At 39.8% G+C, this 72,089-nt stretch overlaps 1 protein-coding gene and 2 long non-coding RNA genes across 11 annotated transcripts; 1 reads left to right on the top strand and 2 right to left on the bottom strand.

Moving 5' to 3' along the window:
* Window positions 1-8,213: 8,213 nt before the first annotated feature.
* Window positions 8,214-8,688, bottom strand: LOC149097250 (uncharacterized). Its single transcript, XR_016204126.1, has 2 exons — window positions 8,538-8,688; window positions 8,214-8,363 (listed from the first exon to the last, which is right to left on the bottom strand). It is a non-coding gene; the product is annotated as an uncharacterized LOC149097250 (long non-coding RNA).
* Window positions 8,689-22,762: 14,074 nt separating this feature from the next.
* On the top strand, window positions 22,763-51,539 carry LOC110054242 (uncharacterized). Of its 9 annotated transcripts, none has more exons than XM_020760597.2 (6): window positions 22,763-22,844; window positions 23,595-23,690; window positions 37,003-37,169; window positions 42,165-47,720; window positions 48,129-48,986; window positions 50,374-51,539. In XM_020760597.2, exons 3-6 carry the CDS (start codon window positions 37,068-37,070, stop codon window positions 50,425-50,427), a joined length of 6,570 nt encoding a protein of 2,189 aa, XP_020616256.2. In that variant the 5' UTR covers window positions 22,763-22,844; window positions 23,595-23,690; window positions 37,003-37,067; the 3' UTR covers window positions 50,428-51,539. The 9 variants fall into 9 exon arrangements, with proteins under 9 accessions (XP_020616256.2, XP_020616254.2, XP_020616257.2 ...); XM_020760595.2 differs by lacking the exon at window positions 22,763-22,844 and adding an exon at window positions 22,974-23,329; XM_020760598.2 differs by lacking the exon at window positions 22,763-22,844 and adding an exon at window positions 23,466-23,508.
* LOC149097251 (uncharacterized) lies at window positions 32,053-37,960 on the bottom strand. The gene is made up of 2 exons (XR_016204064.1): window positions 37,797-37,960; window positions 32,053-32,562 (listed from the first exon to the last, which is right to left on the bottom strand). It is a non-coding gene; the product is annotated as an uncharacterized LOC149097251 (long non-coding RNA).
* Window positions 51,540-72,089: the final 20,550 nt, after the last annotated feature.

Raw genomic sequence — 72,089 nt, forward strand, 5'->3', positions numbered from 1 at the left:
AAGAAACTTATTTGCAGCTACAAACCCTCCCCAATATCTAAATTTTTTATGTCTGAACTTATTTTTTGCTTTTCTTATCCTGCGCACTTTAAAAATAATAAAATCTAAAGGGCCCTCAATTGTATATTTTTTGTTTATTTCTCGTTTCTATGGTAACCAGCTAGCATACGCGTTGTTTTTTGTCAATTTTCGAGGTCAAAACGCACCCCGAAAGACCCAAACCCGATTTCGTTGTTCCAGAGACGCCTGGGACTTCTTTGTATACCGTGAGGAGACTGGAACCAAGTTTACACGAAGCGTGAAGCTTTCCGAAACGTGGAACTCAATATTTCGAAAGTGTGAAAATATATTTAGCTTTCTCTCGCCTTGAAGACAGTTTTTGCTCGCTTTTTCGAAGAATTTCGCTTAGAAATGCCAAGAACTAAATTTCGATCGCTTAGAAGATCGGTTACGCGGGGAAAACGTTCACGGAAACCTAAAGACGAACCTAACTCGAAGAAAGAGAAAACTCCCTCCGCGAAGAAGCTTCGCTTGGAAGATGACAGTTCGTCTCAGCCATCGAGCAAGGAGTCCTACAACAGGCCAAATGGATATCGATTCCAGGATGTCGACATTCTAAGGCGAGTTATTTTAGCCTGTGCTGTTTGTAAAGAGTGCTTTCAAGGAACTTTGCAACAGTTTGAAGAGGTTAGTGGTTGTGGCTTGGCGAGAACTCTCGTGTTGCAATGCTCAAACAATGATTGCAAAACTTTCACGGAGCTTCCAACATCTGAGAGGATTATTCGAGGGAAATCCCATTTTTATGATGTGAATAGAAGATCAGCTTCTATTCACATTTGGAACCACTATGCCTCAACTGAAGACACTGCACTTCATGACTACTGTCCTGAAGGGCCTGATTCATGGTGCAAATGGCAGTGTGATCAGGCAAATGGCACAACACATTCAGCCCAAAGAATGTGGCCCCTGCTGTGATGCAAGAGATTCTTCCCACATTTGAGGCTTTGTGGGACAGAAACCTTCTCCAAAGTGTATTGGAAGGCCTCTCACAGAACAACAATGAGGCCCTAAATCACCTTGTTTGGGATATCAGTCCAAAAAAACTCTTTGCTGGTCCTGAGACAGTGTTGACAGCTTGCGCCATTGCTGTTTGCCTCTTCAATGGGGTGCTAGAGCAGTCCAAACAATGCTAAGAGGGCTCAACCTGGCGGTTGGAGAGCACTGCAAGTCTGGTCTGACAGCCATTGATAAACAGAGACTCTGTGCACCTGCAGAAAAGTCCTCAGAGGCAACAAAACAACAGTACCAAATTCGTCGCAGTCAGTGAAAAAGCCGCAGTGAAAGGAATGAGGAGCAGGAGGGGCCAACATATGAGCCTGGGGCTTTTGGACTTTAATTTTTCACTTCGAACATTATTTAGATACTTTTTTATTAAGGTCTAAATAACATTTACCTGCTGAGAATGTCTCAAATGTATTTCATTATTCAAAAATGTAGTAAAATCTGGGGATGAAAAAGTTACATTTTTTGAGGTTATGCAATTTAGGGGCAGGTCGTTTGAGAGAACGAATTGTCCAATTCTCACCAAAGTTGGCAGGGGTGTGTATTTTTGCCTGTAGAATGCAATGATGTAGTTTTTGAAGCCATACAGGTGAAACATAGATCATTAAATGAGTGCCAAACAGGAAAAAAGTTTTCTTTTATGTTTGCTTGTTGCCATGGAAACAGAACCCCCCCAGAAGCTGGTGGAAAGTAGGTCATTGCATTCTATCATGTCTCCTGCATTTGCAACGAAAATTCGGCCCAATTAGGACAGGTTTTGAAGGAGATTGACCTGCCCCAAAATTGTAGCTATTTCACAGTAGGGGTCCTAGTCAACACCCCTTAGCTCGGCCAGGATTTGACGAAACCTCTTAAAACTTATTGCCACAGGTAGCTGAAGACTTAAAGTCTTAATGTAGCATAAGTTATGATTAAATATGGTTTTCAGTGGTCATACTTTCTGGACTCCAGTTTTGACAAAATTTGGCCATTTTTGCGGGTATCTACTACCTTAATTGTTTTTTAGATGATCAATCAATGAGTTAAGGATTATCAAGCAATTACCATTATTATGTCAGCGATTGCTGTAATTAGTAGAAATTATGAAAAAAGCATTCCCACTACAACTTTTAATTGCGAAGCACTCACTAATTTCCGCGATAATGAATTGCGCACTTTATCCTCATTCTCTCATATCCATTTTTCGATGAGAATTATATTCTTGTTCATTTATATATTTAAACATCAAAATAGCAGCAAATCAGAGCTAAGCACGAGCCGAACGCATTGACGCATTTGAGATTTTCCACCAATTCGGCTTGGTTTGTTGGAAGCTTAATAACGCGGTATGCGTGCGTCATCAAGTATAAGACAATGTGATTGTGCTAATTACTAATAAAGCTCCCTTCAGACTCAGCAAAACATCATTTCAATAGCAACCTGGACACAGCGAAGGACAAACTGTTGATTTCTTGTCTTTTCTTCATTTTTGTCTCCTTTTCCTAAACCGTATCTCTGCAAACGGCCCGCAAAAATCTCATTGGATTACGGTAACTAATGGTTTTCTTTTCAACAAGGTACTGATGTGTTTTTCACGTTTTTCACTCCAAATCGACGTTGGAATCGGACCGAACTGTTTTGCATGTGTTGGGTTGTTCTTCTCGATCACAGTTAAGTTATACTTTGTCCATATATATCATGATAAGATGTATTGATAAAAAGCATCTCACCTGTGTTGCAGGTTGAAACTGTATTATCTTCGCGTACTAGTTTACTTACTGTGAATTACTGCAGTGTAACCGTTACTATTTCCGTGGATTGCTCTTGACTTTGCGGCTCGTAATCTTGTCAGTCAGTTAAGTGAAATGTTCTCTTAGTGCTGTGTGAAACATATTCTTCATTCAGAGGATATTTGGGAATTCTATATTCTACAAAAGTGAGTCCAGTAACTGTATCTCCATACACTGCTGGGATGCTCTACCATTTGTCATTAGATTCTATTGTTCTCAGCTCCCAAAGCTCTCTTTTCTCGTGTCACGTCCAAAAAAGTAATCGTAAAACTAAAAGCAGTTCGGTGCTTAATTATGCCACATCCTTTTCGGACTTTTAAAAAACATTTCTTCTTATGAAAAGACTCGGCAATATATTTATGTCGTCCTCCACATTATTGAACACTCTAACCTCTGCTCTTAATCAATCCTGTCATTAGTGCGGGCGTGTTGAATCGATAAAATCAATTGAAATTGATAAATTGTATCGAATATTTATAAAGAGATGCTCTGTGAGTATTGCTGCGGAGCGAGTGTAGCGAGCGAGCAGCAACATAATCAGGATTTAAGAAGAATATATAGAAGGGGATACGAATTCTCGAGTTTGTCACTTTTTACCAGAATGCATTGCATTTAACCAGAGTACACTGCGCCACTGTTTACCAGAGTGCGTTGCGCCACGAAGAACACGAGGACGTCGAGCTGTCGTCCTTCTCACATGGATTCCAGTGAGAGATTAGTGGTTGTGTTTTGCTCTCATTTACCTGTAAAACGCTGTGAAGGAGATTGTGCCTGACTTTCACAACTCTTGCTTTTGTTGTTAATGCAGTATGTGAAAGTTTGTAATTAATCTGGAGGATTAATTGTGACATCTTAAGGTTACAGTATACCTTCGGGTCGGCAATTTTCTTCAAATTTGGATTTTTGGGTCAAAATAGTGGTCGAAGAATAATCTCTTATTTCTGAAAAAATTTTTTGAAAAAGGCTTAATATTGGCGGAGAAATGACGGTTTTACGTTTTCACCGGAAGTAAAAGTTTACCGCTTGGTTGACAGCCCTATGGCGCGTATGCAATCAACCGAGACGATTTTCGCGGGAATTACCTATATGGATGTCACGAATTGACTACTCAGTTGATCAGCATTGTTGTTCTGACTACCCAGCATTTTTGATATTAGGCGTGTCTCTATTAAGTTATAAGTAAACATAGACCACGTTTAAACCATGGACCGGTTCGAAAAAGCGAAAACAGCGAAGAACGAATGAAAATACATCAATGAGTGAAGAAGCGAAAGTTCGCCACGCGGATGAAGCTATAGTTATCGCATAAGGCGGGCAAATATTCGTGGTAAGAGAAAGGAAAGGTTCTGTAAAAATGTCGGAACTTGACAGCAATAACAGGGATGCTGACAGAGACTCTTCTGATGAGTCCGATATCGACGAATCGTCGGACTCATTGAGACCATTTGAAATATTATCCATGCACATTTGCCCACACACAGTTGCCCTCCGCGCTATCTTTTCTTTGTTTCCTTCGCTCAGCCACTCTAGCGTTCGTATCCTTCTTAGTCTTCCCCATTTTGCCAGACCAGCTTCAAGAAAAACCGAGCTGCAGAAAAATTATCTTTCTGCCTTCGGTTCCTTGAGCGCATTGCGAAACACAAGAGTTTTTTAGGGATTCTCGCGTAAATTTCACCAGGAGGTTAACGGTAGTAAAGTTTCCCTGCACTGATTGGCTTAGTTATCTGAGAACCCAGTTGAAGGCGTTTGTGGGCGGAGTTTGTTTGCGAAGCAGAAAATTTTTCTTAGCGCTGTTTTCTCGAATAAATTTTTTCACTTGAAGCAGACACTTTAAAGAGTTATAACTCAAAGGGAATTTGTTCAATTGCTCTTAAATTTGGACAGTGGCTAGTTTAACATATAAACTACAAAAGCGTGTCTGGGAATTATTAATTTCGAAATACTTTTTCTTCGAGAGCGATTTTTGTACGATCACTCCACATTTTTTTAATCCTATTTCGAAAGTGTTCTGTAACTTTTTACTGCAATCGAATATGCCAAAACGCAGACACGTTTTTTAAGCGCTTTGGGCCCTGAAACCGAGGAAAACATTAAATTGGCGAAAAACGAAATTCGCTTTGACTTGTAGCTTTCGAAAGGTGATTCGGGCGCTCGTATTTAGTGGTCGTGAAAAATTCGACAATTCATTTTCTTTCAAAATTCTTGGTATAGTTTGATAGCCAGCTCCATAAGCTTTAATTTGATATAGGGGTTTAGGTATCTACAGCTTAAACTGTACGCGCTACATCGCTTGCGCGCGAGACACCCCTGAAGGTATACTGTAACCTTAATTTTAAACCTAGTATGTCATTTCTTAGCAGTCTCGCCTTCTTGGCCGAATTCAAGAGAAATCGCCCCTACTAAAGCTTGTGGGATTATTACAACAGACGAAACTGCAGAACACGCTAATTTCATATATGCTGCAATCTATTCCTTTTCATCTAAACATTAATTTAAGGTAAAGCTTTAGCATTTTCGTTCACACATCGCGATGGACGCGTCCTCGACACAGTCTGTCAACATTCTAGAGACATTTAATGCGTATCAGTTCAGAATTTATAAGTTAGATTTCTGCTCCTACAATTTCCACATCTTTCGATTTTCGCGATGTGGTAAAGGGGAGATTGATGTGTATCGTTTTATGTCCAAACATAGTTCAGATCACTATGTGCTTTTTTGTCAAGATCTCTTATCACTCCTCGCCATCGATGCGTTATCATGCATGAAGTTGTAGATGAATCACTGCGTAAAATATGTCACTACCAACAGAATGTGCCGCAGCAGTATTATCTTTTAGATACCCTAGTCTATAATCTATAAATTACTCTTAGCGATTTAAACAATTGTTGAAGTTTCAACTTTATTGGCGCAAAATGCCTCCAGTTATTGTAAAGGAGTGAAATATCAGAAAATGAACAGATTTACTACGGGTGGGTTCCTTTAGGATTATCCGGATCAGGATCAGTGATCCGAAATCACTAGGATCATAGTGCCTCTGAAAAAGCAGTGTTTTAGTCGTAGACACGAGAAGCGTATAAACGGCTATCAAAATTTAAGGAATCAGTAAAAAGCGATCTACTAAAGATTATTAGTAGAATTCTACTCGTATACTAATGCAAATGCTGCAATCTGATTGGCTGAACCACTCATATACTATCAGCCAATAGAAATCGAGAGCGAATGATTTAATTGTTAATCGTATCAGTAACAAAATTCTCGATTGTGATTGGTTCTCGCGCGCTTATTTGTCGCGTAATCGGCGCGCGATCACGTGGGTGTCCAATTACAGGTATCCAATTTGAACTTTTTGTAATTGGATAGCTGTAATTGGACACCCACGTGATTCGCACGTCAATTACGAGCGCTTTAATGGCTTCCTTCGCACTGTTTCCTACGGTTTTCAAATTCCGAAATTTGTTATAGATACGATTAATTAGTAATTGGACCTCGTGTCGTACAATTCAAGGAGTAATCGTGCTCGTAATTTCAAATCGGTCGAATAAATTAAAAATAGGTGCGATTAAGGGTCGACTTAATTCCAGCGTGGTAACAAACATCGAACCTGCGTCGATCCTATTTCACAAGTTGCACTTCAATAAAACACGGGAATACGCACGTGTCCGCGTGCTATTCACTCGATGCGCGGCTAGTCATTGCTAGGACTTACTAGCGAAATGCCAAAGTAGAGTGTTCGTCGGGCCTTAATTTGGCAATTGCGAAAAATAGAAAGAGAAGACTCGCATTACATGCAGCTCTGAGAACAGCGTATGAGAGACGACAGCTATTGCTCCAAGTGGCATGCTTGACCGTGCTTTTGTTAGCGAACAACAATGGAGCAGCGGTCTTGAGCAGCGGTCTCAGGGCCTGTTTACATGGAGGGAGGGTGCCCCGGCTAACCGGGCTACCCGGCTAACCGAGCTTACCCTGAGAGGGCTAACTTCTCATACGTTTCTTTAGAAAACGCATTGAAGCGTTTACATGCTAGACAGGGTAGCCCCCCTACCCGGGGCACCCTGTCTACTTGCCCGGGGCACCCGGATAGGCGGGATAGCTTTTTACCATGTAAACGGTTCGTGCCGGGCTATCCCGGCTGGCCGAGGTGAGATAAACTGCGAAAACATGGCGGCACGAGGTGAATTTTTTTCGTAGTTACCATTTGCCAGTGTTATCTGCCGAACTGAATGACAGTCAAACTGAAGAGATCAATGTGATACACAAATCTCAGGCAGAGAACAGGCCCATGCCCGTGCAGGAAGCTGAAATAAGATATCAAATAGTTTCTTTGGTCGACCATTTTGTTTGTTGTGCTTAGCGGCCGCTCAAAAGATAGCCCATGCAGCCCACTCACTGTCCCGGTTAGGTGAGTTGCATGTAAAGGCAAACTCGATGCGGAGAACGTTGAGTTTTATTTAATGGGTGACTTTAACTGTAATTTGGCTTCTCCGCAACTTGATACCTACATTAACTTACTGGAAATTCAACAATTTCGACTCCGCCAGGTTTCGCTATGATATTTCAACACAAGATTGGGACAGGGTAAACAGTTATGTAGCCTAGGAACGCAGACGTATTTGCGGCTGTCGCTTGCCTCCGCCAAAAATAACGTCTGCGAACCCGAGCCAGGAATCGATTTCTGTGACGTAGGAATTTTGAACCAATTACAGTTTAGCTCAAGTAGCCCCAGAACTACTGCCCGAGGTATTCGCTGCGAGCACTCGAGTTTCATTCTATCATGGAATCTGATTGGCCAAGGAGAAACAAAAGTCATTACGTCACAGAAATCGTTTCCTGGCTCGGGTTCGCAGACGTTATTTTTGGCGGAGACAAGCGACAGCCGCAAATACGTCTGCGTTCGCAGGCTAATAGGGACCTTAAGATACGAGGACGGGAAGGCCAGGACGGGAACGGCAGTGGAAGCGGGAAACTTTCGCGGATCCCGTCGTGTCGCCAAAAACAAAATGCTGAAGATGTGTATTTTCGCAAAGGACGGCGACGTCAGTAATTCAAACATCCTTTAGACTATAAAAAGGATGGTAGAAATGTTATCCTATTAAGCTTAAACGATAGTGAACAGCGATGCTGAATTTATTTTTTTTTATAAGCGACGCAAACATCTGTCAATATTTTAATAGAGAAAACTGAATTTCCGTATGAAACAATTAAACGAACAATCTGATCGACCTGCTTCAGATGGCTTTTTGCCACCGGAGCGTTTGAGAATTCTGTTGCCGAAGAATCCTGACTTTTGGTGAACATTTCAATTTCCATCTGTAAAAGCATTATGAAAATAAAACGAACGTTGCATCAAGTTCCGGGTAGTATAAAAAAAACAACAACTAAACATCAGTTTGAAAATGTATATTCTATTTGCTTGATAGATGCTCCATGGCATTCATTCTTACAACATTTTATTGACTGTACTTACACTGATGTATTCTCAACGCATACAGTTTGTATTGAACTTGCACACTCGTGGCAGCGACTGAACAGTGACTGAAACACAAACGAACAGAGGAGGAATATTTTTATTCACATTTTCGTATGTCAGCGTAGTATTATACACTACAAACACGAAAAATGCGAACCTTATAAACATTGCTATCAATATAACTGAAAAAAAAGTCGATTGGAACATTTAGCGGGGCAAAACAGGTACAAAATACTAACCTTTTTGATGGGACGGCTAGTCGGGCGAAATGACGTCCTCGACCAGACGAGGACGGCAGAGAGATTAGTCGAGAGTTCTCGTGCGCCTGCCCGGTTGAGTAAATTTACTTCCGGTAGCCGTCCTAGCTCGTCCCGTCCTGGTATCTTAAGGTGCCTAATGATGACCCAAACGTTATGTTGGACATTTGGAAAAATTTATTTTTCCAAGGCGTTGAAAAGCACGCCCCACTGCGTACAAAACGCATTTGGGCATCTAAATCACCCTGGATCACACCTCAGTTGAAGAAAAGAATGCATTATTAAGATGTTCTCAAAGTGAAGGCCATTCGGTCTGGAAATGCATTTGACTGGTTGATATTTAAAAAATGTCGCAACGCTGCAATGAAATCAAACAAGCCAAGGAACAATTCTTCAAAAATGCGTTGCATGAAAACGAAGGTAATTCCCGTTTGACTTGGCGAATAATTAATGAACTTACTTCGAGAAAAATCCTCAGCTCTTCTGTAAAAGAAATTAAATGGGGTAACAGTAGCATTAGTGATCCGTAGGAACTTTCGTCTGTTTTAAATGATCATTTTTCTAGCATTGGACTGAAAACTTATCAATGCCATCCAACAGAATGGAGACACTCCATCTTACCTAGGTTATGTTAAGGAGACCGAACCTAGATTCGAACTCAAAACCACTGACTGTTCAACAGTTTTTTCTTTATTATCTAAACTTTGTAAATCTAAAGCGACGGGACTAGATAAAATCTCGGCACGACTTCTTCGTGAGTGTGTTGATCTGGTCGCAAGTTCTCTTTGTGCCATTTTCAATAGATCTATTGTATCCGGCGTTTTTCCTACTGAATGCAATTTTACGAATAGTTAACTGAAAATAATCTAATTTCCTGTAATCAGTCAGGGTTTCGTTCACTTTACTCCACCGCTACTGCCTTACTCGATGCCACAGATAATTGGGATTGTAATATCGATAAAGGTAATGTTAATGCAGTGATTTTCCTAGATCTGAAGAAAGCTTTTGACACCGTCGATCACTCTATATTGCTGTCTGAATTAAAAGTCTATGATGTCGGAAGCAACTCGTCTAACTGGTTTAAATCCTACTTGGATGATCGTACGCAGAAATGCTTTGTAAATGGCTCTCTCTCTCTCGGATAGCCAACCTTGGACCTCTCCTACCGGGGGGGGGGGGGTACTTTGGGCATTTCTGGGTGGGGATGTGCCGCTGGGACACTGGAACCCTTAGCCTATACCAGAGCTAATTCAGCTGAATTTTGCTACCCTATACTAGAGTAAACTCCCCAAATCCCCCCATCTATTGACATGCACTGTTGAGGCTGATTTGCGTAAATTTAAACTTGCCGATTTGATTTCTTTATATTTTTGAATGGCAATTCCTGGTTTCCTTAGTCTAGATAAAATCTTCAACCAACTAGTCAGTTTTGTGAAAAATTATACCCTATTCTAGACCCAAACGCTCTGATTTATATACCCTATCCTAGAGCAAACTGCTTGAAAACCATACCCTTCACAGCGGCACATACCTATATAGCCCATATATGTCAGTGCCCCCGCCCCCCTGGGTGATCTACCGAACTGTCTTGTTAACTCACATCCTAAAATGTATGCGGATGATCCTCGTTTGACCTTTGACAGTTACGATGTTGCGCATCTAGAGGAAAATATGAACGATGATCTAAAATTACTCGATGTTTAACGGCAAATAAACTCACTCTTAATAAGTCAAAGACTGAGTTTATGTTGATTGGTTCAAGGCAAATGTTAAAAACTTTTCATGGACTCCCGTCTTTTACTATCGACAGTAATTCTATAAAACAAGTAGAATTTACGAAATCCCTTGGAGTATATATAGATGAAAACTTAACTTGGAACGTACATATCGAACATATTTACAAAAAAATTGCCTCCTGCATTGGCATCTTGAAGCGAAGCAGGTCTTTTGTTCCTTTTGAAACGCTCCTATGCATCTTCCGTAGAGTTCCGATAGTAGCGACCTTCGTTACTTTCGGAATTAGCAGCCTTTGGGGGTCGTTGCTTTCGGGGAACAAAAATCGTTTACAAATAGAGCTGGCGCGACCTTTTTTTCCGAAATAAAAATGAACAACATAAAATTAAAAAAGAACAACTTTTTGTTTGCATTCCATATGTATAGATTGTGTTTCATAAAAAGAAGGTAACAATGATAAACTGAATAAAGCAATAATAAAATAAATCAATATCAACACCAATAAACAAATGAGACAAAATTCGTCTATCCAGTTTCATGTTTTAACTGCGACATGGGACTATTCATGCGCCTATTTAAAAATTAATAGGTTCGACGAATTAAGTTCGACCAATAGGCCCTTTGCAAAGGGCCTATTTTAAGATTCGACGTTTGCCCCTGGCCTTAGTTACATGATTAGTTTTATGTATTCACATTATTTTAGATTGCAGTTGTGTCATCTCCTTCATGATCTGGTAAATTAGTCTTTCTTTAAATTGTGTCACCTTTCTAAGCATTATTAAATGTTCTTTTAAAGTTTATATTTAGCAATTATAATTATTATCAATATTCGCTGACCCTGAGGCGAATAATTGTTTTAGCATAATTTCAGAGCTGAACAACAACAGACTAAAACATAAAAACAGAGACGCAATTCCTCATTTGCATACACGTATGCAGCCGTAGTTTTAATAAGCTTACGTGTAAGAACTTACATCGATTGTGAATCAATTTACTCATCGAGTTCGGCAGTAAAACAAACAAGCGAAACACTACGAAAAATAAATTCATCCGGTACCTTTGTTTTATCGTTGTTGACTTCATTCAGAATTGTCATCATCGTTTAAGAATGAGTAGCTTTAGTTTGAAGAAAAATAAATTTCGGTCAATCGATCTGACCTGCTGGCGATCAACGTAACCACTGTGTTTACGATTCTTAAATGCCTTGAAAACGAGTTCTTGAAAGGATTTTTGGTCCAAGGGCGACAGCAGTCATTTTGAAAATTCTCCATCCTTTCAAATATCCTGGACTTGGAATGATGTCTTCCGAAGAAATGAAACATCCATTCAGCAACTGTCCGCCCTTGGTAACCAAGCTCAGAAATGTTATATTCACCGCCTGGCCATTGGCTGCTTGGATTGCCTTTTTCGCTTCTTGTTGTTGCAAGTGCTAGCTCGAAGTAGTGCAGGAGAGACTGCGCAGTCGTCGGAGCTTGAATGAGGCAGAGACGCGCCACTTGTGCTCGGAAGAGGAATGATGAAAATACTCTGTACCTCTTCCGTCTCATCTACTCCATTACACTGCTGAGTGATGAAAATACTCTGTTCCTCATCCGTCTCATGTGCATGTTGCTGTACTTCCTCGGTCTCTGAACTGAGGAAAGGCAACACAGGCAGCCTGTCAGCAACGTTTGTGACCAGGTGGTGCTGCTCTTCCCTCAGCAGTCCAAGAGCGGTGCATACCTTGATTCGTTCTTGGACAGCCTCGGCGATGTTGAAAGTGCCCAAGGACTCGTGATGCATTTTTAACTTGTTGCACAGGACTTTCATCCACTCTATGACGTTCGAGCGAACCGTGGGATCGTTACTACTTTGACATTCGTCGCAGCAGTTCTCAGTGGCCCTTATCTAGGCGTCCTCGAATACTCGACGGGCTTTCTCGCGTCGCTCTTGCTCTTAGCGCGATTCTTGTTCGTCGCAGTGCTCCTGCAGTTGTCTTTGAGTTTGACTTGGCATCACTGCGTCAGAGTCTTCTGGCAACAGTTCGGCAATCTCGCTGCTGACCCCCCTCTCTATCAGGAAGGATCTTCTTGCCTTATGTAGTTTAAGTTTCCGCCGATTCTCTTCTTCCTTCGCTCGGACGCGCGTGTGCAAGATGCTGGCAATTTGTCTGTCTCAGGGAGCCTGTGGAAGATAACCCAAGTGCTCTCCTAGTAGCTCTGCAAGTTACGAATGCACTGGTCGTCATCCGAGTCGACTGTATCGTCACTGCCATCGTCAGCTGTTGTGGCCGTCTCGCCTGTCTCGTCGAGGGCGTCAGTCCAGACGTCTGTGAGAGGCAGCGTTCGTAAAGCGTCGTTCTCCTCGTCTTTAAGAACGCCGTCACCGATTTGCTCTTCTTCCAAGCTGCCGTCGGAGCTTTCTTCTTGGTCTGCCGTCGGACGCGCTGCCGTCGAGGCCCACACAACACAATCCGTGGAGTGCTTCCTAAGCCACTCTGGAGCTTTCTTTCTTGGGCTTGGCATATTCTTGAAAACATAGTTCCTTAGCCTACGGTCCATTACTGCTTGGTCTTCTGGCCCGATTTCAAGTTTCTGTTGCGCTATTAAAAGCATCGGGCAACGGTTAATGAATGGATGTCAGGTCGTGTAACCTCCCTGCGTTAGAGATTTTTCAGTCATCTATATCCATTGTGGAAGGATTCGCTTCGTCCACGAAGATTAGTTCTGTGAAATGATTGATCATGGCCTTATTGAAGACGCGCTGTTTGGTGATGGTTGCTGTATTGCCATGATGTACCAGGCCTAAAATTGGTTGAAATAAATTCGTCTTGCCACTATTAGCGGCGCCAATTAGGCAATGAATTTTGTCTGTGTGTCGTTTTTGATTGTGATTCAAGAGCCTCAAGAAATCGTCGCAAAATTCTTCAATTTCAGCTTTTGTGAGGCTGTTTTCCAACGTGTCTGAAATACTTTGGTTCAAGTCTCTTGTTGGATCGAACGGAGAAAACGCTAGCGATGTAACATGACCAATGTCCTTGTCGGCGATCACATTCTCGAGGAAGTGATGCTCCCTGATTGACCAGCACTTGCCATCGTTTACCTCAATCAAATTATAATTTATAGGATATCGATTACTTTCTTTACGTCCTTTAGAAGTCGCGCCTTGAAAGATTCGTTCGTCGCCAAACTATTAACGAACGCCTCCACCTCGCACTTATAGGAATAGGTGTATTTTGTCTTGTTGCATTTCTTGCACTTTTTTCCACCGTACAAAGCGTAGTCCAGCCTTTTCATGGCGGTACCAATGTTATTAACAAGAACTGTGAGTTTATCGGATTTATCTCATTTCTTCTTAGAACAGCGGAGCCGTTTAGGTGGAAGCCGAACTGGTCGATGACCAGTTTTACATCTTGGAGTTTCCTCAAAGCCCACGAAAGACTGGAATAAAAAAAATGATCGACAAGGCAAATTCGGACTACGTTCTCCGTGTCGCATTCGTCGAGATCCACTGAATCAGCGTCCCCCACGAAACTTTCAAATTCATCCCGAAAACAATACTGGTAAGACGAATTCACCAACTCCTCCATAAACGGGTTGTTGTGGTCTGTAAGGACTTTAAACAGCTCTTTCATCGCTCCGGTTTCTTTACCCTCGTGACAGGGGACCCAAGATTCAGAAATATTTAACAAGTCGATTCCAGTTCTTTCATAATAACCAGCGTTCGTCTGGTCAACAAGCGATCAGTAATTTTCAGTATCGAAGACATGGAAATTAAACGTTAGTGTACTTTGAAATTCGAGGCTAAATAAAAGTTGATGAATCTAACCGTTGGAATTATCTTGGCCACTTTCACGTTTAATTTAAAGCCTATCTTTCGCTATTTCTTTTATTTAATTTAATTTAAATTTCAAACAACACATATATAAAGAAACCTTGCAGAGCCTTATGACAAGCATCTCTAGGTCGACACACGCCATTCCACACTTTTTCAAAACCTTCCTCCTGAACTATGCAAGCACATTTTGCACTGATAATGCCACACAGTTCCCAACTACTGGGCTCAAGTAGCATAACGCTGCACTTTTCATCGTTCTGCTGTTTAGTTGACGCCATGGAAAACAAGCCCTCTGCACATTCAATGACGACGGATGTAAGCCTTGAAACATGCTTTGCTTTTACAGAGAGAAGACTTGTGAATTTCCCGGGAATGATTATACCCCACAAAATGCAATCAACAGAGACGTAATTATTTGTTTTAAATGGCCAATTGTGACACGCTATCAGTTCGCAGGTGCTTTCCAGTGAGTTTTCTAGAGGACTTTTCTCGCCACGTAATTTTCATGTCGATGCCATTTTTTGTCGCGCTGGTCAGCAATCAACAGCTCTTTAACAGCAAACAATAAAGGAGATAACGAAGCGACTGTGACATTTTAATCGGCCAATTGTGACACGCCATCAGTTCTCAGATGATTTTCAGCTACTTTTGTAGACGATTTTTCCCAAATTTAATTTCGCTATTATTTGCACTGGCCAGCAATCAACGGGTATTTTGCACCAAACAATAAATTCGTTTGAGAGAAACTTAGCAGATGATGTCTACACATGGTCCCAGTAGTGGCTAACAGCCATTTGCTTTTAACAACATCAACCAGAACTATTGAGGCAAGAGAAAAGAGTTGAGAAAATATCATCTACAGCGGGGTGTTTTCATCATGTGTCACCCAATTATTACGACTCATGTTAAAAACACGAACAAGAATAAATAAATTGAGACAGTTCTCATCTTGATCTTGGGGAAGGAAGATAAAACGTCTTGTATGTCACCGCAAATGTGGGATGTGGCTCAATAAAAACAGTTGATACAGAATATAGAAATCAGAGATAAGTAAAATCTTGTATTTCAAAGGCAAATCGATAACAGCGCAAAATGTTATGCTTAAGTTTTAAAGAGAAATATTAAAATTAATCTGAACATTTTCGCAAAATCCGTGAAATCCGTCCTTTCCGCCGTGATTAGAAGAAAGTTTCATCCAATTACCTTCCAGTACTGAAAGTTTCCTTTGAAGGTTTTTCCTAATAAAGGCAAAAAGGACGGATTTTACGGAATTTGCGGATTTTTAAGAATTAATTTAAATCTTCTCTTTAAAACTGTAAATTCAATTGCAGTTTTTCCCTAATAATGGTGGAAAGGACGGATTTTACGGATTTTGCTGATTTTTTAGATTTAATTTCAATCTTCTCTTTAAAACTGTAAGTATAATATAAATAATATATTAAAATATACGAAGAACTGCTCATCATATATTATTTATATATTATAATATATTATTTTTAATATTTTAGGTACAGTTTTAAAGAGAAGAATGACATAAAATTTTTTTAATAAATCCGCCGCAAAATAGGTGAAATCCGTCCTTTCCGTCATTAGTAGGGAAAACCTTCGGTGGAAACTTCCAGTACTGGCAAGCAGTTAAACACGGCGGAAAAGACGGATTTCACGGATTTTGGAACATTTATAGAATTAGCTTAGTCACTCCCTTCCATGTCTCAGTCAAGTGCCTTCTTCCTATGAGAGAACAGTTTGGTCCATTTACATTTAAATTTTCAACTTTGTTTCAAAATCCAACAGCGCTGCTCTTTTTCCATTTTATATTGATTGGGAAATTGCACTTCAACTTCTAAATGCTTTTACGCCATGGAGCGACAATGACGTGATATAATATCTAAGACTTAAACAGATTTAATGAAGAGTAGAGTAGCAAAAGGAACGAACACATTTGGGAAACGATCGTCTTCTTCTTCTTCTTCTTCTTCTTCTTCTTCTTCTTTTTCTTCTTTGACGTCACCGTAGGATCAGCTCGAGCTAGCTACATAATACTTGCTTCTAACTTGTAAGAGATAATTGATTACGCTCTCTTATCAGTGTAAACCTTTTTGAATCAGGTACTGATTGAACTCTTTCGTTTAATCTTCAAACCAAAGCTGTACTGCTCATCTTTCTTTTTGTTATGACAAATTTACTGCTGATTAGAAAGTAAGCAAAAAACATGGAGACATTCACAATATTCGACAGCATGGAGACAATGACAATGTGCGACAGTGTTAGCAAATTTCACTAGTTTTTTCATATGCAGGACATCATTCCACTCGGCTCTTTTTGTGAACTATGCACTTTTTTCACACAAGTGCTTAAAGGTGAGTTGTTACTGTGTTTTGGTAAACGCTACTTTCGACAAATATACAAAAACAGAACTCTAGCTATATACGGTTTAAGAGAAAAAAGATACCTTAACAAGTCTAATAAATCAGTATTTAAAAAAGGAAGACGAAAACCAGGTTTAGATTCAAAATATCAAGGATGGAATCTCGTATCGTGGCGTATATTATTTGTTGAAGGATCAAAGTTTGCCCGACGCCATGTGATCATAGCGCATCTGTTCGTCACAAACAAAGAACACATCTACACAATTTGTTACTTCGGTAGAACAATTCCAGAGAAGTTTACTGTGACGACATAATCTTTTCCAAGGAAAAAAATGCTCTTGTAAAGCATGGAGCTTTTAGCTCATTATTACTTAATGTATTTACCCTATGACAACTTTTTATCAGGTAAACCGCGATATCGAAGCTGGCTTGGTTGCTAAAAGCGTTCAAAAACCGGAATTGATTTTGTGACTAAACTGCAGCTAAATACCAAACTACTAAACAGAGGGATAAGAATTTAGCGTGGATTTATATAAGTATGTAATAAATATCTCGAACTGGGTGTTTTCATCATCCAAAGTTATTTTAACTTTTGAAGTGTTGTGTTGGGTAGTAAGAATTCTGTTTACTCTTTTAATTGTTAACATCTTTTCTCGAGCCGCCTACCATAGTTCGTAGCCAGAGCACCACATTATTTATTTATTGCTTACACCCGTGAAACATAGGAACAGGTGTTTTCCTGTACATACTACATTTCCACCGTTTTTCATGTTCACCAGTTGACTGACATACTGCATTGGATTCCCCTTATCTTTGCTTTAGGTAGAATTTTGGAGGATACTTTAGTGTTTTTATTCTTTGGACATTTTCATCAGAGCTTAAAGACTTAAAATACAGTGTTTTAATAATTTATAACCTACTTATCATTATCTTGCCTACCGATATGAATAACTTTGCCCCTATCACGGGTAGTTAAATAATATAACAGCGGGATTTAAGTCCGGCCACCAGGCCTATTGTATTCCTTACTGAGGCACGTTGTTAAAGAAATTCCACGCGAGACATAGAATACCAAGGAAACGATATTATCAAAGTCGATAAGAAAAATTCTACGCCCACTGAATTTCTTGATTATATTCGGCTTTTATCTGTTTTCGTGTTCAGACAATACCCACTTGCTAATACTTAAGAGACCGCGCCTTGTTTCAGACGTCAAAACAGTTTCGATTTAATAGGTTTTCTTTTCAGCTTCGCTAAATGCATCGCTCGGCATGTGGTAGCGAAAATTATCCTTCCATGTTCGTTAACCCAAGGACAGATTGTCGCCGTCTATCTTTTGTTATTACTAGGAACCCCTCCTTCTTATTCTAGTGATTGCTAGATGAATTTCAGGCTTGTTTTTGGCTCAGCGTGAAATCGCAGCAGCAATACTCTCAAGGGAAATTCATTTCCTAAATGATCTGAACGTGAAGGCGGTTTCGAATTCGCTTACATCCGCCATTCCCGGAAACATATCCACAATTTCCGTTATTTTCCTTCATTTTTTAAAGGTACCCCTGAATGGGCTTTAAAATGCTACGTCTCAAATGAAGACAACTTATTTAGATCTACGGACCACAAATCGCTGCAATTGGAAATATTGGCTGAAAACGATAACATTCATGTCATTATTACAGCTGGGTGAATCTTTTCAAATTCTGACAGCCGACAACGATTCAAGTTTTTTGCGCAGCTTTTATAAATTTCAATAACTTTCAGTATAATCACCGTAAACAAGAAGACGAGGAAAACAGACATTATAAAGCAACAGTTGCCTTTGAAAATGAAAGAAAGGTTGTGTAAAAGTTATCCTATAAATTTACACTGAATTACGTATTGTCGATTTTACATGATATTTAGCATGTGTTTGTATAATTCTTCTTTGTTTCCATGGGGAAAGGAGCCAACTGAACATCTTCAAATCAGTTATGTACCGCCTCAGTGCTGTGAAGCGTTATGACGTCACATACAAGTCGGTTTTGTAGACATTTTCTAGAGCACACCCCACGTAAATCTCACGGTGCAGCCAAATAAGTTCGAGGTGAAAAAAAATTAAGGCTGTTTTATTTTCTCTCTTAAACGATTAAATTCAATTAGCATCAGTTTTTCATCATCATGTTGAGCAAATTTTCGGAGTAAATGCTCTTCTAACGCGGTGCTTTGATAGGAAATCATAAGACAAGTGAAGTTTTTCTTTGTAGCGCACGAATCGAAAAGACAACGAGGGGCGAGGGGATTTCTATTAACCTAGTGCGTTCAATGTAAACAGCTGAGCGTGTTTCTTATTTCTTCAGTAGGCGCTATTTGCCTATTATTGACTTGGTAATTTGCTATTTGTCGCGCGGTATAATGACTACCTGTGCTCTTAACAGACACACACCGTATGACAACAGCTTTCGTCAGCAGACCAGGGTTTCTTGCATCATAAACCAATATACGTTGTTTAATGAGCATATAATGAAACGGCACGTAAATGTAAATTTACTTCATGAACTTATTCACTAGCCATCCTAGTTTAACAATAAATTTGTTTGTGTCTTTCACCAATCACTAGAAAAGCGGCAAGGTTTATATTTTGAAATGTTTTAGTTGTGCCGAGTACGTTTTTATGCTTTTTAACATGTTTTACCCATGTTTTGTTACGAGAAGGAATCAACCCTAACTCAGCACCTGCTTAAATTGGACGCCATATGTAAACCGAACACACGGTTACAATTTCGCTCTTTAAGTCTCCTGAGAAAATATTATCGCTTCTAAAGTGGTCGCAACCGATTGGGAAGTGACAAAAAATGATGTACCCACGAAAAGTGAGTTTTGCAAATATATTGCAACGACCATAAACGTTTGAAAATTAACTTTTATTTTAATCAGAAGTCAGACATTTTTCCTTTTCTAACCCCGACAGCTGAGTTGAATAGATTTTTCTCGTCGTTTGATAGAAAGAGCCTGAATTTGATAAGTTTGCAATTAGTTTCGAAATCGACATAAAATTTGCAATTGGACCTGCTAAATGGCCACTCTAAATGTTGTCAATTTCCATGCCCAATATTCAAAATCCGGAATAAAAAGTATTTTTGGTGAACTCCACAAAGACAAAGAGTGTAATTAACCTGTATCTTGGATCAATAGTTTGTACAACACTAGCTGTAGCTATCGACCAACTAAATCGAAACTTGGTACAAACCGCTCAAAATTGGTTTTAAACGCTGTTTGCACCCAGAAATCGTAAAACGTAGAGACCCTAAAAATATTATACAAATGGCTCTGGAAGAGTGTGGCCAGGAAAATATATACGTATATAAACACAAATAGCTGCCGGATATTATCTCAGGGAGTGAAATATGAGGAATAAATATTGCTGGAGTAATTACTTTTGATGATTGGAGGTTTTGAGTGTGGCGGTGTTTAACGCATTTCTTTTGATTTCGATAGAAAATCAGCACGTTGAATATAAATGATTAAAAAGGAAAACTATTTTAAGTGATAGGATAGACAGAAGATTAATACAGAAGTGTAAGACAATTTTTGGATCTAAATCCCCTGATTTTATTTCGAGAGACAAAAAATACCTTTGTTGCCCACGCACTCCAATGGCTTTCATAGTTTATAGCTCTGAGTAGGCTGGTGTTGAAAATGAAACGTAAGATAATCGTGTGTTGTTTTATGTTTATAACTGAGGAGTTAGTCACTGAATAGTAAATTACCAATTCGCAGTAATGCCCGACGGGAAGACAATGGTTTTGCGTTATCTAGTAAATTATATTTTCTTCACTGGCTGAACAAACTTTTTTTATCTTGCTAAACAGCTGCGCAATGAATGTGATCGACAAGAACATTTTAACTGTTAAATCGTCAGTTAGTTGGGTATTGTGTAACTTCGCCAAAGAATTGCAGTCCAGGGCTGAATACCCAAACCGCTCAAAAGAGCGAAAGCTGTATCATCAACATGGCATGGCGCGTTTGACACTAGCGCATACAGAGAATAAAGAACGCTTCAAATTTAAAAACATGTCTTGACTTTGCAGACAGAAAATCACAAGCTGTGTGCAGCTTAAGGTTTAATTTATTTGAACAGAATGCTTTCTTTTCGGGCCGTTCTTTTTTGTGAATTAAAAGCGCGAGCGATTGTGTTTTTCCAGAATTCCTTAAGAAAATAACCCGGTGTTGTGTGCTAAGAGCGCCTTTTTGTGGAGTTCTGCTTGTTAAAAGAATTACTGCGTGTGTAATGGTTGCTCTCTTTTGTTTCAAAATCGAATTTTTGATTACTGTAACGAAAGCGCTTCTCTTTTTCCTTATTTTTTGCACGTATGATTTTTTTTTTCAATATGGTGCCCTGGGTTTTTAAAAGGCATTTCAATCTGACATGTACAATCAGTTATGGATGTATAAATAATCCTTCTGAACCAACAGCTTTCTTGCGTAATCTAAAACAAGAACCAATAGCTGATCATTTTAAGCTAATTCACCCGGCCGTCGGAAGAAAAAACTGCGATAGCAGAGCATTTTTGTCAACAATTTCCTTTTTCCATCGGTGTTGACGTAAACGGAACTTTATCTTGATCCATTTTTTCTCGTTAGCATGAATAATAAAGCAAAAAGACATATCGCTGAGACTAGCTCAATTTCCGTTCGATTCTTAAAGAGGAAAACGTATTATTAAAACACAGGATGTTGGCAGTAATCTAGTTTTGTTCTGAAAAATTATATTCCACGTCTAATTACATGGTCCCCCACGGCAAAAAAACTAAGTGGTGTCTTTTCAATTTTTCTTTTATATCTTCCTGAGCCAGAAATTCTGACTCAGTATCAAATCAATACTAGCCATGGTCTGGCATAGGCTAAAAAAAAACTCGAAAAAGTGATTAAAATATGTCTCTAAAAAAAACTAATTTGAAATTCTCCCGACGAAAGTAAAGCAGACCTTTAAAAAGATCAAAAGATTGGTGTTGTTGAATCGACAATAATCTACCGCTTTTTATTGTACTTTCTACTTATATACGAAAACCAAAATTGCTCCGGATATCCTGTTTTTGCAGAATTGAAACAGCTGCCCTTAATACACGATGGACTTATTTTTGTTTTGAAAAGCGTCAAGTAATTATATGTAATATTTAATTTATCTATTCTTCGCAACGTTAATAACGCTGTTTTTTATCTTCGCTCGCAGACTTTAATTGGAAAAAAAGCTTTTACGTTCGCGTGGCTCCTTTTGAAATTGCAAAATTGCACCATGGTGCCGTATACGCTTATAACAGTTTGAACGAGAGGGTGAACGTTTTATTTCTGCTGCGCTAGAGAAATGAATTGTCCTTGCTGATAGCACGTCATGTGACAATTCCTTGCATAGCAGCTGCTCAAATTGAGAAGGTTTTATGGGAATCTGCACCTGCTCGTTTGGAAAATAAATACTTCATCAATAACTTTATGAAAGACATCACGGGCGCCCCGAATAAAGTGCTTTAGGGCGGATATGTCCAACTTAAAACAAACAAGATTCGTCTTTGCAATTTATTGCGTAAATGTTAAAAAGCACGCTTTATAGGTGGGCCGTCCTATTCGATTTTTTGGTCTTGATTCCGCGTGCACTTTTCATACTGATCAAATACGCCTTTTATAGTTTCAATTCAGGGCTGCGCTCACCGCCCGAGCACTAATGACGTTGTTGTCGAGATTACAACAACGGTGTTGTCAAACGCGAAAGAGCCGAACAGATATCAAAATTATCTACTCCGGAAGGCTTTTCTTATCCAGTCGGCGGCACGTGTAAGGAAAGAAGGCATTTTCCCAAACAACTCGTAAACAATTGAGCAGATGTGTGTTGGACTCGAGCGCCAAGTGAAATTGATGGCCGCTAATGCCTGTCCAAATTTAAAAGCGCGCCAGTGACAATGAAGGAAATTGAGGGTGATTTACGAGAGACTTCGGAAGAGAGATGTTGTACGAGAGGATCTCGAACCTGCCTTTTGCGCAATATTACTAGTGATGTTTTCAATTTTGTCAAACCAATATACAAATCAAACAGTAAAGCTTAATTTTGACAGAAATATCTTAGAGGTTGTGGGCTCAGCTGTCTTTGACGTTGCACTGAAAACAGGGTTGTGCAAATCTAGCAGAGATGCGATAAGTTAGCCAAAAGGCAAAGCTTTTATACAAATTTAGTGCTTGTCTGTACAGGTGCAGGCTGTATTTATCATAACAATGGAGCCGATATAAATGTAAAACAAAACTTGATAGCGGGAAATTTTTCATAATTAATTGAAGTATGGCAGCGGAAACCAAGGCTCGACAGCGAAATTAGTCATTCAGCGATGCTGTTGCTCTCTGAATGCAGGTAAGTTTGCAAAGATCGACCTTGAATCCCCTGAAAGAAGATTTTTTTTGCGTTTGAACATGATTAAAGCGAAAATAGACGCCAGGGAAAACTCCGCACCTTTAAAGCTCGGCTCTCGTTTGAACGTCATTGACGTAACACGAAGTCGAGGCTTAATCACAAATGCAATGGCTGGTGTTACGGAGGGACTGTGTGTTGTCGTCGAATGTCCCGTGTTTTACTTTGTCTGATCGCACTACAGAAATTCGCCATCTAGTGTGGGACACGGGTGAACGTGGCATGGAAGCACTGAGGATGAATTTGCTCTGAATGGGCTCACGGAATGGATGAATTCAACTTCGCGCTCGGAGATGTCGTGTTGGCTGAATGGGAAGACAAACTGTTTTACGCGAAAATTCAGAAAATTGACCGAGTTTCTGCCAAGTGTAGTCTAATCTTCGACGATGACTCTGTTGAGGAATGTCCATTTTCCAAAATTCACAGTGGTTCGTCTTTAATTCTTACACTTTAATTTCTTTATTCAATTCAGGAGAATATATACCAATGTGTAAGCTAAAATATCGATAGAATCCGGTCCAAGTTTCTTCATGTATGACACACAGAATTCTTTGCTCCCTCTGTCTTCTCGTGGGAAGCAATTAGCAAGTTTTCATTTTCTCTTTCGGTAAAACTTCCTTTGCGTAATATCGTAGGAATAGCATAATTGGATTTCTTTGTCCTCGCTAACGCTACTTCTCTATTTCCTCGCAGTGACAGAAACGACGGCTGAAATTGTGTGTATCATTTGCAAAGACGGAACTTCGCTGCGACCAAACGAGATCGTGTTATGTGACAAGTGTGGGATCGGTAAGTACTTCTTCCGTATATTCTACTTCCCATTTTATGCTACTGCATCTCTGAAACGGAGAGAAAAGTAAACTTTCGCAATGCTGTAATCATTTTCTTGTCTGTACATGTGTGTTATGTGGTAAAGAAAGGCCGTCCATTAAAGTTCACGTAAATCCACCTGCTGCAAAGCCGTTGTTGTGAAGGGAGAAGACAGGTCGCCGTGCAACGTGGAATTGTTGAAACAATGAGGGCGCAAAAACCAAACCACTTCACCTTTTGGTTTTTCTATGTTTGAAACGCTTTTTAGCGAAAGTGAGTTATCTGAGGCACAAATTATTCAGCCTAAACAGTAGCAAATGTTTATATTTCGCGAAAGTGACTCGCTAAATTTTGTCATTATTTCCTTGAACGTCCGGTTATAGAAATAAAAGTTTGTTCGCTTTGCGTTTCACTCAGCGACGAAAAATTGGAGGAAAATGGCGAAATGATGTTCTGATAAAATTAAAATAGCAGATGAGATAAAAATTGATACAGGTCTTCTTTTATTTATGTGATTGTATTGATTTCAAAAATAAGAATATTGACGTCGATTTGCGAGTGGTTTCAGTCAAAATGTTCAAAAGAACGGACTACACAAAGGTTTCCAAGGGAAAGTGTCAGCGTTCTGAACAGAATTCGACTGAAGTGCTGTTGCTTCGAAACCAAATGATTGAGTCACTCTAACTGATGTGATGTACAAAATTAAAAACTCATTCTGTTTTTATCCGAAGTATATAATTTTAGTTCGAAATACTGAACTTGTAAGTAGCCGTGGAATTCATTATTCTGCAGAAGTAGTCCTATCACCCACTGGCTGATTAAAATAGTAGTTTCGTAGTATTTATATTTCGTTTTCGCTAATGGATGTTGTGGTTGTCAAAATTGTCAGCTGAAAGTCTTCGCGCACAAGGAGATTAAACTTCGAATAATAAACAATGTTTCAGTTTTGTTGGATTGATGGAACGATTAAAGTATTTTGAAATGGTTATACAAATACAGCTATCACGAATAAAATTCGAGTGAAATAAATGTAATGTTCGCTAAATGTTTTAAAAATGATCGAATCGCGTTTTCTTGTCTAACTTTTAGTTTTAAATTTTCTAAGGTTTAAATGACAGAAATCTTGATTCTCGTCCGTACAGCAGGTAGCAACATTTTTTTTTTAACATCTTATCGGTTTACACACGATATTTCGTCAGTTCGTTGAATGTCCGGCGTTGTATAACTCCCGGTGTTAACTAGATTAGTTTCCCAATTGAACAGTGAGAAAAGTCAGTGACAATTGTTTATAACAGCCTGTTGGTTTTATTAAGAAACGTTTGTTGGTGCTAAACTGAATGCATTTCAAATTTCGTCGGCGTCGGCTTGCTTCGTGTCTCAAGTAGCACAATTCAGTGTGACTTCTTTAATTACATGCATTCAAGACTTTTTGCCCATAATTCACCATCTTTTCTTTAAAGTGTATTGTCTCAGATTAAGATTTAGTGGGAAATCGCCAACAAAGGACTTCACACCAACTGTTAGTATTAACAGCAAAATGTTTTGTATGTTAGGAACAAATTTTCGTTTTATCTTGAAATTGTTTCAACCTGTGAGGTACAATTGTATTAAGATGGTTGCACCTTGGCAGACATCATTTCCACTAAAGAGCCAGCCACTCACATTTTATCATCTTAAAGTTTGTTGTGTTTTATGTTGAACTTTCTTTGTGGGTGATTCGTTGTAGTGAGTACACTCTAGTCCTTCAATAGTTATATCACTGCTTTGGATAGCACTCTGCTATAAAAAAGAGTTTTCCTTTGATACTAGTTTTGTCAAAAAACGTGAGATTTGTAGCGGGCATTCTATTCCAATAATGAACTTACAATGTATTTTTTAAAAAGTTATAAATTGTACTGGACAAAAAAGTGGAATATTGCTAGGAAATGTCTTTTGATTGCCAGACATTTCAATAATTGCTGTGTTTGGAAGGTATACTTTTTGACATAAATTATCATTATTTCACTAATGTGTGACAGGTGCATTTGATGCACATACATGTGGACTGACTTTCCATTGGTTAGCTTCTGTAAAGACTAAATGCACATGCTACTAATGATAGGTCAAATAGATTGTAAGTGCCATTTCCTCCTGCCTGCAAACTTCCAAACACCTTTTGACTTACACAAATGTTATCAAACGTATATACATGTACAGCATAACAACCCAACAACTCTTTGGTGAAGTTTGTCATTTAAGTATTATTTGGAAAAGTATCATGTTTCTGGCAAAGTAATTAAAGGAAATGCTTTTAGGTGTGATGGCTGAACTTGTCTACCCATGTGTTAACAGGTGGTGAAACAATTTGAGCCATGATTTGCCTATGAGGTCTATTTTCCATTAAACTAACACATATTTTGGGTAACAAACTAACATATTGCTACTGACTGGGCACCTTTTTAAAATTATTTTTGATCTCAGCTTATGGTAGCAATAGTTTATTCGGGTTTTGCTTCATTTGCATAATTTGATGATATCTTATAAAAGCTCCCTAAAGCTTCCTTGTAGACTTGCTGGAGCCTCTAAAGTACAAACACATTAAACATGTTTGTACTGAGCTCACTGAGTGTTTTTGAGTTTTGAAGTGTTGGTTTTAAGTGTAATTTTGGCCATTTGTGTCACTTTACAAGTGTTTGCACATGATCCTGGTGGAGCCATGACAATACTTTGTTGCCAGGCTCTTTCAGTTTATTGAACATATTAAATATTATTCCTGAAGCAATGACTTTAATCCATCACACAGCAGATGGCAGCTTTTATTTTTACCATTTTAATTCCAACTCCTAATTAATTCTCATTTAGTGATTGATAAGTTTTTCTTTTAATCTTTCAAGTTCTGAGAATATGGTAGTTGGTCAAGGCAGTGTTTTCTTATTAGGTGATCTGCTTTGTTCTTGTGATCTTAATCTGTCTGAGAATCTTTAAAGTAAGGAGAAATACGATCAGGTTTCCTATTGAATAAAATATTATCAACTTAGCACAGAGTCAGGTTGATCTTCCCATAGATATTAAGTAAACATAAAATTTGTCCGGATCGTGAAATCATAAATATTTACATCATGAACTGAAACAATAATGTTGATGCTTAAACCTGGCTTTCGTAGCAGCTGTAACTCCTTCAGTAGAGTTTTGTTTAAGCACAAGCAAGCAAGATAAAACTAGATTCTTTAATGTTGCATCTCAGCACATGTCTCAATGGTGAGTCTAGAGTGTATTTAATCTTGTGTTATATCTCTGTATGTCTTGTGTAAGTGTATTTTCAGGCCAGGGCATGAATCTTATTTAGTGATAAATTTTAGTTTCAGGTCTTCAAACGTCAGTTTTAGTTATTATATATTTCTCTTTTGTTTAGTTGGTTTCATCTCAGTGTATTTGGACCAGATATTTCTCATCGCTGATGTAAAAGCATTAATTAGCCTAAAGATGTGTCTTGAGCTGTGAATAGACAATCAAATCACCATGCCTTTGCATGTAAAGAAAATGTTGGCAAAGTTGTCTTGAAGAAAAGTTAAGGTGGCATGGTGTCTGACATTGTTAATGGATCAATTGACTTGTTTCTTAAATTCTGATTACCAGTAATTCTGATTTGTTCCCTTTTTTTGTGACCTAAAAGCTATTGTACAAATCAAGGACAGTGTTTTTGTGACAAGTACAGTATATCAATCTGTGAGGTGTCTTGACTTTTGGAAACTTCAAAAGTGTCACTTGCTAGTGAGAGTCAGTATCATTAAAATTATCCTGCAAACTTTGGTACATGTATATTTTACCTTGAGAAGAAATTCATGTCTTATAGTCCAGGGCTAGAGGATTTTATAGTTGGGCAAGTTGTGTAGTGCTATTCTAGAGTGGGAGCTGTGTTTGTGTAAAGTTCAGTCCATTCAGCTCAATTGCTCCAGCTGGAGACTAGGGTCTTGTGTTGTGTTTTCCATGGTAAAGCACTTATCCCCACTTTCTCCACTCTTGTGCGGCTACCTGACTATCTGCTGTGGGGGGTGAGGTGAGGTAACCTGTAGTGGATGAAAGAGCAACACTAGTCTCCATCTGGATGTGGTACTACGGTATGTTCTCTGATCACACAAGTATGGGTGCCAAGTAAAAAGCAAAATTTTCCCTTGTTGACATATAATGTACTTTTTTATCTTTCTGTGTCAGCATTGTCGTGTTTGCTCAAACCAGGGGCAAAGGACAAAAAAAATGTCATGATGTCAAGGCTGGATGGCTATTGTCACGATTTAGGAAATCCAGACAGGGTTACTTGGCTGGGGGCGGGGGGGGGGGGGGAGGGGGGTTACTCCCTTATGTGGGCTATATGGGTGTGTGCGGCCCCAAAGGGTATGGTTTTTGCACTCTTGTCTTGAACTGAGTATGTTTTGCTTCATTATTGATAAGACCATCAACAAAAGCCCTTCACAAATTATGTTTAGGGCAACTGTGCCAGCCACGATGGTCATAAATAGGATATCAAAGTTTTGGTCAGGTCATAAATAGGGTAGGGAAAATTGCAGATTTTGGTCATAAATGGGGTAAGGGTTTTGGAAAGCGAGCCGCACACCCCAACCCAATTTTTCTGGGATTACCCACTCCCCCTTCCAGGGGGGGGGAGGAGGGGGGGCTACATGTAGATATTAATAAAAGCAAAAACAAATTAAAACAACATACAGCAAAAGAAATGTTTTCCTTCAAGACGTTAAGATATTTAAAATCTTCAAGATATTTAAAATGTTTTCCAGATAACTAACAATGGAGATAGAGTGGGTAGCGGTTGTGCTGATTTACTGGTTTTAGTACCTTTGGCAGCACACGTGTTTTCAGTCAGGAAGGATATCGATATGTGCAAACGTTAATTCATGAATCAAGTGTCTTACACGTATTCAAAGTAAAGAATCACTGTCTGAGATATCATTAGACCTAAACCGTCTTTATACCAGTTATAGATTTGTCTCAAACCTTCTTGTTGTCATGAGTTTTGGTAAGTTGTAATTGTGCGATTGGTGTGAGCATTGTTATGAAAGATATTGAAATTTTTGGGGGCGTTTATGAATTATTGAATTTATGACGTAAATTTTCCTTTATAGTAGATTGTAATGGAATACTTGCAAAAGCAATTTGTAATCATTACTAGCTGGCCCTCCATTAATGTAAAACACGGCTTAAAGCCAGTGAAACATGGCTTTGCTTAAAACAACGACTACAGACCAACGTTGAATAAACCCGTCACTAGCGCTCCGTACCACTGAACGTTGAGCCTAAACATTTATGATAGTGCTTTGCACTGTTTTAAAATGTCATTTACTTTTTGGTTTTCGAAGTTTTATGGAGTGATTAGCGAGTAGTAGAATTTGTAACGGAGAAATCGCCGGTCATTCGACATTGCTACAGTGACGGATCCACTCTGACTGTTTGAGGATTTTCACCAGGTGCATGGCTGTCGTGTTCTTTTGTTTAACAAAACACAAACACGAATCTCATTGAACCAGTCGCTTTGTTCTTCCACGACGAACACAAAGACCATACTGCTACAAAGCATTTTCACCATTCATGGTGATGTCAAATGACCAGCGTCGCGTTAAACAAAAGTCATTGCTTGTCAGAGGCGGACCGTGATAACCTCAGCAGTGTCATTGTGAACACACACATTCAAGGGAATTAAAGTTCTTTTCGAGCAGTGCCGTTGGCATGGATATTCACCTGGAACAAACGTTTTCGCACATCAAAGGTCTCGACTGTCGTGGCTTCCTTTGAGAGGTTGAGTAACTGAGGCGGTCTCGAATTGATTGAACGAAAGACTAACTGCTGCTGCTGTTGCTGAACAATAGCTGTCAAGGTTGGCTCAAGTTTTTCACTTTTCTTTAAAGAGTCCTCTATGTCTCGTTCAACACTAACGTTGCGGCCAAGATCGCCGTCACATATAGCGTTTGTTATACTGTACTGATTTGTACGTTTGTCTTTCACGATGTTTGCGTGTAAACGTTAAATGTTGTTGTAAGGCTAGTCCGGTTTACTCCAGGGTAGAAACCTTTAGCGTCAGAAAGTAGAAATTCTGCTGTTCTCTACTTAATCCGTGTCCGACAAAATTTATATCAGTTTCTTAAACCTAAATTTGCATACAAATTCAGCTTAAGTTGGTCACTGAAAAGTGTAAAGCGGCGAATGTGGCTGTTTGGGATTACATTGACCATCCTAGGCTCTATAACGTTTGGACAGTAAAGGTCTGCTGGCGGCATAAACTTTGCCTAATCTCCCGGCCGTTTTGTTTATATAAAAACACATAAAACGTTTACTGATCGGCCGGCCGGTCCAATAACTCATTTAACTGCCATGCCAAAAATAATTTGTAGAAGGAAGCTTTTTTTATCGTCCATGGACGCAGCTATAGAAAGTTTTCAGTATTATATCTCGGCGTTTTCAGTTTTGTCTCCAGGAGCATGATTGATTTTTTTCAGTTTCTGATTATTCAATAATTGTTCACACGTAAACATGGGCGAGTCTGGCTTTCAAACCCACAAGAGCGGGCATCTATGTTTGCATTGAATTAATTTGGAATTTCAAGTAGACATTTGAAGCCGAAAACGAGCGAATAACAACCAGGTAGTGTTAGAAGCTCGATTGCAATTGATACCGTAATCAGCTAGAGGCTGACTATTTTCAGAGGTATGTAAATCAGCAGTGGAAAAACAGACAACGGATCAGTGCGAGATGTATAAATCGGTAGACGAAAAATAGAGCAAACAATGTTTAAAGTCTAAATGCTGCTAACTTCAATTTATAGTCCTCTCGGCCAGTATTTTTGTGATGTATAAAGTAAGTTTTGTCATGTGGTATTTTCCATAGTCGTGGTCCTGATTCAAGTAGGCTTTTATGATAATCGAATGCGCTGTACCGTTCATCCATATGCTCAAATGTTCAGTGTGTGGCCGGTAGTCGGTGTAAAGATGGCCCTTCGCCCTACGTCTTAGTTTTAAAGCTGGCGTCAATGATGATTAGGAATCAGGTCACGCACTGAACAAAATACGATTTAAATCGGTGTCGCTTTAAATACTTGTCTATAAACCTATTCGTGAATTTTGTTTCGCTCTGTCTCTCAGTACTTCAAAGAAGCGAGACTGATTTCCAAAACTTACCGCGCGCGTTGGGTTTTTGTGGCAGAGAGCTGGTGCGCTTTTAGAAGGTGCGCATGGGGTACATAGTTAGCACAATAGTTATATTTTGTTCCATTTGTACAAACCTTGTTGTGATTATTAGCCAACCGGTCAAGGCGAACTACATTCCGCAGGAAAGGTAGCTGTTGCTAGCCAGCACATGTCTCTAAGATACATCAAGAGCGATACTTCAATTTGCCTTTAAAAACATACTATTCATTTCTTTTCAAGAGTGGATGAACCTGTTCATAGTCTCCTATTTATTTATTTTTGCTTAAGGATGTTGTGAAATAAGAGCGCGGTTTTTTCGCGCGTTCCTGGTGGAAGGCAGATACTAATATGAAACTAAAAGTTTTGTCTTGCAAGGTCTGTGAATTTCTTCTAGTTCATTGAAAAGCACTGAACGTCTTAATGTCAAAAGTAATTGAGGACGTTGTGTTACTTAGGAGCTAAATTTCAGTCTTCCCTTGATGAAGGATTGGATTCCATAGAAAGCACTATATGTCCTAACCAACAAGAGGGAGAAAAATGAGGGACGTTTTGTTATTCCAAGTCTAAATTTCTTCCCTTGATGCAGAGTTAGTTTCCGTAAAAAGCTCTGTATGTCTTAGCAAACAAAAGCATTCAGTTATTTCAGCTGATAAGCAGATGAGAGAGAGCATTCGCGCTGGTTTAAATAACGTCAAAATCGGTGGGCCTGTTTTCTGTTTAAAAACAGAAGGCGTGCTGCTTCACACGGTCAGTTTGATATACTGATTCGACTAATTCAACCAGCATTTTGGACGCTGAAGTTATTGTCCAAGTACACCAACTGAAACTTCACGTTAGTGGGCAATGTTCACTTTGGATTACTAGATTGTACAAGCTTCTCTTTCTAAGACGAGTCTACAACTGACGGAATTGATAATGGTATGTTGTGTACGGGTATAAATCAACAGCAAGACGAAGACGCAAGCACGGGGCTGTACGAATGTGCAGACTGAGGCTGAAGAGTGCAGAGATCATTTATGCCAAAATAGCGCTCAGGTTAGACTGAATATCACTCAGGTTTGCCTGTTTACGGTTAGATCTCGGTTACGAAAATGGGAGTACGACATTAGTTGAAAAGTCTGCAGTTTACATATGTCATACACCGCAAGCACAGTTAGGGACGAGGCTGAGAATCATAGTACACAGGGCCTCACAGAATACCACTTCTCAGTGAAGTGAGCCCCCTATATCAAGGTTTATTATTATTATTATTATTATTATTATTAATTAACATATTCCATACAAATTGGTATATACAAGGTAAAAGTAAGTAAAAGAAATAAGCTATTAAAACCTATTTCAACAGTGTTTATATAATGGCTCCCTCCTGGGTTTCAACGTCAATATCGGTATATTACAAGGTAAAAGTAAATAAAAGAAATAAACTATTAAGACCTATTTCAACAGTGTTTACATAATGGCTCCCTCCTGGGTTTCAACGTCAATATCAATGTTCTTAAAGTCACAAAAGGCTTTCCTTCTAGCTCTTGAACCTCTTAGGCAGATTAGTGCGGATCTTAGTAAAGCGAAGGATGTCCTTGCTCTTATCCAGGAGATTGTTTTAGCATAATGTTCTCCTTTCTTGATGGAGATCAGCTGCGCCAGTCTGGAATGGTATTGCAAGCACTCGCTTCCCATGCCGCCTGTTGACGTGAAAATAAGGGGTGTAAAAGTTCCTTGTTCGATATCCAAGACCCTCCTCGCGTAAGGGCGCTTATTATTATTATTATGATTTAAGACCACAAAACGAAAATTATTATTTTTATTATTATTATTATTATTATTATTATTATTATTATTATAATAAATAGCTTGTGTATGTGTCAAGTTGTCGATAACGACAAATCAAGTCCTCCACAACTAACAAGTTTTCCTTCACTAGAAGGAAACGTTTGTGCGTTATTGATCTACATCTTAACTTCATTGTGTCAACTTGATTCTAGGCTCTCTCTCTCTCCTTTGCTCCCTTGTCGTTGATGAGAGAGACCCAGGTCGCGGCTAGTCACGTGTGACACAAGCGGAAGGGTCAACGAATATTTTGTTCATGAGGTAACTGAAGCAAAAGCAACGCGATCGCTGTAAGCCACACTCGGGCAGTACATCTTTCAAATTCTCCAGCCGTATTCTAAGCTTCACAGAGGTGAAACGAAATATATATTTATCCAGGGTACATCACTTAAGCTATTTCTCGAGGATTCGAAATTAACGTACTAGACCACAGCAACAATCAAAGCACTTTTTCATCCCCCCGCCCCCAAACAACAAATTTATTTATCATCCAGTCTCTGGGTGGTCACGTGACCAGCAGCGACAGCGGTCTCTCTCCTCAACGATAAGGAAAGCAAAGGAGAAAGAGAGCCATGTTGTCACTGTCTGTGGATGACAGAGCAATCAGTTACGTCAATACGTTTGTCGGAGCATTGTTGTCAGCGTACCTCCGCCATGTTTAAACAGTTGTAGTCGAAGTTGTTATTTTGACATGTGATGTCAGCCAAATCCGTTTCACTTCTTTTCGTTGTCTTTGATTCAATGCTGTTTTTACTTTGCATTGTTTTTACCGTGGAACATCCTGATCATTTCGTAGTTGACGTTAGTCCGGCACCAAGGTCTTTTGAATGCTTTGTATATATATTCTGTTCTGGACACTAACAGTTACTTTCGCCGATCATAAGTCAGTAGTTATCGATCAACTATTTCCACAGAAAAAACGTCAGACAGAGACAAAACTTAAAATACATGTATATATAGCACAAACCCCAAACGTTTTGGTGTTTTTGGTTTTGGAATTTAAGGAACACATTCTCATTTGTTGTTAGATTTCAGTCATTAGTATGTGTGGAGAATGTCGGATAGATTGTTGTTTACGCTTGTGTCCTGCTTCGTCATTTCTACACGGACGAGATGACGGGCGTGGACTGAAAGCAGTTCTGACGTACAGTCGCGTGGTCAGCTCAGTTTTGGATTCAACATTGGTTGCGGCCAGCCACTTTCTTAACGTGGAGTGACGTCACACCGTGAATGCAAGCGGGAGGTTTTGCGTTTACCTGTATATCAAGTATATTTCTAACAAGTACAAACTTCCTCTTGATAATAAATATGTTTTGGCCCTGTTATCTTTCAGGAAGGAAAGCTTTTATATGATGCTACCGTTAAACTTCCTTGTTGATTTTTTTCTTTGCTGGGTCACTCCAATCCGCCAAAATAAAAACTACCAAATAAACAAACGCACTAACATAAAGAGAAGTATTGGTGATTTTTTTGGTGAATATTTTGTTTTTATTTAATTCCGCCTTTACATTCGTGGATTTCCTGCTCGCCGGTAATATTTGGTGTGGTGTCTTCCAAACGGATGATGATTCTTCAGTGTTGAGATTGGAGATTTTCCGGTCTATCTGGCGGCTCGCCAGATGAATATGAATGTGAGTTATTTTTCTATCATTTGTCATCACAGTCTGTCATTTAAACCTTCTTTTCTTCGTTTCCAATCCTGAAAAGATGGGATTTTATAGTTGGCGTTCATTTTTCATTTGTGTTTGTATTTTATTTTCAGTCTAATTCGTTATGAAAGTGTATTGTTTTAACATCGAAAGCAAAGTGCGGTTTCACAAGAAAACGTTGTAAAGGCAAAGTTGTAAAATTCTTAATTTATCTTATGTGCTTGAAGTCAAGTTTAAGTTGACATAGGTCGCCGAGCGGGGAAATATTTAATATTCCTGTCAAAAATAAGTGACAACGCGCTCGCTCTCCGTCGGAAATAAGTGGCAGTTTGAAGACAGGTGAAACGGTTGCTGAAGTTTGTATGAACACACTCTCTTTTCTTGTAATGTTTATTCCTAATCAGAGAGAACAGTTTTTCAATTTTGTCGTTCTTTGTGGAAAACAAACAAAAGCGTAGAATATGTCGAGATGTGAAGGCAGATGGCAGCCGTTAAAGTCGCAGACTGTGTATTGTGAATTGTGTTGTTTTTGTTTTAGTTATAACTTGCTTTTCTTCATGAAGAGACGCTCTGATCTTGTCGAACAAAAGCGCAGTGGGACTCTTTCCTGAATTAACATTCTTAGGTGAAGTTTCTTGTTTGGTGAATCCTCGCCAGACTCTTGGCTCCTGTTCGCTTGTGATAGTTTCTATTGCACGTTATTTAAGGTTTATGTTGGTATTTGCCCAGTTATTTCCGTAATAGAGTTTTTGGAAAGCTTTTCTGCCACTGGAGGTTTTCTCTTGTTATCTTGTGTCATTCTAATATTACATTTTGAAGTTTTAAAAACGTCATCCATCATGACAAAGACCTAAATAGAGCGGAAGTCTAAAATGGCCGATAGATTTTAGCGATTTCTCGCCTTGTAGCTAATTTCTCGTGGTAGGAGGGATTTTTCACTTGTTAGTTCAGGGAGAGTTTAAAGTTTGTTTTATCTGCCTGTGATGGACAAGCACTTTGATCGTTTTTAGACTTGACTTTCTTGTTGTGTCCTCATACTTAAGTCGTTTTTAAAACGTGAGCGGCCAGCAGCATATAATAGTGTTGACCCATTCTTGCCGTCCCAGTGAAAATTCACAAGCTTGAATTAAATTTTGCACTCGTATAGTCACGGCTGACACACAACGGAAACGAGTTTTACAGCCAATTTCCTGTGTTTTAGTTGTTCTCTGATCTATCAGCAAGCACCTGACAAAGGGACACAAACACAGGTGAAAGCGATTGGTTCAGTTGTGTGTGTTGTGTTTTTATGTTATTACCGAGAATTCCTCGCTTCCTTGACAGCTCATAAGAAGTCTACTCTCTTTCCCCTCATTTTATCTGTTTCTCTTGCAAACACTTCACTTTTGGAATAATTGCCGATGTTTACTCATTTCTAGCCCCGCCATTGTTCTGCAAATGGCCATTAATTGAACGAAATTATGTCCAACCGAAAGTTGGTGTGCTGTTTCTTCAGCTGCTCTTGTCTTGCTTCTCCGGTGCTATAGTGTTGTTCGCAGTTCAGACGCATTTCTCCCTGGCAATATTTTTACGAAAAGCAAATTAAGGATTTTCATCGCCTGTGTTATGAGAGTGCGGTAAGGGAATATTTTGTGAAACTGAAACAAGGAAGCCGACCAGATGAAAGTAGTCATATACTTGTGTTTCGCTCTGGTATATCTTGTATATATTTTTTAATTACGCAACAAAGAGTTACCGATAACATATTCCACCTTTTGCTTTCGGGTTGCGGACAATGGTGTCGCACAATCTTCGTCGTTTCGTTACCCGGAAACTGATTTTTGGACTCTCGGTTCGATACCTAGTGCTTAGAAATTATGCGAGAGACACGTTTTAATTGGAAATTCCGTGCGGCCTTGTGAATATTACACTTTTTCGCCCACGTGCATTTATCTGCTTCGTTTTTTGATAATTTTGCTCCAGTTTTCGGTTCATATTCAGACCAGGTGTGAATAACTAGAATGCGAAGTACATAATAATTTTCACCTATATTTTCTTGACGACGTGTAAACAAAACGAAGCGAAAGAGTGACTTAACTATAGCGTGAACGCACCTATATTTGAAAATTTGTTCAGTCAAGATGGCGGGCTGAGAAGGTGTTTACAGTGACTGTCTGTTAAGCGCAGGTGGTTATGTGAGACAAATGGTTCCATCTAACATCTAACCTAGTCTGCCGCTTGTTGACAACTTTGCTTGGTTAGTTCAATCGACAATGTTAGATTTTAAGCATGTCTTTTTTTTTGTATCCGTGTTCTGTTCGCTTTTTTGTGTCACGATTTAAAGCTGGCTGATAGCTAAAGCAGTGCGTTTACTCCATGGTAATCTCGGTGAATTTTAGCCGCATCTTGATCGATTCAACCTTTCTGTTGACCACAGCATTCTTTAAAAATTAAAGAAGCCGGAAAGCACGACTTTTGGCGATTCCCTTTTCTTTGCGTGCGTATATAAACGTAGTGAAAATAATTAGGTTGCCAAGAGTTTTTAGCCGGAATCAACTGAAACGGTTGCTGACACCAATAGATTAGATGGAAGCCTGAAACCAAATTACACCTTTGCTAATTGCAGCTCCAATTCAATTTAAGTGAATTCCATGTTTTTATTTTCAGGCTATCATCAAGAGTGTCATCATCCCGCTATTCCCGCCGAGGCCCTAGAGTTTGATGCGCCGTGGATGTGTGTTTACTGTTCTATCGGCGCGTTTTGTCCGTATCTGGAGAATCCATTCGAAAGTAAACCCACGAGAAAAGGAGTCAGAAAGACAAGAATTCACACGGTAAAACTAACTTGCTTCTTGTGATGAGTTCATGTAATGCTGTCTGTTAAAATGGTCGCTTCAGTAATTTCGGTTGATTTGCCGGCGCTGTGGGACTTGTTTGGTTAGGGAAGACTTTTCTTGCGGCCGGATATTAAATGTTTTCCTGAATAAAATCATTTCTTTTTGAGAGTTAAAAAAATAAACAACGCTTTTCTCCCTACCGAAAGATACAAAACTTTGTGGTAGTTCTTAATTTCGATTACTTTTAAGAGGTAGCTATAGACGTTTCGGCAGTAAGGGTATTTTCCACTCGGTTGTAATTATTTCCCGAGTTTAATTTCCTGGTGATTCGAGGGACATAACATATTGTTTGATGAAGGTAACATTAAGCTGTTGGCCGGCCGACTCGAATGGCTTGGCTAGTGCTTTCGTGACGATTTTGTTCAAGGACAATACAGAAACCTTCGTTTATTTTCGCTGACAACGACGCACACAAAAGGATGGCTGATTAGAAGAAGCTTAAATTGTGCTATAGAAGGCATAATGTCGACTTATTCCTAGGCTTGATAATGACTTGCAATTAACCTAAGATCGCTATGAACAGAACGGCACATGCACTCACATACCAACCGATCTGCCACTTACAAGGATGCTTGTTTCAATCGGCCCTTGCAGTCGCAGGGATAGTTTGGTTGTTCTTCTGAATTAATAAGTTTTCAGAGATCATTCTGAATGCACAGTTCGTATTTTGTCTGCTTATGTCAAGTGAGTATCGCCAAGAACAGCTGCATGTCTCACCATGGCAAAACATGTCATTCAAATAGCTTTCTAGCAAACTGCTTACATGAAGTACACGCTCAAGTCTGAGGAACCGTGGGCGCTTTTTCCGGAATTTCGAAACGGAGCAAACTGATGTTCGGAAATTTCCTGGTTAAGGTTCTAGAAAATCAGAACGATTGAATGTGTCAAATATGAACCACTTTACTGTTAATTCCGGAAAATCCCTGGAGGAATTTGTTGAAACATTTATGCCAGTGTATAACTTACGAGGTCGTTCTATTTTTCTGAATATTTCGGAGGCATTCTCCAGTCCAGTACAAGTGACCAGGAAATGTTGCCCCGTTCGCTACTAGTGATGCACGAAAATTCAAAACGGAATTTATGATCGAATGGAAACCGCCTTGAATTCTGTAACATTGATTCAGTGTAATTTGGGTGTTTGGAGACATCAGTTTACCGATGTCTGTCAGCTTCATGCTTTATAACCTTGCCACACTACCTTTAACAAATTTAACACAAATCTTCAGATCTTACTAGTTTTCATTCATTTGTTTTGCTCTCGGTAGTAAAACTGTTTAGTGTTGGTCAGGACGATTCAGCCACCCTTGCAGATCAGCCAGTGTTTTCTCATGACCTGCATGGCTGTCTATTTTGATATTTGCAGGAGAAATTATTCTTTGATCAGTTTAAGGACTGAAAAGGCTTTTGTTTTTCCTTATATGTCATGCAAAATGGCATCTTTGGTTGACTTTTGGTCAATATTTGTAGTCGATGATCATATTTGTATCAGTTTGCTTTCAATGGTTTCGTATTTTTCGATTTACTTCAAACACTCGGCCTGGGGGATGTCGCGTTCATATGACTGACATCCTTGACTTTCAATACAAGGACTTGGCCTCGTTGAATCCTGACAAATTTTGATGCTCTGATATCTTGGCGCTGAGCAGCAGCAGTCATTTCCCAACTTCTACTCCATTGACTTCGGTGTCAACCAATAGAAAACTACAACAACAAAGGAAATCGCTTTAGCTGTTCAACAATAGTAAACATCATTTACAGTTATACATCTGTCTTTATATGCAAAATCACATTTTCAGTCAAAGATTTATTTTCATTGATATTGATTCACGCAAGTCCAGTATGAAGACAATTCAAACAATATTTGGTTGATATATTTGTTGTTAGTTACGAGAAGATACAATGAAGTCATGTTGAGTTAGTAACATTCTTTTCGCTGATCTATATTTTGTCGCCAAGCAAGTGTGGACAGAACGTCTGTATATTGTTGTTTTGTATTAATCATATTTTTTTTAAGTAAAGACTCGGACAAAAATCGTAACAATTTTATCAAGTGGTGTTCTATTTTTTGTAAAGAGAAGCAAAGGTCGAAATCATGTGACATATTTTAGCAGGCACTCGTTCGTCAGGTAATGGCTGTGACAGCTACGATGACCGCAAAAAATGATAGTTTTAAGAGAATAATTTAGACATCTCTGCGTAAACAGGGTTCATTATTTCGAAGCTTCTTTGCAAACCTATGTATGAGTAAGCATCCTGTTACAAAAACTAATTGATCATGAACTAGATGTTAGCAAACTGTAACATTCGCTAGAATTAAGTTGTTGTTGACGCCATTTGCGTTTCACAGACCCTCTGAATAGTTTCTAGTCGTCTTCCTCCATGATAGAGGTAGCAGTCCAGAATACTTTTACAACCTTTACAGGTATCTTATACAATTAGAAGCTTTTAGCTTTCTTCCTTTTGTTTTTTTAATTAGTCTGAATTAAGTTTGTATTTATTTTTTTCATTTCTATTTATTTATTTACGTACGATATTTGTTTGTTTGTTTGTTTGTTGGTCTTCCCGCTATCAAAATGTTGAGATGTTAATGATTTTTCAGAGAACTATTATGTGTGGTATGATGCATGTGACAAGACCACACGGGACCCACTCGGGACCTGCACGAGACCCGCGCTGAGCACGCAGGTTGCGGTGCCCATATTGATTTGTTATGAGGTAACAAGAGGCTGAGCTGTCGAGGTTAATTTCAGTTCACAGGGATTAGATCTGATATGAACATTAGGGGCAGTCTACAGAGTTAATCCTAAGTGTATTTCCGCGAAAAAATGTGGAACAAATGGCCCGCCACTAGATAAGCTTTAAACAACTGTCAGGCCGATCACGAAACACGGAGACGTCAGAAACACGGTAAAGCAAAGACATTTGAACAATATGGAGTAAAGGATCTTCATGAGAACAATACTGGCAGACTCACAGCATGTCAAAAGTATGTCTGAGAACGCTAAAAAGTCAACTATCGACCAACAATACGTTATTACACCCTAACAGTATAGGTAATGAAGATTACTTGTATTGTATAAGTATTGTTACTGGTTAATTGTTGGGCTTCAGATTCGTTATTTACTTGATTTCCTATAGTAACAAGTAATGCAGAATCAAAAGAAAATCAAGTGTTATCACGCGTGCATTAGCGCGCAAAAATATTAGGCTCAGGAAGTTCGACAAGAGGTATGTAAAAATAACACGAGCGATCAAAGTGTGGTATAAAACTTGATATCGCCTGTTATCTTACTACAAAGCAGGGTTTCGGAATTTGAACTTTTTTCACTCTAGTTTTGTTTTGTTTCCCAGCGATCAATTACGTCGTTTACCGGTGGATTGAATTGCTACCACTAAGTACTCAGTTCCTTGTACATTATTTTCCGCATCTTCGTACAGTCACCAGGAGTACCGAAATAGCTTCTTGTCAACGGGTTTAAGGTTAAGAAATCACTCAGCATGCAGCTGTTTTTTATTTTATTTATAACTAAGAATGGAATATCGGTTTAGGAGGCCCATACATCCCGGAATAGGCCCAATATTGTATATTGTCGGCGCCGATTTTCTGCTTGGTGGAGGTCTATTTTAAGAACTGATACACAAGTTGACCTTGTACGTGATGTACTTGGCTTTTTCCCTGGGAGTGGCTTCAACTTTCATGGAATCAGTTAGAAATTGTTAAACTGCTGTAAACCACGTTCAGCTCAAGTCACGTTCCTTTCGGCCCTAAGAACAATAGATATGAAAATAATAAATAACGTCTCAAGCACAAAAAGATAATTTGATGCTATTGTCTCGGCTTGTGCTGTTGTGTTCATTTCTGCATGAGCTGGTCACGGGTAAACTTTTGATTTCTTGCGTAATTCAATGACAGTATTTTTCAAAAAAGTTTCACGACACGCGGGAACTGTTTGCTGAAAGGTTTGACCTCTCGAGAGTGTTCCTTCTGAGCTGCTAACACGTTTCGAATTTCCTGTTCTGATCTTGTTATATGAAAGTCCAATGGAAACAGTCACGGGAATATAATACGCATTTAGATGAATAGTGAGTGAATATGACTCGACATACCAGCCATTCAGCCGGATGTTTTATTTACCTCTCATCATATGTGCGGGCCAATATCAAGCTTAACACGCTGCCGAATAGTGTGGTATTGTTGGTAAATAATTGAAGTGGGTGATATCTGCTTACTTATTTGTTCTCGGCCAGTATTGCTGTACTAAGTGATAGCAATATTGCGTGTTTCATCGAGCGTAAATAAACGCGGAGACGACAACGTGCGAGCCGTTTACGGCAAACTCGTGTCAGTAAAATGTTTGATCAGATGGAACTCAAGCTTTTGCGAGGCTAATTGCTACAGCGTTCCTTGCATCTCTAGAGCTACTAAGTTTGAGGTAATGTTAGTGTTGTCTTTTCAGTGTGCGAAGCTCTGATTCAACATTTCATATGGAGGTGCCGGTAGCTAGATATCAGACAAAATACTGATAATACGGGTTTCAAGTGGCTCTTAAATGTGATATTGATTGAGGAACAAGCAGATATTGAAAGCTGTCATTACTGATAGAGCTACAGTAGTGAGTTAAATAGTTTTGTTTCCATAATAATTCATCTAAAAATCAGTCTTTTGTGTCGCTTGCGTTAGTACAATGTAGAAGCCTGATTAGATCCTGTAAATTACTCAGTTTGCGACCTCTGTGTTAGTACGAAACTGACTCCACAGTAGTAAAATGCTGTTCGTGCGTAACTCCTTTTATCACAACATGCTAAGCCAGGTGTAGCTACCTATTTTACAGATTGTGCTTAGTGATTTCTGTGCTGAAGTGACTCAGCAGTTACTATGCGTAACAGGTAAATATTTCCTTTTTAATGTCTTTCTTTTTCAATTCTTTTCAGCTCAAGTCAGGGGAACCTTGCGTGAGTTCAGGAAATTCGACGGAAGACGAGAAAGATCTACCAAGAGACAGTAGTATTAAGACTGAACACGAGGTTTCCTCGCGCGGCGATATGTCAAGCTATTACTTTTCCTCGCACTTGCATCCACGTGATGGAGCTAAACCACGAGGAAGGCCCACGTTCAGCCACAGGTCCAAGTCAAGTGGAGATAAACGTGGTCGAGGGACCAGCAGACCCGCGGCTCGCCCGGTTGTTCGGGAAAGGGATCCCTATCCTGATCGAAACTCAGAATTTGACCCCAGTCAGCAGCGCAAAAACTCACACCATTTTCAGAGACATAGTAGCGAGGTTTCACGCCATTCGGGGCGCTATGGCTCCCCTGTGCGGAACGCAAGACTCGTGGAAGATTCCGAGGGAAGAAAATTATCCCCGGCCAGTGACCCGGGAAGTAAAAGATACCAACAAATAGATGAGAATAAAACAGCTAAAGTTATTTCCCATCGGCGTGACGCGCCGCGGGAAAAACAGAGACTCACCCAGGATTTAGCACGACAAAAGAGATTACTCAGTGAAGATATTGCGCGCGCTGAACTCTTGCAACGCGAACAACTCACGAAGAAATTTGCCGATATCTTCGAAAACAAGAAAGACGGCCTTGGGACGGACAGGGCGGTTGTGGAAGTGGACGACGAGAAGGTTTGCAGTGAAAACTGTCACGAGCAGCTGTGTCACGACGGAGACAAAGAGTGTAGTCATTCTATGTATGAGCGATGTTACGGTGACCACTCCCCTGAGTACAATAATGAACATGCAAACCAGGAGAAGAAAGATATTGTTTGTAAACTTCCAGTCGAGCGGGAGTCGTTATTTGATAGATTTATGCGCAGAGGAACGGTACAGGAAATGAAAAACATCGAATTTGTAAATGAGAGTAAAATTGAAGTCAAAGGGATTCGGTACAAAAACAACGCAGGTACAAGCCCGTCTCAGTCTGAGGACGCCGTAACTGAAGGAGTGCAATGCAAAGCAGACAACGTCACCAATCGACCTGAATTTGAACCGTTAAAGTTTGAGAATGTTTCTGATGACGAGCTTACTTTTAGCGATGCCGATATAGAAAAGGCTGTTGTGGAAGATAGAAAAAGTTCGGACGACGAACTTAAAACAAATGGTGGAAGCCCAACTTATACAAAGACCTTTAGCTCCACCGAAAACGGACTGGATTCTGCGTCGGAAACAAAATGCAATGGATTAGAAGAAAATTGCGACTCGATAGATTCGCCATCGAAAACCGACTTGTTTTCCAAAGAAAGCTTGATGAACAATCTTGGGTACATGTCTTGTGAGTGCCCTAGTGAGGAAGGAAATTCGAACGGTGATGATAAAACTACCAAGAGTAGCTCTATGTGTGACAGCATGGATTATCTACAACCTAATGACCCAGATCACAGCAGTATCAAAAACTCGAAAATTGCGCGCTTGATGGACGAGCCCGACATGCAGTGCGAGCACTCTAGTAAACATGGCAATGATTGTGAGCCACAGAAAACTAATGAAGTTTCTTCGTGTGGTGTTGTAGATGAAATAAACAATGGAAATGACATTGAAAACGAGAACTCAGATTTGTGGAACCATCGTCCCTACGGTCTTGAAGTCAATGACAGACAGTCGACAGACCCTAGCAAAAACGAATGTTCGGAAAAGGAGACTAAAAAGCAAGCACCTTACAGAGTGGGAATCCTAGAAAGCAAAGCTGGAAAAGAAAATTTTGAAGTTAAGGACGTTCAAGGGAAAGGAACCTCACAGAACAATTCATTTAATGTCGAACAAAATTCAGAAAATATCGCTAACGAATCGGAACTTTCAAACATCGAAGGTATGTCGGATGCTGGTGAACTCAGTGAACCCGAGGGTGGAGCACCAGTGCCCCGCGGCAAAATTAAGAAAAAGAAGCGCAAAAAACCGAAAGGCCACAAGAACATTCATAAACCAGTTTTGAATAACCCACGCCGGAAATCCAAGGCAAACAAAGCTCGTCCAGCTGTTAAAGATGCTAATTCAAGTAAAGCAATCAAGCAGCTTGATTCTGAAAGCGACGATGACACACTACGTAGCAAGAGTAAAAACGTATGTGAAGCACCACAGCAGGCGGCGGCAGTGGAAGGCAAGGGGCTCTTGGAACTTATTGACACTCCAAATGCGTGTAATGAGTTAATGACTTCAAGAGGTTCTCCTAGTCACGGGTCAGAAGATAAGGATATAGATAACAATACTCTTAGAGAGACCGATTCAACTACTATCCAAGAAAGTGGTCAGATTGAAAACGATGACGGGAACGTAAAAAGCGGTGAACGACGATCGCTTTCTCCGAACGAAGAATGCTATCGCGCAGAGAATACTATTGAGGAGGTTGTTGCCATGGGGACTGTTGGCTCAGACAACTATGATAGCGCGCAGGAATTGAACGCAGACTCACAAAGAAGCGCAATGGAGGAAGATGGAAAAAGGGAACAAGCCAGGAAAGAAAAACGAATCGGAAAAACGAAACGAAAGAGCGACGAAAAGGAAAGAGATAGAGAAAGATCCACACCGCCTCATCTTATCAGCCAAAACCGTTACGCGCGAGATCTGCCGAGACACAACTGGCTTGTGGAGCGGCTACTGCAGCAGAAAAAACTGTGCGCCGAGGACACCCTGCAGCATGCAATAGATACAAACGACGAGCAAGACAGGGAAGATAACCAAGCTGGCAAAGAAGACGAGCTTTCTCACTCAGGAGAAAAAGAGAACGAGACTGATAAAGAAAACACAAGAACGTCACCTGATGATTTTGCCGAGCAACCTGAAGTCGGTGGCACGTTTTCTCCGAAACAGCAGAGTGATCACGAAGATCCAGCAAGTTCTCCAAGGGATGGCTTTCAAAATGAACTTCATAAGAGTTTTTTACGAAGAAGTTTTCCACCTAATGTACCTAAAACATTACCTCGATTAAAGCCTTCCTCGCCTGACGCCAGTGGTGGAAATGACAGTGGTTTTAAGTCGATCGAAAGTAAACCTCCACCACCGCCTTTAAAACACGCTGTGCCATCAAAGGAAGCCTCTGGGTTAGAACCTTTACCTAAACTGAGAAAAATTGTGGATGACAAAGGAAGTACAGAAGAACCGCAAGAGAAAGAGTCATTTACGTCAGATAATCAACGGGGTAGCGAACCTGCTACAATTGAAACAGAACAACCGCGCAAAGTCATCAGTCCTATTGAGATTCTAGATGATGATGAAGAGAAAAAGAAACGTACCTTTGAAGACAAGGTAAACATTGGCGACGCTTCACAAGCAAGCCATGAACATTCTACCTCCAGATCTAATGATTCAAGCCTAAAAGAGGGACGGAAATCACCGGTAAAATCATTAAGCGGTTCTTCACCTGACAGAGTGACGTATTTCTCCTCAGCAAAGAAGCCTTTCGGTACGGTGAATCCTACGATTCCAGGGAGTATGAAGGATAAATTTGGTCGACCTATGCACATCCCACCCCATCGCGCCGCCATTTTGATTCCAGTCGTACCAATGCATGATGGGAATGGTATGCCCATTTCACCTGGCCTCGGTCCTACATCTCCGCATTTGAAAGGCTATTCTCCCAGAACATTTACTCCGCATCTTCTTACCCACAGTGCAGCAGTACCTGGGCCGGGTATGTTTGGAAATCCCTTGTCCCAAGCAGGGCGATATCCTGCAACCAACTGTGGACATCATGTGCCCGGCAACATGAAGTCTGGGATACCATGCAAGCGGGACGTGAACTGTCCTTTTCACGGCAACAAGCCGAGAGGTATTCACTCCGGAATTCTCGATATTCCAAGCCATCATGGTCCGATGCATCCCTTTGGACCTCACAGTCATGATCATTTATCTGCAGTTATGTCACGTGAACGTCGAGAGTGCGATAAAGGCCAATGCCGGCAACCAGACTGTCAAGCATACCAACCAGATAAGCAATCACCACCCAGTAGAGACACTCTGGGGGACAAATCGGTCCTGCAAACACCGAAAGTGGTGAAGCCTATCGCACATGTCCCAGGAAAGCGACCTCCATTGATGCTGTCTCATCTTCAGCAAATTGGAAAGCATTCCCCTTCTACTCTGAGAGAACTGGAAGCTTTGCACGAGGAAAAAGCTCGGCGCTTTGGAGGTGATCTTATGCGTTCTCCTCATCAACTCCAGAAGTCTCCTGAAAGGTCCCCCAGGGAACTTGTCGTACCTAACATACCCCCATTGTATGAGCGGAGACCCCTTCATCAGCCACTTACCTTGTCTGATCTCAACCGCAGAAGAGAGGAAGAAATGTTGAGGGTGAAGGTGGATGAAGGGTTAAAATCCAAGACACTCCCTGGGGAATTAATGCTCTCCGGTCTTCCTTCACCTTCACGTGGACCGGCTAAGTTGACAACACCACCGCATTCAAAAGATCCGAGTTTGATCTGTCCTGGACGAGGATCCAGCTCGGCCACTTCACCTGTAGAGAAGAGGGACCAGACAATTTCATTACGACGCCTTGTAGAGGAGAGGGAACCCAGCTCTATCATGAGTGAGTTTCTCAAACCTGGACCCCCACGCCTTCGATCGTTAGATGAAGCAGATATAAGACTGCCATCTGAGCGGCTGAGGCGTGAAGAGCTGAGCAGAGGACCTAGCTCGTCCCTTGTAAGGATGCAGTCAGCCAAAGATGCGGTCACACACTCTGGAAAGTTATCGGATGGCAAAGAAGGGCTGGGTCCTCGAGGGATAGAGCTTTTAGGAAAAGCTGGCCGTCTAGAAAGAGACCGAAATACGGAGTCATTACACGGAAATTCTAATATCGTCAACCCAGGTCTTCGACTGCTTGATGATAGAACGAGACAAAATGGGAACAGGGAGGGACAACGCTCCAGAGAACACCTCAGCCCCGAAACGGAACAAAGGCTTCGCTTGGAGCTGTCAGGAGAGCACAAGGCGAGAAGCAGGAGTTTGGAGAAAGACACAAGAATGGAACTTAGAGACAAAGAGCGCCCCGAAGATCGCTTACTGGTACGTGCTGAGGACGATAACGGTAGGTCAAGAATGCCATTTGAGCTCTCACCACCTCTCCGTCACAAAGTGTATCCAGACAGATCATTCCTGGCCAGCGCGAGTATTCCAGGTAGGATAGATCCCCGGATGGCCACTCTGCACGAGTTGGAGATGCACAGGCGCGGAGAAGTAATTCGAGCGTCGGAGCCTTCACACCGTGAGCTACTAAGTAGAATGGCTTCATCCTTGCCTGTCACCAAGGGTGGCTCAACCATGGTAAAATCCATCTTTGTGCGACCAGATGGTTCGTTAGAACGGAGAGGCCCTGACTCCGCTCGACTGCCCTCCGAAGTTCATGTTTATTCCCCACCGACTTCCCTTGCCTCTCGAGAGTATGGGCTGATCATGAATTCACGGCAGGCCATGGAGCGACTGGCTGCCGCAGCAGGAAAACCAGAAAGTCACTTAGCAGATGTTGGAAAGGACTTACCGCCCCATATCAAACAGGTTAGTTCACGGAGGAGTAGAAAATGAAACAATTTGCCCCTTTCCTAACTGTTCATAAACTTCTTCTGGTTTCACTGGGACGTTCTCCTATATTGACGAAAACTACTCCAAAATTCAGCTTGGATTTGAAGTGTTTTGTCACTCATGTCAGTCTGTTGCAGTTAAATTGCGTAATTGAAATTTTGCTGCAGCAGTGAGTAGACACCCGCAAAGAAACTCGTGCTATTAGAATTAAAGTTAATTCTTAATAAATAGTAGTAAAATCACTAAGGTCTTTAGAGCGGTTGAAGAATATGAGAAAATAGCAACTGTTGTCCTGTCGATTCACTATTATTTATTTCTCCGACAGGATATTGAACGTTTGTTTACTATAGATTATTTACTATTTACTGTTTACTTCTCTAACAGGATATTGAACGTGAGCGAGAGCGAGAAAGACAACGATTGAGTCTAGAACAAATTGAAGCCAACAGAAGACTTCTTCACGCAGAACTTAAAGACAAAGTGAACCCACTGGTATTTAGCAAAGATCATCAACTCAGAATGGAACAAAAGCGAGATCACATGGACGCAATGAGAGTGCGAGACAAACGAATGGCTGACCGTGAGCGCCTACTTTTCATAGAGAGAGTTGCACAGGAAAGAAAGAGAAGATTTAGTGAAATTGACTCTCATAGCGGAATTCTCATGCGTCATTCTTCGCCTCCGCAGTACAGTCATGGCGCCGAACGTGAAGAGTATGAAAGAGTAAAAAGACTTAAACTCAGTGCGTCTTCGGTTTCCTCTTCTGCTTCAGGTCAACACTCTAAGCACTTGAGTCCCAGTGCACTCAGCTTGGAAAGGAAAGAGGCACACATATCGAGTCCCAAAGACCTTATAGTGAACTCAGCTTCTCAAGTAAGGGATAAACTAAACGAATCGACAGACACCAGAGTCAGTCGTCCGCGAGAAAACGAACTGGTTAGCAATACATCAAACAATGCGGCAATATTTGAACGAGATTCTCTATGGCATCGCAATCGCGAGCAACCGGTTCGCTCGCACGGAGTAATTGATCGGAAAAGAGCTGGAGTACATCCGGGAGCGGCACTACACGGGTTTGTGCAGCCTAAAGGAGGACCACTCATACCCCAACGGGAGGAAAGTAAAGGCGGCGCTGGCAGAGCAGAAGACGACGGAGTGAACCGGTGCTCAGTGTGCAAGCGTGATGCCTCGTTTCTGTGTTCTGGCTGTCAGGCGGCCTGGTACTGCAGCTCCGAGTGTCAGGTGAGCATACAGAGGTTAAAGTAGAACATCGGACAAACTTGACTTAAATTATCTCTTATGATTATTACTATTATTATTATTATTATTATTATTATTATTATTATTGATATTTACAAATATTTATAGGAGCGGTTTTCATTTTAGTGTCGCATGAAATTAGCATTTGCCTTGGTTTTGCATTGCAAGGTCTTACTACGCTTAGCGATTGGTTGACTCACGCCACCTTCTCAACCAACCAGAAGTAAAACCAAAACCAATTGTGACTCACTCGTGCACGTATTCTAGCGCTTAGCACTGTCTATACGTATTCGCTTAAAGTTTCGATTGGTTTACTGGATTGTCTGCGTCCTTTCTGATTTGCCAGAGTGGCAACTTGGGTTCTGAGTTAAAAACTGAAGGGTTGCCATTTACGGAATCAAGAATGAGGAACTTTATTTGGATTCTTATTATCTCTACAAAGTGTTAATCACTTGCGCACTCGTGTGAATAGACCCTTTGCACGATCCGGTCACATGGTACGGAATTAATTATGCTGGGACGCAAGTTACGCAGTGGGACTTCCAAAACAAAGGAATTCGTACCAGTCCAGCCCGACTTTCCTTTGTTTTGGAAGTCCCACTGCGTAACTTGCGTCCCAGCGTAATTAATTCCGTACCATGTGACCGGATCCTGCAAAGGGCCTATTCTTGTTGTTACGCTTCTCACTTTCCAAATTTGCTGTCCAACCAGCATTGAGCATAGTTAAAGGCATTTATCGGATATTTTCGTATATTTTGTTAACAGAACTTTATTTGGATTCTTATTATCCCTACAAAGTGTTAATCACTTGTGCACTCGTGTGAATTCTTGTTGTTACGCTTCTCACTTTCCAAATTTGCTGTCCAACCAGCATTGAGCATAGTTAAAGGCATTTATCGGATATTTTCGTATATTTTGTTAACAGAACTTTATTTGGATTCTTATTATCCCTACAAAGTGTTAATCACTTGTGCACCCGTGTGAATTCTTGTTGTTACGCTTCTCACTTTCCAAATTTGCTGTCCAACCAGCATTGAGCATAGTTAAAGGCATTTATCGGATATTTTCGTATATTTTGTTAACAGAACTTTATTTGGATTCTTATTATCCCTACAAAGTGTTAATCACTTGTGCACTCGTGTGAATTCTTGTTGTTACGCTTCTCACTTTCCAAATTTGCTGTCCAACCAGCATTGAGCGTAGTTAAAGGCATTTATCGGATATTTTCGTATATTTTGTTAACACTTATGGTATTAATACAGCGGGTGATACTGATTTTCCCAAAAGAAAGTATTCCAGATGTAGTTCTGTTGATGGAATGATGGCTCCGTATACCTGACTAATACAGGCGCTGGTTTCAATCTTGCAGCTGTCTGCTTGGGGAACACACAACAGAGAATGCAGCCAGAATAAGCGACAGTAAATGAAACTTCACTTCGCTGCACCTTCTCTCCAAGACTTCTCATTGGTGGTCAAGCACATTACTGAAAGAGACAGTTTGACTCACAGTCACACCAGTTTATTTAATTAAATTATTTAAAAGTAAGAAAATTCCTTTCTACAATGGTCGAAAGATTGGATAAACCGATGCTTAGTTCACTTTGACCTAGCCGCTCATCAAGAATAGGACGAAACGTTTGAGAACTGGTGGAAATTGTGACAAAATGAGGCAAAGTTGACCCGAAATTTAGGTTTCCTTAGTACTTAGTACAATTCTAAGTTAGTATTATCAATACTCCCAGTGATAATTTGTTTTGTTGCACTGGTTTGCATAATTAACCCTAAATCAGGGCGTGAACTTCATTTCCATTAAGCGGGTTATTAGGCGTTTTAAAAGAGATATTCTTAGTGGCTCCTTACGAAGCACAAGCGATTTTGAACAAAGTGATTTTCGCGAGGTTTTCTGAACGAACTGTTCTATTCATTCATTCTCTTCGAAACCTTATAATGACTATAATGTCTATAGATTTTATGAAAGAGGAAAAATTTTTAAATTCTTTTCAATCCACCGGTGATGGTGATAAAGATGAAATCAGAAATTTTACCGCGAGGAGAAACACGCCTCAATTTTTCCAGACGAGATGCGCGAAAACAAATCATATAAGTAGCGCGAATTCCTTAGATTTTTATAACAGAAAATTAATTAATAACCGGCACAGCATTTGACGCAGAGTAAAAGAAAAATTGATCTTTTTAAGAGAACTTTAGTTGCCAAACTGCAAGTTCACTAATAGTCATTACTAATGAGCCATACATGAGACTGTAGGCCCACAATGCATTACTAGGAAGGCTTTCAGTTTTCTCTTTCTTGCCTTTTTGAATTAATGTAAGTAAGTCGTTAAACGAATTTCGAAACATTAATTTATGTCAACACTTATATTTATGTAAGCCTTAAATTATGTTGGATTATAAGTGTAAAGTTTTTAGCAAAATGTATTTATTTCTGGACACAAATTTGTGCCTGTGGCGGATATGATGTACAAAGAAAAAGGATCAACGCCATTTTAACAAATAAATCCTTTGCATTTTAAAGCCTGGGGTTTGTCAAGATATTATTGGTTTCTGGTTGTGATATTTAATGAGACAAGGTCACACTATTTTTGGAGATTGTTGGACTTAAACTGGATTTGTGTTGGCAAGGGGAACATGTCATATCTGTCATATCTGATCTCTGTTGTCCGACCTTGCCTTAGACTACGAGTAGTTCGTCTTTCGCTCAGTCCATCGTGCGAGACGCCAGAGAAAACCGCGAGGAAACAATGACCGCGCGAAATCCTGGGGGCGAGGAGCTCGCGAACCAGGATTTCGCACGGCACTCACAACGGACGCGAAAGAGGGACTACTCGTAGTCTAACCTTGCCTAGTCCTAAATGGCCCCTTGTGACTTCATTTCGTCTTGGTTTTTGCTCATGGATGATATAACATCCATGAGCTTAGGAGGAACTCGAATGGCACTCACTCGATTCTGATTAATTTATTCATTTATGTATAGTGTAGTTAATAATTTTACGAAGTCATGCTAAACTTACTTTAGTTTTCATCCTTATATTATGTTATTTAGACAGGACCCCTTTGATAACAGTACTCTTGCACTGAAGGGCTATCCTGAATAAATATTCGTTATTATTATTATTATTATTATTATTATTATTATTATTATTATTATTATTATTATTATTATTATTAAAGATTCGCACAGCTATTGATGATATTGAAGCTGGTTTCGTCATTGGCTCCGGGCAACAACAAGTTGCCTAGGGAGGCCAAGAAACACCCCTTGTTTGCTTTTTCTCTTCTTTCTACATCTCCAGCACCTTTCTAAGAATTCTTGCCGACCCCAACAATGCACATCGCTGGATCAGTCCAACAGGAATGCCCACCTCAATGGCTCTCAGATTGTCCTTCAATCTCAGTGGTATTGATCCCAATGCTCCCACTACCACTGGAATAACCTTTGTCCTCACACCCCACATTTTTCGAACTTCTCTTGCTAGATCTTGATACTTTTCAACTTTTTCATCTTCCTTCTCTCTCACCCCATTATCCTCTGGAATTGCCACACCTATAATCTGACAGCTCTTGTCTCTCTTGTCAATGATCACCAAATCCGGTCTCCTAGCCCCTATTTCATGGTCTGTTCGCACACTGAAGTCCCATAGAAGTTTGTAATCGTCATTTTCAAGCACACTGTCTGGAACATGGTCATACCATCTCTCCTTTCGTTCAAACCCACATTTTCCTGACAGGTCCCAATGGATTGCTCTAGCCACGTTATCATGTCTCCTTTTGTATTCTTTTTGTGCCAGCTTATTATTATTATTATTATTATTATTATTATTATTATTTTGATATTATTATTACTATTACTATTATAATTACCGAAAACTTAAGGAACAACAGAATTTCTGAATTTTTTACCAGATACATGTAAGATTCAAGTTTGTATGGAAAAGTGCTCGATAAAGTTTGCTATTATTATTATTATTATTATTATTATTATTATTATTAAACTTGAATTAAACAATTTTTCCCTACGTCCCCTGCTAAGTATTGTTTTTGTCCAAGAGTGTTTTTGAGGGAGACCAGAAAGGCGTACATTTTGGCCCGAAAAATGGAGAGCCTGGGTGGGAGTTTGTTGAGCACTGAAGTCAGCCATTTTTGTTTCATGTGTTTTCCTTTCGTAAGTATGTAGTTTTTTGCCTATCGGCTTTTGCTCACACGCAGGTGAAAGCTGGTAAAGATATTTATGAGTGAGGTGATGTATCGGTCACAACAGCGCGGTCGACGAGGTCAAAGAATTAATACAAGAAACCCGGGAAGACAAAGCCGGAAGGCGATCGACAAAACAATGACCCCTAGTCCATGGACTACCCTAATGGACTACCCTAAAATATTCCATGCAGTTCGACCAGAGTGAAAATTTCTTCACAGATGGTATGCAAGTCAACCGACATGTTCGATGGAACAAATATTTTAGTGATCATGGATGAACAAATTAAGTCCAAGAGACTGTGCAGATCTACATGTACTTTTTGCGAGACAGATATGCTGTCCAATTGTGTCAAACATAAGATGGACGCATGATGGTTGGTGATGTAGAGTTTTTTTTTACTTGTAGAAAGGAGAGATTAAAACAAACTGAAGTCAAAACTTGAAATAATTATGGAGAAGAGAATGCTTGATACTTGTCAACATAAGTATGTTCTGTAATCATTGCAAAAATCTATTAGAAGAGACATATCTGCAATCCTTTTGAATATTACTGCATTGCTAGTGAGATTAGCACAAACAATTACCAAGATATATAGGAATAAAATACCGTGACTTTTGTTTGCAAGAGAAAAGACTATTGTTATTTTACTTACAAACACTACAATATGTAGTACCCTTATTTATTGATTGCACCAAGCTGGGGCTTCTCCCTATAGTTGACTAAAGGTGCACTTTTTTCAGGCTGGAGGTATTATAAGGCTTAACGGGACAGGGATTTTAAAGATTAATAGACCAATTTCGATATATTAAAATTCAGCCTAAAACAATAGACCTCACGACAAGGCTCTGGGGAATAACTACAGAGTTTGTGGGCTTTATTCCCCAGAGCCTCGTGTTGAGGTGTATTGTTTCAGGCTGAATTTTAATATACCAAAATTGGTCTATTGATTATTTGTCCAAGAAATAAGATGTAGTGGGGCCACATTAGATTTGTGAAAGAGTTTCAAGCTAGAAGCGATATGTATAAGAAAGAGAAGCCTTTCCTGTCAAAAACACTATGTAAAGTGGATAGGGTTTTCACCTTGGGGCAGAGCCTCCTTGTATAAAAGTTTGTTACTTCCTTCCCCTTCCCCGTGGACATAGTTATATAGTAACAAAAAACTTATAAATTGTAAATAAAAACATCCCCTTTCCTTGGGGTTCAAGATTGATACAAAACTGTCTGAAATGATTCTTATAATATTGAAGGAAATACTTTTCTTTCCATAGATTTTCCATTTAAAGCAAGCTAAAATCAAATTGTTTATGTTTGACATAGCTAAAAGTCTAGAAGATTTTGCCAATATCCATATCCCACTTAAGTGAAATTGGGCAAAATACTCTTGGCAGTCTTAACATTCTCAAGTCAATTGTGTAAAATAAACGTGAAAATCATGTATTATAATTTTTTATAATAATTGTGTTAAAGCTGTTTCATAATGTTTACTGAACAAGGACCATAACCTACTCACCTTAACTCAAAATGCACTGCTGCATCACTAATATTACACATATATTATAACCAACTTCAGTGACTAGGTGTCAGTTTTGGACTGACCTTATGAATATGGTGAGCTCTCATTTGATGATTTCATTTTGAAACAGACTGTTGTTATTCTTTGACTCTTCATCATGTACAAGTTAATATAATATCAATGTTCCAGTTCCAATCAAAATTAATTATTATCCATTTTAAAAGTTATAAGCAGTCTGTGTAAACAGCCTGTTTTTTATTTTTATATTTCGTTGCTATTTCGAGCAGTCTGGGTTCGAGCCCTGGCTGGGAACATTGTGTTCTTGGGCGAGACACTTAACTCTCACAGTACCTCTCTCTGATCCACTCAAGTGTATAAATAGGTACTGGTAAAATTTCGTGTTGGAGGGCAACCCTGCAATGGACTACTAAGCATTCCATCCAGGGGTTTATAGAAATATTCCTAGTCGCTTCATGCTACAGAAACCGGGATTATCGCTGGTGTGATGGGCCACTTGGCTCATACGCTGACTTTACTTCCACGTCTGAGTTGCCGCTTGCCTCTTTTTCAGAACGAGTGCCCGTGCAAAACATTTCACATAAAAATGACTTGATTTTCACGAGAATGAACGTACAGGTGACATACATTTTCAAAGGAATAATTTCGCACAAACACTCGTTCTGTTACAGAGGCAAAAGTCAACTTGGAATTGGCCTATTCATCCATGAGCTGGCTCAGGGAGCCTTTGATTTGTTTCCGATGCTTATAAAATCACTCATCCAAGGCCATTGGAGGTCTTGCTAAAAAATAGCGTGATCTTCAGGCCCTACAGGTATTTCACTGCTCCTGGAATCCCTTGCTCTTTTGAGGCCCTGGAAAAGTTTCTTGGATTTTTTTTTCCTTACCTACCTTTGGAATTGTATAGTTATACTCCTTGAAAACTCACACGATGTTGCTGTAATAACCTTTGTCTGAAACAGCTAATAAATAAATAGCTAGCTAGCTAGCTCGATCGATCGATCGATAGATAGATAGATAGATAGATAGATAGATAGATAGATAGATAGATAGACAGATAGATAGATAGATAGATAGATAGATAGATAAGATAAGATATCGATCGATCTATCAGCAGCAAATAGATAGATCGATCTATCGATCTATCTATTTACTGCTGATAGATCGATCGATATCTTATCTTATCTTAGATAGATCGATCTATCGATCTATCTATTTACTGCTGGCAAGCTAGATTTTTCCACCCTAGAAGTTTGAACAGGTGACCAGCGTTTACGTCATAGTTTGAGTAGGTCAAAACACGGGCTGCTCTATTTTGTAGTTTTTGTACCTTATTCCGTAAAGTTATCCAACAGTTTTCCCAAACAATATTGCAATAGTCAAAGTGTGGCTGTATCAAAGCTTGGTATATTAGATGTAAGGTCACCTGAGGGACAAGGTGCCTTATTCATTTTATGGTTTTATGTTTTATGGCTTCGAGCAACTGACTGAAAAATATGTACTGGGGCTAGTTTCAAATTTTAACAAATCGATAAACTGAAACCACCACATGGAAAATCACGCTGAGATTGATCATTTGAGGTCGCAGCCCCTACGTTTCGGTGCCAAAACTATCCTGTGCTTACTTATGCATTGCCAATAACTGATTACGGATACCCTGGACACTGTTAGGATTACAAACCAACACCTGTTAGGATTACAAGCCAACGAACAACCTAATGGACATCTTGGGAAATTTGAGTAGGGGTATGCGCTTGGCTTGTTCTACGATGAGCACCCCCCGCTCCCACGTTTCAAAACGGTCCTCCGCCTCTGTCACTGCCTTGCCTACATTTTCTTCATAATTAATTTGAAGAAGTGAATTTTTCATTGACAATTTTAGCAACCAGATTAAGCGTTTTCGTTTAACTGTTGCTCAACTGATTGTGGCGTGTCAGGAACCTGATACGGGTACATTCAATCGACTATTTAATCGACTATTTCTAGGACGTAATCTAATGCCACATTGTCAATTGAGTCCGGTGTCTGAAATTAGTCAAATACAATTTATTTTAGTATCCGCGTCCGCTTAATAGAGCTGTCCGCTGAATAGGGTTCGTCATAAAGGGAGTTTCAGGACCAGGCTATTAAAGTATCCGCTTGATTTTTGTGAGATTATGCAATATTATTGCGTGATCATGATCTCATATAGTCATCGGTGCGCGTTGAAGATTTGAGGATTTTATGAAACCTGAGAATTTCTCCCCCGATAAGAGTTAATAGTTAATGAAGATAGTGAAAACTCACCCGATGAGAGTTGATAGTTAATGAAGATAGTGAAACCTCGAGACGAAATCGGCCGGGGACGGAGATTCGAACCGGAAAGTCGAAACAGTGGTTGTCAAGAAATTGCTTGGGTCTTCGCCCGCTTTTAAAAATTCCCCATTTCAAAGATTCCCCATTTTACAGATTCCCTATTTTAAGGATTCCCACTTTTAAAGATTCCCCGTTCCCCATTCCTATTCCCCGATTCCCTGTTCCTCGTTTTAAAGAAAGCCACGGGGGACCCGAACAACATAATCATTTACATTCATAGACTACGAGTAGTCCCTCTTTCGCTTAGTCCGTCGTGCGTGACGCGAAAGAAAACCGCGAAAAAAAAATGGCCGCGCGAAATCCTGGGGGCGAGGAGCGCGCGAAAGGAGGGACTATCGCCTAAGCCCAAGAGTTTGCCCTTTCACGGCCGAGTGATTTTTCGATGTACGATTTCTCATCTTGACGTCCTCTTATTATCGCCTGTTGTCAATAACCCCAGGAGATATCCTGAATAGAATTGCTCTACTCTACTCTTCAAGTAGCCACGCAAAAAGATATGCCGTGAGAAGTATATCTTCGTTCAGTGAAACTGCAAAGAAGTCTTAAAAGGAAGACGGCGAATGAGGCATCTTTTAACGATCTTCGCTGCGTCTGTAGGTGTAAATCTAAAGTTGTTGTCAAATAGTTTAAACAGTGATCTGCTATTTGTTAATTTCGAGTGATTTTCGGTCAGCGGTCGTTACTGTATTTTAGTCTCGTCATTGCTTACGTCACTATTCGGGAAAGTACTAAACACGTTTTTCGTTCCCGCTCAAACACTCGCTCAGCATGACCGCCATCTTTGTAACGCTGTCGAACCGAAGTGAAATATAGTTGAGTTCCTATCCTTGTTGTATTTCCTACTTCCCCACAGTCATTACGAAAATTTCAAATGCAGAGTTTAAACCGAGAACTTGCATTATGTATTTGTCATAGGAAATCATCCAACTGCGGTGAAATGTTTGGCGATAGCGGCATCGACAAAACCAGGATCGGACCGGATCACGGATCGGATCACGGATCGGATCACGGACCAGATAACGGACCGGATCACGGACCAGATCACGGCCCGGATCACGGAACGGATCACGGATCGGATGAAGGAAAAAAAATTTTCAAAATTCAAGATTCAAAAATTCAAAATTTTGTTGAGCAAATTACACTAGAGTGACTACTGTGAGCAGAACGTTTTATTTAATTCAGGTGTGATATTCCTTTATTCTTTTATAATATCAAGCCAACTGGGAGCTGGTCACTGTTGATTTTTTTTTTAGGCTGTTGGGTTTTGATTGCGATGATCAATCATGTCTTCATATCTTTCTCCGCAGTTCAACTATATGATATTTCGTATATTCACTTGCACTCTTCACCATCTACGGGTATATTACGAACTCACAACGTGACCAGCTCCCAGTTGGCTTAATAGCTCAGTTGGTAGAGCGCTGCACCGGTATCGCAGAGGTCGTGGGTTCGAATCCCGTTCAGGCCTGAATTTTTTTTCAGGCTTTAATTTCACAACTGTTCAAGTTGTGTGTATAACTGCGATGATCAATTGTGTCTTCATATCTTTCTCCGCAGTTCAGATAAATGATATTTCGTATATCCACTTGCATCAAAGGTAAACTGTCATAAATCGAGTCAGCATGGTAATAATAGGACGAACGTACGAATAGAAACACAAAAACTAAAGACACTAAAAAATTAAACACCTGATGATTTCAAACAATTTCCGTTTTTGAGACAAGTCTATACTTTTACAAGATGTGAGTTAATAATATGGAATACGATATTTCGCACTGGAATAAAACAAAACAAACCATTTGTATTTCAAGGAAATATAGCTGTGTTACAAAAAATTATAGGAATAACATCGATAGTGTGAACGATAACGCAACCCGAGAATAAACAACATTTTAGGAGTTACGTCACGATTTTTAGAGTCATTTTTAGGGTCGTAAAGAGTTGCCTTTAAATAGAATAAAACCTTAAAATGATTGTGTTCTAGGATAGAAAACACTTAAGAGTCAAGAACACTATCAAAACGGAATGAGGATCGTTAAGGATGGCAAAGATTAACGAGGACTGCAAATGACGAACTTGAAAAACTAGGCTAGTTTTTTGAAGGTGCGCAAATCGTGACGTAGCTCCTTTAAAGCAAGTCATGTCCTTAAGCTTTCGTACGTAAGTTTTCTCATTAACTGTAACGCCAACTGTAACGTTCACATCTGACACGAAAATGTAGCCGAGAATTAGCCACTGATAATGACAACAATTTCAAAAACGAGAATGGGAGGTTCACGCAAGCTCGAACCAACTAAAGTTAAAATATAACTACATCTGCCTGTTCATTACAATTTAAATTCGTCGTAAATTAGGCGCTTATGTGGCTTTTTAAATGACCTCTTGTCATTCTCTGTAATTAACATGTCATTGCGTCAAATTCGGGATTCTTATTTTCATTTAACATATTTTAGTTTTCCACTTTTATTTTTTATTTATTATTATCTTATTAACCATTTTTTTTTTTGGATTTTTTTTCTTTAGAACTTTGTTGTTGTTTTTTTCTGTGATCCGATCTGTGATCCGATCCGTGATCCGGTCCGTGATCCGATCCGTGATCCGGTCCGGTCCGATCCAGGTTTTGTCGACGCCGTGCCGATAGCTAGCAGCGGACGGTTTCAGGTGAATGTCCGATTTCAAGTGAAAGTCCGGTTCAATCTTTCAAATGGACAGCAGAAAGGCCAAGCTCAGTGAATTTATATTTTCTGACTTGGACGACGCTGTTGAGCGGCGAAATCACTAAAAGAGTGGGGACAAGGGTATTTTCGTGACGCCGTGATCCGGTTTTTTTGTGCTCTGTGAATCGTGATTTGATAAGAAAACTGTTCCGTGAATCGTAATTGAAGTGTATTCCGTGAGGCGTGAAATGCAAAAGTCCTTGGTTGTGAATCGTGAATGTCTAAAGTTGAGTTCGTAGCTGAATTTCACTGCATCGTGATCAGATTTTTTCCGTGACCTTAGTGAATTTAACGTGATTCGTGAAATCGAAAATTTACTATCGTGACTTCGTGACAAGACCCCCCCTTGCCCCTCCTCCTAACACGCTCCCAGTCGGGTTGGAGGCGGAAAGCTTTGCCAAAGAAAACTCTGGATAAATTTAAATATTTCCAAAGCCTGTTGGCAGATTCGCAAGAACATCACGGCTTGCGAAGCGCGATTCCAACGTTTCGATTTGCTCTGGGACCGCTTGGATTTGCTCCGGTTCCAAAACATTCCTGCAAGACGTCACACGTATCTCGAATGTTGGGCTTAGGCGGTAGTCCCTCCTTTCGCGCGCTCCTCGCCTCCAGGATTTTGCGCGGCCATTTTTTTTCTCGCGGTTTTCTTTCGCGTCACGTACGACGGACTAAGCGAAAGAGGGACTACTCGTAGTCTACATGTAAAATAAATAAACTGTTATTCTTTGATGTGAAGTATATATGAAATAATTCATATTTGAACTGCGGTTGTAGATGAAAGTGAAGAATGATCATCGCAGTGAATTTCCAATTTAAAGCAATTGGAAAGAAGAAGCCTGAAAAAAAAAGCCCTGATTTTTTCAGGGTTCTTCTTTCCAATTGCTTAAATTGGAAATTTAATGCGATGATCATTCTTTACTTTGAACATTCTTTCTAGGTGTTTGCTTACAGACCAACATTCTCTAGTTATATGTGACTTCTGTTTCCATTCATTTAACCCGCTAACCAGGTGACTCAAATTCCAAAACCACGCAACTTTCATAAATCGTTGAGAGAGGAAGCCAGAAATTGTGTGACTATTTGTGAACAGAAGTGACATTTTGTAATCGACAGACCGACAGTTGTAGTCGGAGAGTTTTTAGAAAACAAAAGAAAATTGCACGGAACACAAGATTCGGGAGGAGTTGTGCAACGTTAGCAGAGCAAAGGAATAAAAACTGGATTTGTAATAAACTGAGTGACTTTAAGTGAATCCCCAAGTTCGGTACACTGGTTTGAGACCCTTTTGCACATTTCGTTCAAAAATGGTACGTTCGAATATATTGTCGGAATGGCTGGTCCGGATTTGGCTTACTTTTTTTGCCATGGAAACAAACGTTGTCGAAAACGCGACCAAATGAGATACATGAGGCACTGGACAGCACGGGGTGCGAGATACCATGCGACCGGAAGTGGACTTGATATATCTGTCATCTCAACCTTTGTTACCGACCATGGGTGATCACAAGGTAAATTGAACTTTTTAATACCTTGGTCATGGTCATGGGCAGGAGCCATAATCGGGGACGAAGACTGTAAGTCTTATGATCCGCGCGCACCTATGACATAGGACAATTTTTCTATCATTTCTAAAACAAATTGCGCCACCATGACGGCATATATCCGCGCGGATCCACGCACATGTCTGGGGTTCTCCTGTGAATGTTGTCTGTTGTCACGTTCCGTGATCAAATGGTGAGAGTTGCAAGATTCTCTTGCAGATTTTTCACAGCGATGGCGGGGAATAATAAGGCAATGAATAAGATCCAGGGCTCTTACATATAGGTTTATGCTCTGAGCTGATGGAAAAGGTGAGTTTTTCAGGGTCGAAAACAAGACTTCAATTTCGCGCTGTGAATGAATAATATCTGCTCGCGCTGGTTGAACACGTAAGCTTTTGCGTTTGTTCTGTAAAGAAAAATTATGAAAGAAAACTCTTTACTCTGGTATCGAGCTAATTTGAGAGTTTCTCAAACAATGCTTGATTTTAACCAGAACCTCTTTTTGATAGTTTCTTATTGTTTCTGTTTGTTTGGCGAGTTTGCAAAAGTTTTTGAGTAGTTCATTTGCATAGTCTAGCGCGTGCACTTTCAAGTCCGAGTCGGTGTTTTCAATTGTCAACAAATCTTGACAAAGATTTCTTTCGTTGTTTTTTGTGCTGAGATGCTGCAACAATTTTTACCAACGCCAAAAGGCTACTAACATCATGTGTGTTTCTTTAACACAGTGAAATTTTAGACTGCAAAAATAAAATAGACAGGAGCTTTGATAACTAAACCAACAAAATCGAAATCGTCGTTCGAGTTGATTAAAGAAATCGTCATCGTAACTTTGCCGATTATTTCTGCTGTATTCACATATTTCCAGCTCGGCTTTTAATATGTTCTCAAACATTTATCAACCTTAAACATATTTAAAAACTAGAGATATCTGAGTTCGATGTAAGTTTTCACACGAGAGTGCGGGAGTCCAATTTGTCATGTTTTACTGACTGTACAAAACACACATCGGCGGGCGCTCTTATTCATCGACAACAGACAATTTGTTGGATTTTTACACAAACAAAACTGAGCAGCATCTACAGACATAAACTCATTGTCAGTTATTGGGCCTTGATAAAACATGAAGCGTTGCTTACAATTCAGGCGAAACTCAAACTTGCAATTATTTTTTTTACTTTTCGGTCGCGATCGACTGGCGAAATCCGCGCAAGCGTATGGCAAGAGGAGGGAAACTTTGAAGTCCTGAAACGCTGCTATATCCGACTATATCCAACTAGTTTTTTTTGTGTTATGGAAAAGCTGTTAATGTTCAACATATGTGAAACTTCAGTAGAGTGGAGTTATGTGGAGCTCTTGTAAAAGAAGCAGCAGACTGGAGAGAAAGTTTTATTGCCGTATCCCACAAGGCAGCCCGTGCGTAGTCGTGAGTTTGCATTTGAATGATGGCGGTCACTGCCAGAGCGATTGTTGCTTTTCAGAATTATTTTGTCTTGTCTTATACCGCGCTTGGAACTCGGAATTGTGCTTTAAATATGAGAAGTGTTGATATGGACAGTGGGGAAGTCTCTTTCGACGGTGAATCTTTTCGATTCTACACTTGGATGGAAGCGATTTGAGTACTTGAATCGCGCAACATGCAGCGCTGGCCGCACCGCATTGTAAGCTTGAAAATCACTCGGTGTTTTACTTCAATTTGCTTTTAATAGTGTACTTTCTATAGAGTAATAAAGGTACTATATTCCATCGATCTCTAGCTTGCTTTTATTTAGTCATTCATTTTATTATTATCGTATGTCGGCCACAGCACTAGTTCGGTCGACCATTCGATCAAACGCTCTCCAACTCAGTAAAGAAAAAAAATTAATAATCTGAATGGCACACGCCAAGAATTGCTAGAAAAGATTGGCCTGACCTTTAATGAATTTGGAGAGGTAGTTGTGGGCTATGTTGACATTGAAAATTACTTTACACTATTTCTAAGTCAGTCAGGTGTACAGAGTGCAGTTACAACACCAAACAACAGCATCATGATGGTTTCCCATGGCTGAAATGATCACGCCATTTCACAGGGGAGAAAAGTATTAGAGTGAAAATCATTGAGCCTTATAATTTACTGAGCACAGTGTAACAGTTGCTCTTTGGTTGGGAAATGATGACTATGACACTGTCCAAAAATGCGCAGGGGCAGTTTATGAAGAGCTCACACAACTTCAAACGATCAAACATACACTAACCCATTGACGCCTGAATGAAATTGCCCGGGACCCGCCCCTGATTCCCTGACGTTTTTTGGAAGTATTTCGCGAGCGAAAGCGCAAAAATAAACCATATGCCCAGTAACCACAGACGCAAGCCCAGGTTTCAAGACATCGTTTATTTAAAGTTCAATAAATTAAGGGTCGAAATATTAAAAAATATTAACAAAAAGAACTCAACCTGATGTACAAAACTGATGAGAAAACAAAAAATTATATTATTTCTTTACCGCACGACAAAATGTCCCACAGAAGCAGAGAAAATTGACTTTGCGAAAATGAGTTAATTATTGACTTTGGAGGACAAAAACGAAACCAAATACAACCGAATTTCATTCTTGTAACGGCTAACATTTGAGAAAACAACGAAAAATAAAAGCGAAGAACTCTTGTAAAATCAGTCTGAAAACAAGAAATCGAGTAATTTGGTCGCCGCGCGACGAAATATGACGGCGCTGCGAAAGAAAGTTGAAAGTCGTAAATAAAAAAGACGACAAAAACAAGCCAATTATTTTGAGATCAGTCGTATTTCAACTGTGTTAAATTGGTGGCCATTTTGGTTCTTTTCCCAGCAGTTCTGTAGTAGCTTAATGAGACGCGGAAATATTTGAATGAAGCGAATAAACAAAATAAATAATGCGCCTGGAGGTCGCCGTAAATTAAATATGCAGAAATCCAGCGTGCCAAGTTACTGTTCAGGAGTACCCGTCGGATCCGCTCCGCAAAATATCCGCTCTGCAGACTAAAGTTGAACTGGCTGGGAATCTGAGTAATAAAAAGAATCTTGCTGAGAATTTAGCTTATCGAGAGGTAGCTAGCTGGAAAATGATTTTGGTGAACAAATAGCTTACACTGTGGTTTTACAAATCAGTTCTGGCTGGAAATTACATTCCGGATGCGATCACTGTGAAATGACAGAAGTGTGGCACCTGACACTCTCTGACGGGTCGGTACGTACATTTCGCTGACTCCTAGTCCATGGACTACCCCGATGGACCTGGTCCATGGACTACTTGAATGGACTACCCATGGACTACCCTGAATGGACCACCCTGAAATTTGTGGGAAACATAAACTTAACGATGCTAGAACCCGAACAAAAGATGCGATCAATTGACAAACACAATTACGAAACACTTGCGACGTAAGAGATTTAACGATCCGAACAAAAGATACGATCGATCAGAACAGTTGCGATTTAATCCTCAAACTTTTCCTACCTGAACGTCTGGACCTTTGTTACAAAATACTAGATTCGAGAGAGTTTTCTTTTGTTACCTACATGATAAGACACGCCATTCACATAACCCCATACACCCATATACCGCCATCATGCATGTCTACCGCTGGCCAAATGAGTATAGCTAGCAGGCGCAGTAGTCACCCACGAGTCGCTCACGGTCGCTCACAATACGAAAAGCACGCTAGATGGTAAGTGGACATTTTGCATATATAATGACATTCATCTCAGACTTGTGAGCCAGTTCTTTACGCCATGGCAGGGAACGAGAAAAACAACTCATTTCCTTTATTTCGGTTGTAATATTTTGTGGCAAAGGTCCAGTTAGCGATTAAATCTGTTACATCGCAAGTGTTCCTTAATTGTGTTTGTCGATCGATCTCATCTTTTGTTCGGGTTCTAGCATCATTAAATTTATGTTTGCCACAAATTTCAGGGTGGTCCATTTAGGGTAGTCCATGGGTAGTCCATTCAAGTAGTCCATGGACCAGGTCCATCGGGGTAGTCCATGGACTAGGGGTCTGTGAAATGTACCAACCCCTCTCTGACTGCTTGACCTTTTGTTTGAAAACATGCTTACAATATAATGTTAGTTGTTTATTAAAGTTTTATTTACCAGCAAGCAATTGAGGTCTGTTCTGCTGTCATTTACAGAGTGAAATTAGATCAGTTTCTTTTCCCTTGACGCTCCCTTTTCTCAAGTTCAGTTGTATGTTAAACCACCGTTGATCCGGTCGCGGAAAATCATCGTCTGTTCTGCTTTCATACAACTGGTTATCTGGTAGTGACGTTTTTTGGTTTGTCAGTGCAGTCTTTTCACATTTTGCTCTTTCTCGCCTGAGGCCCGGTAAGACTCCGGTGACCTCGTAATATTTTGTAACTAAAACATTGTTCCCGTATAATTTTGTGTCCAACGGTCAGTTAAAGCGCGGTCAGGATTTGCCGACCAGTTGTTGGAGGGTTTGGCCGCCAGAGAACTCTCAGGACTCCACTGATAAATTCAAAGGTTCAGGTAAGAACTACTTGGGAGTTGAACTAGCTGAATCAGTCTATATATTTAATATTGATAATGTTAAGCAATTTGTGCGGGAAAAGCCGGCGCAGTTTTTCAAACTGTATTCGCCACTGTGTTGTATTTCAAACCCAATGGAGAGTGCAGCTTCAGTGAAAAGCAAGACCAGAAAAGGCCTGATATGTCTCCGAACTTTGAAGGGTTTTCGAAGTTGTCAGTCCATTATTCATCCACAGTGATCTTACTTCCAAGTGTAATTTCAATTCTGTAATTTTAACGACCAGTAACTGAAATCCGATCCCGGTATTGCAGCCGATGATGACCGCTTTTCAACGCGTCGAATATGAGCTATTGAAACACATTTGCCGCGTCTAGGACAAAACGAGATATTGAAATGATTATTTTTTTCCCGGTGCAAGGAAGTATTGTTTCCATTGGTTTCTTTACTGAAGTCCGATCGTGTTCTTTATATAACTGAAGGCTGATTACTTATTGCTGCCTTTTGGTATCGCCGAAAATTTGCCCTGAAAGAACTGTTGACCAACACACCTGATTGATCTAGTTCCATGCTAATTGTCCTGTACTTTGGGATTTAAATGTCAAAGGTCAGAAAAGACCAGAAGGTAATCATGTCATGCCAGATTTTGTTCTTTCGGTGTCGATAGCGCCAGGACAATAATGTGTAATTTAATTTCTTATGCGTTTCAATTTCTTAACGCGCGTGTTTTTCGCACATTCAGTTTCTGTTCAGAGAACAAGTTGTTTTGGATGCCTGCGTTGTTACCGGAGATGGAGACATTTCGCCTTGTTGTCCTTCTTTTTATGATGGCACGGACAGTCATTATATCGTGGAACAATTATCGCGCGGTTCAGTTCGTGAAGCTAAGGCAAAGCGCGAAACGTGGCACACGAAAAACTAGGGGAGGGGCGTGGCACCAGTTCACACCATTCACTGAATTCACGCTTCTGGGTTACAGTTTGATGGCGAAATGAGCGGTAAAAAATCATTCCACGATTATTGCTTTCTTAATCCTTGCTTCATTTGATTTGCCCCAGGGAATGTAATTTTCAGCAATGTAATATCAGTTAAAATCTAAGACATTTCATTGAATACTCTCATGAATGAGTTACTTTTGTGAACATAGTTCTTGATCTAGATCTTACATTCAGGGGATCCAATAGTATCACCAGTTTTGTATATTATTATGTGTCCGTGGCTGTATGCGTATTTGGATGCACTTAACTGTGTGAAACTTTTACCGCGGTTAACGGCCTTTAACATCCCAAGAATACCGGGTCTTTGCTGCGAAACTTTGCACTTAACTGTGTGAAACTTTTACGGTGAACGGCCTATAACATCGCAGCAATGCCGGGGTCTTTGCTGGGCAACTCTGCACTTAACTGTGTGAAACTTTTACGGTGAACGGCCTTTAACATCCTAACAATGTCGGGGACTTTGCTGTGAAACTTTGCACTTAACTGTGTGAAACTTTCACGGTGAACGGCCTTTAACACCCCCACGCATGGGTCTTGGTGAAATTTTTACGGTAAACCACCTCTAGGAATGTGATTGTCTTTAGTTGTTCAACTTTCGAGTTAAATTAATTTTGTGAAAGTTGTGTTGACAGTGCTTTGCAGTCTTGGGTAAGGCATAGATCAGCGACATGGACTGGGGTGGATCACCAACATTCAAGGTATTATCAAGATTTTTTTTTGTTCATTTTATGATAAAGATGCTAACGTGGTTTACACCCTTTTATCTCGCAATTGCAGACTGTGGCAAGCTCAGATAAAACAGTTGTGCAAAGAAAACGAAAAAGACGTTATTCAATACTTTTTTGCAGCAAGCATTTCTTTGGTGAAGGCAAGTTTGATCTGAATGTCTAGAAGGACTAGAGGGATCTTGTCTTAAACATTAGTGTGGATCATTTTAGATGTCAGAACGTAAAGTGCCAAACTGTCACACGTATGCTGAACCTGGAAGGCATCTGAAGTATCGGAAAAAAAACCGACCGTGTTGGGAGACACCTTGTCCGATCCGCTTAAGACATAAATGGTAAGTTGTATTGTTAAGTTTTTAAGTGATAACATAATCAAAGTGTAGATTGTGCTCATGGCGGCAAAATAGTCAACAGACAATAGGCTGTTGAATAGTGGTCCTAAACAATGCGTTTGTTTTTAATCCAGGTCAATACGTTAGCCAGAACATTTTTTCGCCTATAATTGCCTTGCTGGCATTTCAAATGTTACTCTTTACTGCTGGCTGGCTACTTGGCTAATTGCCATTTTTCTAGCTCGGTATTCAAAATTTTCATTATGTCTAGCTAGCAGCGAAGAGCGGATATTTTTTTCCCAGGAAAGTTAATTATTAATGGTAACTGACGTGGGAGCACAGAATCAGTGCTTAGGAAGTCATATCTTTAATTTCCAGTTAAAGTGTCGTTGGGTACTCCTGACTGTTCACTTTAAAACCTAAAATTCCCAAACACAGGGAACCAAATGAAAGAAATGCGAAAGGAAGGTCAATAACAATAGATTTTCATTCAAGCTGAGGCGAAGAAACCTATTTAAAAGCAAAAAATTGTTCAAAATTTTGCACACGTGCTTCACTGCATGACCACATGTTCAAATTATTCTTTACGCTAGCGCAAAAGCTTGAGTTTTTGCCGACCGCTTTTCCAGACATTTTAACGCCTGTGGCTTTACCAATCGTTCCAAAAGTTGAATTCAACTTCGAAGTAATAATGTACATTACCATTTTTGTTTCTTAAGTCCGAAAAGCTACTTTAAATCTGTGATCTGAAAGCGCTCTGATATTCATGTTTTCGCGGCGGTTGTAGGAAGAAAACCTTCTTCACCAGAAAGTTCTACGGACTCTGTACCACTTGATCCTCCATACTGAGGCCACCTAACCATTGATCTGTATTTTTCCTTTCTATTTTAAAGCCCAAAGCAGTAATTCATCCCTGTTAGGAGTGAAAACAAGACCTTGGTAGTTTTTAGATTTGTCCCGTAAACACGCCATGATTACCTGCACTTTTCGAGCGCACGATTTTAAGAAGAAAAACTGTCTTTCTAGACAGCAAGCGGCGGAAAATGGTTGGAGCAAACTTTACAAGTAGTAGGACACAAAAAACCTCATGGAATAAAACTATTGTTGGCCTGTGGACGAGAGCCTGGAACAACGAAGCCGCGAGAAATGTTGAACAAAGTCCCGCAACTGATGGAGGACTTGCCATTGTTTACGATCTCTGCGACGACACCAATGAGAATCCGTAGGAAAGATATCCGATTGTACAAGATCCATCTTTAGTTCGAGCAGCACAGATGGCTGGCTTCCTTGCGTCTTCTGCACACACTTCCTTCAACCAACAAAGCTGAATACGCCATCAAAATGTATGGATCAATGGAAAGAAGTTCCAACCACATCTTGCGGGAGAGAACATGTCATGTGCCCATGCAGAAGGCCCACAAGCCAACTCACTGACTTTGTTGGTCTAGATAATCGTGTACTGAACTTTTCTTAGTTTAAAAATCTTTAAGAATACTCGGTAGTAAAGTTATAACTCCACTCACAACCAAAGCATGATGAGAAAAAAAGCCTTCCGACTGAAAACTGCCATGTTTATCCTCACAGCGCTATCAATGTGTCGATGGACTACATGCCGAAGGCCAGAACAAGCTCTACTAGGCGCGCAAAGAATTCTGTGCGGTTTTAAAAATAATTTCTCCTTGAAGATGATTGGTTGATTATTTACGGTCAGATCACCTGGTGGTAAGTGATATAAAGCGGGACATAACTAAATTCGACACTGTCTTACTTCACTGAAACTGGAGCAGTGTACGGGTCCGCAAATGATCCCGGACCGCAAATGATCCCCATATTGAACCGCAAATGATCCCGATCAAAAAAAAAAAAAAAAAATGGCATGGATGGTGGGATGGTGTGGATAGGGAATTGGCGTACGTGAATATCGATGTTTTTATTAAAGCCATCTTATAATTATAATGGCTTACAACTTGATTTTTTTTTTTTTGCATACTTTCGACTAAACTTTGTTGCTAACTACGATGTTATGAATATCACCACTCAATCATCAAAACACGACTTGGCTTACATTTCTTTGCAATTCTCGGTAAAATTATGATCAGTGTAACATACGCTACATATCCTCCTTTCTTAAACATTGATATTTCGGTGTTTTCGTTAAATCACATTTTATCAACCATTAACGCCACTCGTCTAAAGTTTTAAACTAAAATCTAACCATGAAGCAACTATTATGGAAGACGCTGTCACCTGAGTAGACCCACAAGCCTACAACGCTTCATCACTCTGTAAAACATCTAGTGTGTAGCACTGGAAATTTGAACAAATTTATTTTGTAATTTTTACTTGGTCGTATTTTGGCTTTAATTCCTCGGAAATGACTACTTGAGTATTCTAAGAAGCCAAAATTCCAAGCTATAGTTATGAAGTTCAGCTTCATGACCACGCAAGGCCCAGGCTTGCACTTCGTTTTAACAATTAGCTGTTTGATAGATGTTTGATACTATCGCCACCGGGATTTCGAGAATGTTTACAAGTATGTGTTTTTCTAAGACTTCTAATTCAATAGACCGTCTTCATGTGACTTGTTTTTATCCTCATCAGGCATAAGAGGTGGTATATTTATATCTGTTTACAATTAGCGTGCTTCGTTTGGAAACTAGAGCATTTTCAATTTCAGGGTTATGGAGGTTGCGTGACACTAGGCTACGATCGAGTTTGTTGAAAAATATGTACTTATCTCATGATTTTGAGCCTTTTTAGAAGTTAGAGCATTAGGAAAAGTGTTTATGTAAATGCTTGTTTGTTTAGTACTGTTAATCAGTCGCCTAGAAAGCCAAAGTAAGTTCGAGATGTTTACACTATATTCCGGCCGCCATATTGGTGTACCACGGATGTACACCAACATGGCGTTTTCTTACTGGACTCTGTAAATTTCTGGGAAACATTTACGACGAATATCTGAAGTTTGGGGAAACGCACAGACCTAAAACTTGGGGGAATGTCTTATTTAGTTATCTTCTACAGCGTACATCACAATTTCTTAGCTTTTTCCATTGATTGGTTGTGGATTTATTATTTTTGAGTTATTTTTTTGTGAAAAAGATACCTCTTAGTCGGCGCGTCGGGTATGTTATGGACGGGTCAATGGATGAGTGAGTGAGTGAGTGAGTGAGTGAGTGAGTGAATGAGTAAGTGAGTGAGTGAGAGATGTATGTGTCACACCAATCAGATTGGATCTACTATAAACAGCCAATCAAATTTCTTGTTGTAAAGGTAAACGGTATGTGAGAAGATTTGATCCCGATACAGTTTAGAACAGCCATATTTATTCTTCTATAAATGAGGAGGAAGTATTCATATATTGGGTTTACTTCGACATTTTCTGTGGGTTAGGCTGACGATTTTTAGTTAAATGAACGAGATGAGCCTTCGGTTCGTGAGTTAGTAGTATGCAAATGCAACGAGATATTTTTATTTTTAGTTACAAAGGTAACTTGATACTTTTGTTTTTCACAAGGAGTAAATTCAATTAGAGGTCACGAATCGTCGCTTTTAGTTCTTAGCACATATTTTAGAGGAGACGAGACTATTTAGATTTGAAACAGTTCTAACGTTTACAATAGTAAGTGCAGGTGACGATTGTTTTGTTCTTGTTGCATGCAAATATAACGAGATATTTTTATTTTTTAGTTACAAAGTGTAATTTGACACTCTTGTTTTTCACAAGAGGGTAAATTCAATTAGAGCTGACGAATCGTCACCGCTCTTTCCCACGAGATGTTTGTTATCTTTAGTAACAAATGGTAACTTAACACTTTTTGTTTTTTATATGGGAGTAAATTCAGTTAGAGTTGACAACTTATCGGCTATTGTTCCCACGATATTAAACAAAAAAAAGCTTTCATTTCTGGACGGTTTGTACGTCTCTGCAGTAGCAGTTTATTTTTGTTTGATGGGCATTTTATGACATTCTTTTCAGTCCGATATTTTTAAAGGTAAAAAGTATCAAAACTCTCAAATGTTCTTTGAAGACTGCGTGGCACCAAGTTAAAGTGCAATTTAATTAAATCAGACTTTCAATGTGTCAGAGAGGTTTTTTTCTCTTTCTTTCTATTTTCGGTGAAGAAGTGTTGTGTTGTGTTGTGTAAAAAGGGAAAACTTACGACTC

The sequence above is a fragment of the Orbicella faveolata genome, unplaced genomic scaffold (assembly GCF_042242905.1).
Source record: "Orbicella faveolata isolate gen_17 unplaced genomic scaffold, um_ofav_v1 contig_47, whole genome shotgun sequence".
Lineage (NCBI taxonomy): Eukaryota > Metazoa > Cnidaria > Anthozoa > Scleractinia > Merulinidae > Orbicella > Orbicella faveolata.

Bases quoted from the DNA above. Each gene is read 5' to 3' on its own strand.
- LOC110054242 (XM_020760595.2), top strand. From the start codon at position 23,167: ATGGATGAATTCAACTTCGCGCTCGGAGATGTCGTGTTGGCTGAATGG. The intron at 37,170-42,164 runs GTAAAACTAACT...AATTCTTTTCAG, and splicing joins GAAAGACAAGAATTCACACG to CTCAAGTCAGGGGAACCTTG. The intron at 48,987-50,373 runs GTGAGCATACAG...TCAATCTTGCAG, and splicing joins ACTGCAGCTCCGAGTGTCAG to CTGTCTGCTTGGGGAACACA.